Below are 72,089 nucleotides of genomic sequence, written 5' to 3'. Positions count from 1 at the left end.
GGTCGGCACCGAAAACACCCACAGAAATCCGGCAATTCTTGGGTCTCGCTGGCTATTATCGGAGATTCATTGAGAACTTTTCCTGAATCGCCAAACCTCTAACCACTTTAACACAGAAAGGTGTACCATTTTGTTGGAGTGATAAACAAGAAACTGCATTCCAGACGTTGAAGAAAGCCTTGTGCAGCGCGCCTGTTCTGTCCCTACCCGAAGGGACAGAGGACTTCGTTGTCTACTCCGATGCGTCTACTCTAGGCTTCGGCTGTGTACTTTTGCAAAGAGGAAAGGTGATTCCTTATGCCTCTAGACAATTGAAAGCACACGAGGTCAACTATACCACACACGACTTGGAGTTAGGAGTCGTAGTCTTTGAATTGAAGATTTGGAGACATTACCTCTACAGAACCAAGTGCATGATCTTCACTAATCACAAGAGCCTGCAACACATCTTTGACCAGAAAGAATTGAACATGAGGCAACGGCAATGGGTAGAACTACTCAGTGATTATGAGTGTGAAATCCGTTACCATCCCGGCAAGGCCAATGTGGTAGCAGATGACCTTAGCCGAAAGGAGAGTGTAGGCCACAAAGTGAAGAACCAGACGATGACCATCCATTCCGACTTATCTATGCATATCCGAGAAGCCCAATTAGAAGCCCTCAAACCCGAGAATGTGTCGATCAAAGCCTTAAGAGGAATGGAAAAGAAACTTGAGATCAGAGGTGACGGAGTCCACTGTTTCCTGGATCGGATCTGGATTCCCAAGTCCGGAGGATTCAAGGAGATCGTTATGGAAGAAGCACACCAGACCCGATACTCTGTTCACCCGGGTTCTGACAAGATGTACTTGGATCTCAAGAAACAATATTGGTGGCCAAACATGAAAGCTGAGATAGCTACGTTCGTGGGCAAGTGTCTGACTTGCGCCAAGGTTAAAGTTGAACATCAGAAACGCTCGGGTCTGCTCCAGCAACCCGAGATACCCAAATGGAAATGGGAGATGATTACCATGGATTTCATCACCAAACTACCCAAGTGTCCGAGTGGGTACGACACCATTTGGGTAATTGTCGATCGTCTGTCAAAGTCCGCTCACTTAATTCCAATCAAAGAATCATACAAGATGGAAAGACTCGCACGAATCTACATCCAAGAGATAGTCCGACTGCATGGTGTACCTGCATCCATTATCTCTGATCGAGATAACAGGTTTACCTCCAGATTCTGGCAGTCCCTCCAGAATGCTCTTGGAACCAAATTAGATATGAGCACGACGTATCATCCTCAGACCAATGGACAAAGTGAGAGAACCATCCAAACCCTTTGATCGTGGAAAGTCGTGGGATACACATCTACCTTTGATCGAGTTCTCGTCCAACAACAGCTACCACACCAGCATCAGGGCTGCCCCGTTTGAAGCCCTTGACGGTCGTAAGTGAAGATCCCTATGTGCTGGTCCAAGGTGGGGGATACACAGTTAGCCAAGAATCGAGTGCCCGACAGTGCTCTCACTGGTCCTGAAATCATCCGCGAAACCACCGAGAAGATCATCCAAATCCAAGAACGACTGAAAGCTTCACGTGATCGCCAAAAGAGTTACGCTGATAACCGTCGGAAACCTCTGGAATTCCTGGTCGGAGATCATTTCCTGTTGAAGGTCTCGCCCTGGAAAGGCACTGTATGCTTTGGTAGACGTGGGAAACTTAACCCGAGGTACATTGGACCCTTCGAGATCCTCGCCAGGGTCGGTATGGTAGCCTATAAACTTCGTTTACCTCGCGAGCTCAGCAACATCCATCCCGTCTTCCATGTTTCAAATCTCAAGAAGTGTTTGTCCGATAAAACCCTAGTGATTCCTTTAGACGAGATTTAGATCAATGAAAAACTCAACTTTGTGGGGGAACCGATCGAAATCATGGATCGAGAAGTTAAACGTACAAAGCAAAGCCGCATCCCGTTAGTGAAGGTTCGCTGGAATGCCAAGCGGGGACCGGAGTTCACATGGGAGCGGGAAGACTCAATGAAACAGAAGTATCCGCAACTCTTTCCAGATCCATGATTTGTATCTTGTCTTGTATCTTAATTTTGAATTTCGGGACAAAATTCCCTCTAACGGGGGGATAATGTAACAACTCGAAAATTTCTGTACCATTGTTTGTAACTCTTTTCGTAATCCAATTCGATCAATCAACCGCCGTTTTCAAATTCGTTTCCGATTTCATCATTTAATTAAGTCATTAAATGGTAATGATCTAAAATGATTTAATGGGTGTCTTAATGAATTTAGAAATCATTCTAACACCCCATTCTAGTGATCGGAACATTTCTAGAATCAGCCACATTTGGTTACGACAACTTGGCCGGGTGCGACCAAAAGCCCCGTCTGACGCCGGTATCGGGTATAATTCCGCCGTGTCCAATTCCCAAACACTATTTGAAGTGTTCTAAGCTTCTTTTTGAAGCTTTTGGCTTTCTCTCACTACTCTCTCTCTCTAACCTCTCTCCTCATCCTAGATTAAGGTCCAAAATCAAAGAATTAAGGCTCCAAATCATATAGGTAACCCTCCTAACTTGTTATTCAACCTCTTAGGCCTTTAAATATGTGTTTAAATTAAGATTTTGGACTTGGAACATGTGTTTACGGCCAAGGAGCATGCTTGGGCCGTAAACACATAAAAATGGGGTTTTTTAGCACTTTAACCCTTCCAAATCAAATTTGGGACTTAGATAAGACTATATGACTTATCATTCTGGACTTGGAACACCCTAAACATGAGATTTGAGGATTAAAATTGAGTTTAATGCCCAAGAACTTGCTTGGGCCGTAAACACCCCATACATGGGGAGTAAACTCATTTTCTAGTGTTAAAAAGCCATGTAAACCCACCAATAGCCTTGTAGTAAATCCTAGAACCAACCAAAAATACTTTGGGACCTTAAACTTAACAAAACCTTACATATGAGAGTTTACGGCCATAGCATGTGCTCCAGGGCCGTAAACTCCTAATTATATGTCATTTGATGCCCTAAATTCACCCCAAGCCTTGGAAATTTTGTTAGAATCACATGTGATTGACCTAAACATCAAAAATTAACATTGGAATGAGCTTGGAGGAGTTTACGGCCATAAACTCCAAGTTTTCAGCCGTGAACTCATATAATTGATGTATATGTTCATACAATTCAATCCAAGGCATTAGAAAAATCCATTTTAGCAATCCCCATGTCCATTCAAGCGATTTAGCACTCAAAACCACCCAAACATGAGTTCACGGCCGTGAACTCATGTATGTATGGGATTTATGGCTGAAATCTCATTAGGGGGTTTACTCTTGAGGAGTAAACTCAAATCCCAAGTCCTTCGCATCATTATACGTCCGTAGATGTCACCCGGGTCACTCCAAACACTCGTTTTGAAGTGTTATAGTTCATCGGCGTATAATGTTCCATCTAATTAGTAATTGCAAATCTAATAAGATATATTTGGATATTATTCCATTTTACATAGGAACATCATGAGTAATCAAGCCCCGAACCAACGTTTAGTGTCCGAAACCGTCGCTTTTCCTCGTCTAGTGAGTTCATACCCCTACCCTTTTTCACTGTTTTTAACTGCTTTCAGGGGGAACACAAGCAAAGTACAAGGGATTAGTTGTACTCAAAACTTGTTTTCATGTGTGTGTTTCACATTTTATATGCTTTTAACACTGATTGTTACAACTGATAACCGTTTGAACATGCAGATCACGTAAACATGTATTTGTGAAATGGAATTTAAATTGTTATGTTTTATATATATTTCACAAATGGTTTTCCACATTTAATCAGTTAAAAGCATATCATTAGAACCTTTGAACATAGAACTTGTACACTGTTTTGTCGTCGGTAACACTCCACAGAGATACGCGAGTGGAGGATTATCATATTATTACTAGTAAATTTGTTAGTCCTATATGATTGGAGACACGTCCTCAGCGAACACTCCACAGAGATACGCGAGTGGAGGACTGCACCCGTAACTAGAATCTCTAGGATAGGGAGCGTGACGTGAGTGTATAGATCTATACGGGGCTGACTACCCCACACCTGGCTGCTAGCTACAGCCGAACCGTAATGGTTCAAGGGTGACGAAAGTCATAAGGTGATGTGGACTACTTATTGCCATATCTAGTCTATCGTATGGTTATGGAACTCGCAATTAGGATAACAAAAATTTACTTGATAGTAATAATGAATAACATAATACACTTCACAAGATAACCAGGCTTCAGTATACATCTTTCACATTGGTAACCAACATTCAGGAAAGTATGGGACTTTCCTGGGGAAACATTGTACATAACCATGTTTTACAAAATACATCTTTTACATTTGATTACGAACATTCAGGAAAGTATGGGACTTTCCTTGGGAACACAGTACATAACTAGAAAAGCGTAATAAACCGACTAACTTTACATTTCATAATGGTAAACATGTTTTTCGGTATACATCTTTCATATTTGGTAACACACATTCAGGAAAGTATGGGACTTTCTTGGGAATACATTTGTACATAACTAAAATAGTATAACAAACCAGATAACCTAACTATACGTTTTCACAATAGTAAACGTGTTTTCAGTGTACAACTTTACTTTACCTGTTGAGAAACAATAACCAACCTTTTTAAGAAAATATGGGATTTTCTTGGTGTGTGTAACATTTTCAGAAACAGAAAGGAAACTTGAACATTTCACAAAACAAAAACCGCTTATGAACTCACTAGCGTTATGCTATTTTTCAAACCGCTTGTGTTCTTAGGTCAGCATTAGAACAGGTACCAGAGGATCATTTTGTTCCAGGTTGGAGTGCACAGAAGACCAGTTTGTTTTGTTATTATATACTATGTATCACAACTATATAACTTTAGTTTTGAAACACTTGTAAAACTTTTCTATATGTAATGTAATGGTTGTTTTACTTTACTTACTATGTGCATTGGATTTGATACTCAACGTAGAGTCAACCCCGGAAATGTTTCCGCCTTCGGTTTTCGAGGTGTGACATATGTAGTGGTGTCTAGGATCATTATAGCCTGATCAACTATATTCCTTCGAGACACGACCAACATATTCCTGGGAGTGACTGTGGTGTTCAGCATGCCTAAAACTTAACTAATACCCCAAACATCGAGCCATCGTCGCAGCGAATCATGAAATACCATTGGAGTATTTCTCGAGCCAGCCCGTTTTAGAAATCCTCATTCAAGCGTTGCTCCTTGATCATTCCTTTAGCGATAATTTATTTGCTTTGATAACTCATTCCTGCTTTATCGCTTAATAAGAATATATATATATCTGTCATATCTCTTGATTCAATTCAAAGGACTTACCATCCTGTCTATCCTGATCTTTATAGATGAAGATGCCTCCAAGAAAGAGACCCAGCTCAAAGCCAAACAACCCTCTGCCACCATCTCCTCCTGAATTTGACCCTGTGATGTTTCAGGCAGCTGTTACTGTCGTGGTAGCAGCTGCTACGTCTCAAATGAACTCCGGTGGTTCCGGTGGTTCAGGAGGTGGTACCCAAACTCAAAACCAAGAAGGTAGCCAGGGACAACGAAAGGAGTGTGCCTATAAAGATTTCATGAAAGTGAAACCCACGTCCTTCGATGGCACTGGAGGTGTCATTTCGCTCACCTGATGGTTCGAGAAAATCGAATCTATCTTTGAAATTTGTGTCTGTTCGGAATCTGACAAGGTGAAGTTCGCCGCCTGCACCTTCATCGATAAAGCCCTAACTTGGTGGAACGGTCTAGTCAAATCCCTAACCCTACCTGTAGCCAATGCTATGGGTTGGGAGGCCATGAAGGAACTTCTTCTAGCTCAGTACTGCCTTCAGTGCGAAATACAAAAGTTGGAGCATGAAATCTAGAACCTAAAGATGAAGGGTTTCGATATTGCCGCTTACACTTCAAGATTCGATGACCTGGCGCTACTCTATCCGGGATTGGTTACCCCGGAGAGTAAAAAGATCGAGAGATTCATCTGGGGGCTGACCCAACCGACCAAAGGAAATGTCTTAGCTGCGAGGCCGGATACATATGACAGCGCCAGAAGCTTCGCCCAGACTCTAATTGACCACAGTGATGACTATGAGGAAACAACCACCACTCCTGAACCGACCAAGAGGAGTGGTGAGAAAAGAAATTTTTGGAAGAAAAAGAAGAGTCAGCCTTCTCAAGGATCCTCAAAGAAAAAGCAGACTGTAGCAGTCCATGCTGCTACTATCCCTGCTGCTGCTACTTCTGCCGTGGAATCCACAACTCAAACACCTGCTAGTAGGTATGTTGGTAACCTTCCCCAATGCGACAAGTGTAAATACCACCATAACCTCGGCCCCGCCGTGAACTGTCATGCACCAACTGTTGTAAAAAGGGGCATACGATTCGATTCTGCAAAGCACCACCCCAATCGGCCAATCAATCTTCCAGAGCAGGTGTTGGTCAGGCCTGCTAAAATTGTGGGGAAGTTGGGCATTTCAAGAGAAACTACCCCAAGGCAGCAACGGCTGATAACACTGGAAGAGTCCTAGCTATGGGACGAGAGGAGGCAGTCGCCGATCCCACCGTTGTTTCGGGTACGTTCCTTCTCGACAACTCTTATGCTAGTATCCTTTTTGATTAGGGTGCTGAAAGAAGCTTTGTTAGTCATTCGTTCAAACATAACCTTAATCAAAATCCCCAACCATTATCCGAAACGTTTAACGTCGAGATGGCTAACAGTGAGAAAGAATGCGCTAGCGATATATTCATAAGTTGTACCCTTACCGTGAACGATCATTCATTTCCGATAGATCTTATGCCAGTTTCCATAAAGAGCTTTGATGTTATCAATGGCATGGATTGGTTGATTCCCAATCATGCTGATATCCTTTGTTACGAAATGGCAATCCGTCTCAATCTTACTACGGGTCAAACTCTCATGATCTATGGCGATAACCTTAGCTCCAGTCTTCGCATCATTTCCTGCATCAAAGCGCAAAATCTTCTGCGTAAAGAGTGCTATGCATTCCTAGACCATGTAATCAATGAGAAACAGGAAGTTAAAGACCTCGAGAGCATCCCCGAAGTCTGTAATTTTCCTGATCTCTTTTCCGAAGAGCTTCTAGGAATTTCTCCCAAACGTCAAGTTGAGTTTCGCATCGACCTAATTCCTGGAGCTACCCCCGTAGCCAAATCCTTGTATCGCTTAGCTCCAGCAGAAATGCAGGAGTCATCCAGCCAGCTCAATGAGTTGCTCAACAAAGGGTTCATCAGACCGAGTTCCTCACCCTGGGGAGCTCAGGTATTATTTGTAAAGAAGAAAGATGGGTCCTTCTGGATGTGTATCGACTACCGTGAGCTGAACAAGTTAACCGTCAAAAACCGATATCCTCTTCAACGAATAGATGACCTCTTCGATCAACCTCAGGGAGCCAACTATTTCTCAAAGATAGACCTTAGGTCAGGGTACCATCAGCTATGAGTTCATGAGAGTGATGCTTCCAAGACAGCTTTCAGAACTCAATAAGGACACTATGAGTTCATAGTAATGCCCTTCGGTCTAACCAACGCACCGGCAGTGTTCATGGACCTAATGAACCGGGTGTGTCACCCTTTTCTGGACAATTTCGTCATTATGTTCATTGAGGACGTACTTGTCTACTCCAGAAGCGGAGAAGATCACAAACAACACTTGAGGTTAGTGTTGGAAACCCTTAGATCCGAAAAGCTATACGCGGAATTTTCCAAGTGTGAATTCTAGATTCAAAAGGTAACTTTCGTCGGTCATGTGGTAGGCGATGAAGGTATTCACGTGGATCCTTCCAAGATCAAAGCGCTAGAGAATTGTTCGGCACCGAAGACATGTTGGATTAATGTCTAAGTCCATAACTATAATTGGTAAGACTTGACCCGTCCCGACATGGTGCATTTGGGTTGCATACCATCATGCACTTGGATAGACTATAATGAGAGAAATAAGACACTTATGGTTATTAATATATTATAAGTTCTAGTATATTAATAATAAGAATAATAAGATTATATAATTAGTATTGATCAAGAATTAATCTAGGATTAATTAAGTGATCAAAAGAAGACTAATTAAATATATGGGTTGATTGTGTAAATCATCCATACTTGTATAGTGGGCTAATGCTCCATGGATAATCAAGTTGGGCTAAAACCCATAGGATGGTCCATGGATGCTCCATGGTGTATTTGTACCCATGGATCATGGAAATGAAAGGCCATGTCAATTAGGGTTTACATGGTGTAACCCTAACTATATAAGCATCTTATTCTTGACCAAAATCGGTCACTAGTGTGTGAAAGGAAAGGGCTAGCCGATTTCATGAGTTGTAGAATTCTCTCAAGTTATTCTAAGTGTTTTGATGATTGTGATTCCATTTGAGGTGTCACACTTGGGGCACTAGGCACTCAAGCTTCATGAAGACTTTCTACACCAAAGAGGTATGTATTCTATCTTGTTATATTCATTGTTTTATATGCTAGATTAGGATAATACCTTGGAAGTTCTTATTTGCATGTATAATAGAGAAAACATAGATCCAAGGTATTTAGGGTTGCATGTACACTTAGGAGTGTTAGAATGCTCAAAACCCAACAAGACACCCACAAAAATCCGTCAATTCTTGGGTCTCGCCAGCTATTATCCGAGATTCATCCAGAATTTTTCCAGAATCGCCAAACCTCTAACCGCTCTAACACAGAAAGGTGTACCCTTTTGTTGGAGTGAAAAGCAAGAAAATGCGTTCCAAACATTAAAGTAAGCCTTGTGCAGCATGCCTGTTCTGTCCCTACCCGAAGGGATGGAGGACTTTGTTGTCTATTGTGATACGTCTATTCACCCACGACCTGGAGTTAGGTGCCATAGACAGCTGAAGTTATCCCTTAGGCCTTAAGACAGCTGAAGGCACACGAGGTCAACTATACCACCCACGACCTGGAGTTAGGTGCCATAGTCTTTGCACTGAAGATTTAGAGACATTATCTCTACGGAACCAAGTGTACGATGTTCACTGACCATAAGAGCCTGCAACATATCTTCGATCAGAATGACTTAAACATGAGGAAACGGCGATGGGTAGAGCTACTCAGTGACTATGAGTGCTAGATTCGCTACCATCCCAAGAAGGCCAACGTGGTAGCAGATGCCCTTAGCCAAAAGGTAAGTTCAAGCCGTAAAGTGAGGACACTAATGATGACTATCCATTCCTATTTATCCATGCAAATCCGAGACGCCCAGTTAGATGCCCTCAAACCAGAGAATGTGTCAAGCAAAGCCTTGAGGGGAATGGATAAGAAACTTGAGATCGCAGGTAACGGAATCTACTGTTTCATGGACCGAATCTAGACCCCAAAGTTCGTAGGATTCAGGGAGGTTGTCTTGGAGGAAGCAAAAAGGACCAGATACTCTGTTCACCCAGGTTCGGATAAGATGTACCTAGATCTCAAGAAACAATAATGGTGGCCAAACATGAAAGCTGAGATCGCTATATTCGTGGGCAAGTGCCTGACTTGCGCCAAGGTCAAAGTCGAGTACCAGAAACCTTCGGGTTTGCTCCAGCAGCCCAAGATACCCGAGTGGAAATAGGAGATGATTACCATGGACTTCATTACCAAGTTACCCAAATGTCCGAGTGGGTACGATACCAGTTGGGTAATTGTCGATCGTTTGACAAAATCTGCTCACTTCATTCCGATCAAAGAATCATTCAAGTTGGAAAGACTCATGCGAATCTACATCCAAGAGGTAATTCGACTGCATGGTGTATCTGTGTCCATTATCTCTGATCAAGATAGCAGGTTTACCTCCAGATTTTGGCATTCTCTTCAGAAGGCTCTTGGAACTAAACTAGATACGAGCAGGACTTATCATCCTCAGACCGATGGATAGAGTGAGAGAACTATCCAAACCATGGAAGACATGCTGAGAGCATGTGTCATCGTTTTCGGAAAGTCGCAGGACACACACTTGCCTTTGATCGAGTTCTCGTATAACAATAGTTACCACACCAGCATCAAGGCTGCCCTGTTTGAATCCCTCTACGGTCGCAAGTGCAGATCCCCTCTGTGCTGGGCCAAGGTAGGGGACACACAGTTAGTCAAGAGTCAAGTCCCGGATAGTGCTCTCACTAGTCCTGAAATCATCCGCGAAACCACCGAGAAGATCATCTAAATCCGGGAACGATTGAAAGCTTCACGAGATAGATAGAAGAGTTAAGCCGATAATCGACGGAAACCTCTGGAATTCGAGGTTGGAGATCATGTCCTGTTGAAGATCTCGCCCTGGAATGGCATGGTACGCTTTGGAAAGCGTGAAAAACTTAATCCGAGGTACATTGGACCTTTCGAGATACTTGCCAGGATCTGTCCTTTAGCCTATATACTCCAACTACCCCAAGAGCTTAGCAACATCCATCATGTATTCCACATCTCTAATCTTAAGAAGTGCTTATCCGATGAAACCCTCGTGATCCCTCTGGACGAGATCGAGATCAACGAAAACTTGAACTTCATGGAGGAATCGATCGAAATCATGGATCGAGAGATCAAACGTACGAAGCAAAGCCGCATCCCGACAGTGAAGGTACGCTGGAATGCCAAGCGGGGACCGGAATTCACTTGGGAGCGTGTAGACTCGATGAAACAGAAGTATCTGCATCTCTTTTTGAATCCATGATTTGTATCTTAATTTTGAATTTCAGGACAAAATTCCCTCTAACGGGGGGATAATGTGACAACCCGAAGTTCGTTCCGTCATTATAACCCGTTCCGTTAATAAAATTCGTCGTTTTCGAATTATTTCCATTTACGTTATTAAATTAAGTCATTAATTCTGAGACTTCTATTATGACTTAATGGGTGTCGAAACACATTAAAGACTCATGATAACGCCCCAAATTAATAATTGGTAAATTTTTAGTTTTGACCATATCGGGTTACGAAAACTTAATCAGGTGCGACCAAAAGCCTCATCTAATGTCAGTATCGGGTAGAATTCCACCGTGTCCCAAACTTGAACCATATATAAAGTTCAAACGGCTTCCATTTGCAGCTTTTGCACCCTATCTCACTACTCTCTGTCTCTAACTCATTTCTTGGCCAAAATCATCCAAAATCAAGCTCCAAATCATCAAGGTAACTATCCTAACTCGTAGTATAACCTTTTCAGCTTCCAAATCCATGATCAAACTATTAATTAGGACCATAAACATGTGTTTATGGCCCTGGAACACTAATGGGCCGTGAACACATATAAATTGGGTTTTGGAGCCCAAAAACCCTCCCAAATCACTTATGGAGCTAGGATTCGATTTAAGGACCTATTGGAATGGACTTGGAACACCTTGAACCCAACATTTAGGGAGTAAACTTGAGTTTACTGCCCAAGAACATGCTTGGGCCATAAACACCATTTCATGGAGAGTAAACTCATTTTAAAGTGTTAAGATGCCACTTAAACACATCCTAAGCCTTGGATTAAAGTCTAGAAGCAACCACAAACAAGTTAGGGGCGTTAAACTTCATGAAAACCACCCCCATAGGAGCTTACAACTGTAAACCCCCCAAGGATAGGTTCCTGGGGCGTAAACTCCTATACATTAGTCAAATGATGCCTTAAACCCATTCCATTGCTTGTAAAATGAGTTTGAATCACATGTGATTGATATAATGCCATCAAATCATTAAAAGAAGGAGTGTATTGGAGCTTACGGCCATAAACTCCTAGTTTACAGCGGTAAACTCCCTTTGATGATTCCTTTGGTGGTTTAATCCTTCCATATGCCTTAGATTTTATCCTAACAACATTTCCATAGTGTTGTTTGACCCTTAAGCACCTTAAAACCCATCACCCATGAGTTCATGGCCGGGAACTCATGTGTGCATAGTCTTAGGGCTGAAACCTCCATAAGGAGTTTACTCTTGAAGAGCAAACTCCATATCTAGGCCCTATACGTCCGTAGATGCCACCCGGGTCACTCCAAACACTTAATTTGAAGTGTTTTCGTGTCTAGGAGTGCATAATCATATCTAATCAGTGATTTAAAGTCTAATTAGATACAATTGTGTATCATTTCATATTACATAGGAACCTCGCACGTTCTCAAGCCCGGAACCGATACTTAGCATCCAAGCCGACACGTTTCCCGTTCAATGTTTTCAATGTTTTCAGAGGGGGGGGGGGGAATACAAGCAAAAGTACAAGAATCTCTTCTACTTAAGCTATTTATTACATTTAAATTTTTGATATTCACATGCTTTTAACATTGGAAACATTATTAACCAATCGTTTAACCTGTATAGCTAGTTTTCAAACTGTTTGTGAAACTCCTTATATATTGTCATGTTTTATATTTCACAAATGATTTGTTCCATAACATTACTGTTAAAAGCATTAGATTAGTACATTTGATTTGTCCTCGGTAACACTCCACAGAGATACGTGAGTGGAGGATTTACCGTTTGTAACAGGATCTTTCTATATTATTACTAATAAATTTGTTATTCCTATAAATTGGAGACACGTCCTCGGAAACACTCCACAGAGATATGCGAGTGGAGGACCGCTTCTGTAACCAGAATATCTTAGATAAGAAGCGTGACTTGAGTGTATAAATCTATACGGGGCTGACTACCCCGCACCTGGCTGCTAGCTATAGCCGAACCAAAAGGTTCAAGGTTGACGAAAGTCATAAAACGATTTGGACTACTTATTGCCATATATAGTCTATCGTATGGTTATGGAACTCGCAATTTGGATAACAGAGATTTACTTGTTAGTAATAATGAGTTTAGTAACTAGTTTACTTTATACTTATTAGTCTTATATATATATATATATATATATATGTGTGTGTGTGTGTGTGTGTGTGTGTGTGTATTAAAACTAATACACTTCACAAGGATAACCAGGTTTTCAGAATACGTCTTTTACATTACATTTCAGATTGGTAACCAACTTTTAGGAAAATATGGGATTTTCCTGGGATAACAGTTGTTCATAACCAAAATTGTGTAACAAAACAGATAACCAAACTTTACATAAAAGAAAATATGGGATTTTCTTTAGTTCGTAACTTTTTCAGAAACCGAAAGGAAACTTGTTCAATTTCAGAAAACAAAACCGCTTATGAACTCACCAACTTTATGCTGATTTTCAAACTGCTTGTATTCTCAGGTCCGCATTAGATAGGTACCCAGTGATCCTTTTGGCGAAGACGGAGTACGTAGAAGACACGTCTTTACTTTTGTCTGTATATACATATATATAACACTTGTAACACTTTACTTTCAAACAAATGTAAATTTTCATATGTAATGTAATGGTTTTTTACTTTGCTTACTATGTACATTGGTTGTGATACTTAACATGACGTCACCTCAGCCCCGGAACGTTTCCTCCTTGGGCTTCGGGGTGTGACAGTGTTACATATTTAAAGTGAGATTTCCAATCAGTATACTCTGTATAGCTAACATACCCTACCTCCGGTATGATTATACCTGGTTATTCCTTATTTAGATCTTGATGTAGACATTAGGATTATCAAGGAATCTAGACTATAATCATGATAGTCACTAGAATTAGGATACTAGACTAAGGCTTACATCTAGGTCTCTTCGTAAGGGTGTAGCAAAGTGCTATCAAAATTATCAGTCGCTCTTTTTGTCAAGTGAGTGCATGGTCTCTTTCATGAATATGATTTTATAAGATTTTTAAATTAAAATATTAAATATCTGCTGGAAGTTGTATGTGAATTATGAGGTTATTCCATGGATTATATGTAAGAATATATAATGTGTTTTTGAAAACTAGATGAGGTTCTATATTATGTTAGGAGTAACGAAATAACATAACTTAATAGTATTAAAAGTAGCATTGTTTTGAAGATAAAAGAATAATAATACCCAAAGATAAATTTGGTATTACGGTTGGTTATAAACATTGTAATCTAGTCTAGGGATAAACTTAGACTCATGGAAGATACCTAGCTCAATTAGGTTTGATATTAAGTAGTATCATTAGGAGAATTTTCTTAACCTAGGAAATAAGAGTAAAGTTATGTTCCATGACACTATCAGATGTTAATGTACGATAGCTCCATACGGAATGACGACAAATGGTAGGTCCCGATTAGTAAACTGTAAACGGTATGTCTGGTCGCCACCATAGTAGGTGACAACAATTGATCATTCTAGACGGTCTTGCGAATTACATCGCTAGTACGAGATCATTACTCACAGATGTAGATGAATTGCAAAACCATATTCATCAAAATACTATGATTGCCCATAAGCCTTTATGAGTTACATTGGCAAAGGAAGACCGTAGTTGTGTAGTCAGTGTTAACAATTCTTCAGGTGAGATAATTTCGTTCGGATAATCACTGTCTAGGATTTGTTAGGATCGATAGAAATGGATAGTCTAGGATCTGTGAGGATCTATAGAAATGGATAGTCTAGGATCCTTGATAATTGATAGAAATGGATAGTTTCAGATATGTGAGGATCGGTAGGAATAGATATGTAGGAATGTAAGCCTATATGGTTATTGCATGGCAATGATTGGTTTGTAGGTCTGATAATTATGGAATACTATCATATCAATATTGTGTGATTGAAATCCCTATATATGTCACTATGTTTCCCCAACCTGACCCATTCAATTCATATGTATCACATGTATCTAGACATAAGCCACTAGAACTTTATTAGGATATTGAGTGATTAAGAGACAACCTACATTAATATTTAGGATCATTAGATGTTTATGTTGTAACTTACATATATGTATTGATTATGACATCCTTAGGGTTTTAACATTTTTGAAACACACATTTTTAATCAAAATGATCTTTGGTATTAGGATTTTCAGAAAATATAAATAAATGATTTTTTAAACCGTAAAGAAAAGTTTTAATTGGTTCCAAAAAGTAGAAGATGTCACATTATGCTAATGTATGTGCAACCAAGAAAGAAGTTTGCTTTTAGTGTGGTGAATAAGGACACTTCAGGCAAGATTGCCCAAAAAGTGGAAGAGATGTAAAGCCAAATGTGTTGCCAAAGCCAAAGGCCAGAGCAGACCACATTATTCTTAATGAGGAAGCAAGAGGGCAAGAGTTTGGAGCTGCATGTCAAGAGTATTTGAATGAATAATCATGATAGTAGTATATTATTTACCCTAATGTAAAAGGCATAATAAGTTGGAATAACAATGTAATCATCAAAGAAGCAATATAATTTCCTAAATTATGTTCTGCAATGTGTTATGTTTTGTGTGGCCTTATTATATGGTAACTACGAGACAATACTTGGAACGAGTATGAGTATGTGCGAAGTGTAGTAGCTCCTATAGTACATGAAGCATAGGACTCGCACATGGATAAGGGAAAGTCACAGGGTTACTAAGTCTCTATATAGTTAAGCTATTTTTTTCATTTCCATCATTACCTTAATGTGTATGAAGATAAAGATTAATTCCAACCCTAGTTGTCATATCAAACTAAGTCCGACTAATCTACAAAGTAAGGCCGACGTACCGTATGACTTTATATTGAAGGAAAATATAATAAGAGCAATCAATAAAAGTATCGTGATCACCATTAAAAGTAAGCAACATGTAGCTAGAATTGGTACCTGTTATATTATAACATGTAGGAAGGTATCTTCCATTATGATGTCTGACTCAAAGAGACCTTATTCTAGCCATTACATCATATGATAAAACATCACTAGAGCATGACCCATCAGTATGTTATGGTAGTCAAAGTAAATACCTTATCTTAGGTTAAGTCTATTCTGGAAGGAGTAGGAGTCTTTGATAATGATCAAATTTAGAATACAGAGCAGGTGCAGGATTGAGCATCCCCAATAATCAAAAAGTCGAAGAGTTAGAAACTTACTTAAAAACACATATGTGTTACAATTATTACCCAGGATGGAAAAGTAAAGTGCGAAGTCATTATACAAGCCCTGTTTAGCTGATGATATTGGGACATAATCATCCTATGGGAGAGATAAGTGTAACACTCGCAGATTTGGGATAGTCAATTAAAATATAATAAGTGATAAAAATGACATTTTGATAGAAAGTTATGTAGGTTAAGTCATCTTAATGAAATTTATAATATATGTGACAAAGATTCCAAACAACTAAAGAATGTTGAAATCCGACATCACATGAAGAAGTTATTCTTCTTCAAAGTTTTGCAAATACCCGATACACCAACGAGTGTTGTAAAAAAGGTAAATTTCTGATAGGTTTCTTATTAGCCTAAGCAATCTAAATGAAAGTTGTAGTAATCGTAAAACCGAGAGCGTGTATATATAGAACACCTAAATCTAATTTTGTATAAAGAAGTTATGATTTTTCGAACAGTCGAGACCAGACCTCGGATGAGAGAGCTATTAATTTTTAAAGAAATTTAATAGTTTAAGCCTATTAAAAATATAACTTTAAAAATAAATTCAAAATTAGTCAACAAAATCTAAATGAAAGTTGAAGATCTCATCGATAGCTATGTGGATATAAAACGCGTTGAAAATGGAGCTCGTATAAAGAAGATACAAATTTTTAAAGGAAATAAACATTTTCATGCGCGTTCGCGCACAAAGACAACAGGTGTGATGCGCCTCTAACATGCCACAATATTGCAACATGACATCTTCGGACCAAGTGTGCGGCGCGCTTTACCTTTTTTAGATAAAAATAACCTTTGAAGTGCAATTAATTTTCTACATCTTCTCTAACCAATCTCTCTCGAAGCTTTGCACATTTAGTCCAAATTTTCTTACTGTTTAAGGTATTTTAGTGAAGCCTTGAGGTCCCTGAGAGCCTGACATCTAGTAGCTAGTAGGTCTGCGTTTTGCCAGCGTAATTTTTGGACTCCCATCTAGGAAATCTCTATAAGTTAGCTTACAATCAATATTATTTTAGTGTAATTTATAGTTATATTTATAGTTGTTAATTTTAATCTATAAATAATATTTACCAGTGATTCCAAGTCATTATGTTGATTAATTTACTTACGGGGGTGATGTCTCGGAAAAATTTAAGGAGGTGTTTAAAGTGGTATTTCCAAACAGTATACTATGTATACCAAAAGGACCTTAGCTTTGATATAATCTTAGCTGGTTACTCCTTACTTGATAGATATTGATGTAGACATTGGGAACGTTGAGGAATCTAGACTATCATTATTCATCAAAATAATAAACTAAGACTTAGTGATAATTGAACCTAGGTCACATCAAAGGAAACGTTAAGTACTGAAGTGAACCATTGCCCAAATTTCCAATCATCCACTTTATCTGGTGAGTGTATAGTTACTTTCAGCTTACACATAGATATCAAGTAAATAATTTCGTTAGATGCCTTATGTGCCTACTATTTGCATTCATGATAATTGTGCTAAATGATATAATGTTATTACTCGCAATAAATTATATATGTATTATTACTATACTTATATTGTATCGGGTAAAAAGATAAAGAGAGAAAAGATACAGAATAATGGTGAGAAACCATACCATAGATAATATAATGGTGATAGACCATGCCAAAGATAATATAATTCTAAGAGAGCATGTCACAGATAATATAATGGTGAGAGACCATGCCATAGATAGAATAGTGGTGAGAGAACATACTAGTGATAATATAAAGGTGAGAGACAATGTCAAACTGAGAGCAGTCATCTTGTAGAGTATTGATGACAACCACAGACTCTTTTAGACAGTCCAGTGAAACACTAGTAGACTCATAATTTGTAGGTGTTAATGAATCATACTCTCCGCGAGTATTGGTTATTATTTGAGAACACTATCCCCCTCATGGTTATCTTACAAAAATGCATTTCTATGAAATCCCCAAATTAGTATCATCTACCCATGATTACATAGATCCTTTAGGATAGGACCCTTGAGATTATCATTTTACGATCAAACAATGAGAAAAACAGGAAGGGGTAACTGGGATTAAATCTATTTGGCATGTTATAATATACTTAAAATAATATAATAATAATATTGCGGGTTGAAATCTGTATGTGCTCACCAAGCCCCCAATGTCATGCGCTTAGTTTCTTTATATCACATGTACCGGTACGATGGTATAATCCACTATGACATTCAAGGAGTTTAGGACAATAGTACAATAAGTTAATGTAACGCCTGTAGGGATTACGATTATGCTTATATTTTGTATCAGTTATGACATCCCAAGTTTTAATAATCAACGAAAAACATTTTTCTTCGAAAATACTTTTTATGGGACAAATTTTTCAATATTAAACGAACTCTGTTTTTAAAATAAGCATAAATAAAACGGTCTTTTCTAGCCGAGAAAAGTGGGGATGTCACAGTTTTGACATGATAAAACATCCTTTGAACACGTTTGGGAAGCCATAAATGTGGTTTAGAATGATGTTGGATGAGAACCTTGATCATTAAAAGTGTAATTGCCAACTAGAATGAATAATTCATCTTGTAGATTTGGCTTAATTGATTTTATGAGAAATAAATAGTCTTTATTATGTCCATCGTAACCTTATGGTGATGTTTGGTAGCCATTAGAGGTCTACAAAACACTTTATAAAGGTTTTAGTAAACTTTCACAAAAATGGGTATACAACGTGATTGGCATGGGGGCATGTCACAATAGGTAAAAATGACATGGGGCTATGTCAAGCATGACACTGGGCGTGTCATGTTATTTTAATGTGGAATAGGGTTGTGTCGGGTGTTTTTGATAAGTGTATTTTCTTTCTTGGATAACCTAGTAAATGACCTCCGATTGCTATCAAACTTTATATATAAGCTAATAGAAAGTAAATAAACTTATTAGGAATATCTAATTGTTAAAAAACTGGGAGGGTTATTTTGTTCTTTTTAATAACTTAAGTCCATATGTTACATAGTTGGTGTTTGGAGACTGTTGCTCTAAGGAAAGGAAATAGAAGAGGACGAGCTAACCTTATTATGATTGAGGTGAGTACGTGTTAGTATTTTTCGACTTTGGGGTACATGGCAAAATAATTTTATGATTATTAAATACTAATGCTTTGATATACGAAACGTTTTGAATTGAAAGTGTTAAATGATTTTTGAGAAAACGTTTTGAAAGAATGCCTTGAAGGCGAGAAAGTTTTTTGACCGAAGAATGTTTTGGAAAAACGAAGTTTTGATATGTGAAATGCGACTTTTCAAAGTATTCTTACTTGTAACCTATGTTATACTAAATGATGATATAAGTCTTGATAATGTACAATGTGAAAGCTAAAAACAAAGTAAAAAAATAAATAAAGTACATAAATAATGAGAACTGCTCGAGCCATGATACCTCATAAGAGTAACTAGAGGAATCTATTAGGGTGGTACCTTCCATGTCGTGAAGTACTTGTCCAATTATGATAACCTGGTGGACTGATTTGGTTTTGTTCACTTTGGCTAGCTATGATACCTTTATGGACTGATTTGGTTATGTTAATCTTGGCCAACTATTATAACTCGGTTGACTGATTTGGATATGTCCACCTTAGCCACTTATGATACCTTGGTGGATTGATTTGTTCTTTCCACCTCAGTCTTGAAAATGGAAAGCTAAATCTAATGATATTGATATGCTATTCTATGTATGAGATGAGATGACATGATACTTTATGTTCATATGAAATGGTTTTAATGAAAATTCTTAGGAATGTTTTTGATGAAAAGATGATAAATGTTTTGGGTCGCAAACACACATTTCTAACAAGGCATTATTGTCTTACATATCTCTTTTTAATGCCATGTATCCTAGCTTGCAATAAAGGACAAAAAATGATAGATGGAAGTTAGAAGTTTAGAGATAGAGAACTGAGTGGACTTGATAAGTACCTTTTTAATTGCATTAATGTAACTCTTATTTGTTTGCTATGGTTGTATTGATGTTTAATGCCAACATCCATTGTTTTAAATATAAATGTTTTTTACGGCCGAGTTTTTATAAAATGTCGTTTAATTCCCAAAAAAGATTTTATAACCATAACTTTAAAAATGTTTGAAATTTTTGGGCTATTATATTGTGTGAATCAAGAGGTTGAGATTCGAAAACAAACCTTCCTTTTGAGGTGTACAAGAATCAATACAGGATTCTATTGCATGTAGTATTGCTAACTGGTGCGGGGGGAGGGGGAGGGGTAGGGGGGTTATTTCTTTTTGCGACAAGAGTTTTTTTCAAGAAGTTACCACCTTCAAATTTCATTATTATTTAGTTGTTGTTAGGTATTGGAGAGGCGTTATTGGAGAAACTATTTTTGTAAATGTGTATGCCCCTCAGGCTCTAGTTGAAAAACAAATCTGTAACACCCGGTCTCAGGTACGCATTCGAATTCAAGTCAAATTCCATATTTTACTCTTGGTGAAACCCAAAATTTGAAGTTTTTCACCCTATTTAAACATCTTCTGAGGCTTCAACCCCAACCTCCATCACCTCCAGAACATTCCACCCGAAACCCTAATCCTCCATAAGTGAACTTGAGCTTTCTTGGTTGTTTTGAGTGTTACTTGTTGTGTTTTGAAGCTAGAGCAAGAAGTGGAAGATACAAGACCCAAGGTGGAAGGAGTAAATCCAGAAGCTACACGACATTTGCCATCTTTCCTGGTAATCAAGCTTACAACTTGGTCTTCTTTCTCTTAGATCTATTTGTCCCCATAATAATAGGGTTTTGGCTCAAAACCTTGGTCCTTGAGGTTTGGGACATCCCAAGTGGTTCATATCTCAGATCTAGGTTCTAGGGAGGAGTACATGGCATAAAGATGCAAGCTTTATGGCCATGAATGCCCCATGCATCCTATATACAACATTTCCTGGTCCTTTGAACTTAAAGTCCAATGCATAGATGTAAAGTTCATGACTTTACGTGTTATATTGACTGTAGGAGCCTAGATCTACCTTCTAAATGAGTTTTGCAAAACAGAAATCGAGTTTTGGAAATGGGCATTAGTCGACTCGGTGAGTCATTCTTGGGACTCGACGAGTTAGGGGTTTGGTTTCCCAACCTTTTATGATTCAAAGGAATCCATTTTAGTTGGGAAGGGATTTAGCTGAGCCTAAAGGAGGGATTCAACTAAATAGACATATTTTTGGACCTGGAAACCATGGGACTTGGCGACTGTATGAACATTCTCGGCGAGTCCAAGTCAATCTCCCAACCCATGAAGACGGACTCGACGAGTTGTTCTTACAACTCGGCGACTCACAGACTAGTAGCACTTATGATGAAGAGGAACCCAACGAGTTTAACATTGAACTCAGCAAGTTAGTTGAATATTTTTCCGATATTAGTTGAAGGTGAACTCGTCGAGTTCTTGCTAGACTCGACGAGTAGAGTTGGGTTGGGGGCGGGGGAAAGAATAGGGACTCGGCGAGTTGGCGGGCCAACTCGGCGAGTCGAGTCAACTGGATGTTGACATTGACCAGGATGATTTACTTTAGCTAGGTGTAAAATGGTCATTTTACCCTAGGTTTATTTATCAGTTTTTGACTAACTTTCGCTATGGAAATAATAGTCGGGGATTCGCCGGAGCAGCATACCGAGATTTCTTACCCAAAATTTCAGCAGACAAACACACGAGGTAAGATTCCCTTTAGTAGGAATGGTTCTAAGGCACCAAGGCCGACCCGTTTGTATAGTTACAGTATGACGGGGTAATCCTGATGTCGGGTATAGCCCGATGCGGTTTATATGTGTTTAGTTTATTCTGGATTCTGGTCCGATGTCGGGGTAGTCTTGGGAAGTAGTTATGTATGCTTCATGACTTTATGATTCATGCATGCTTATGTTATGTGTTATATGTTACAGACTCCGGTCCGATGTCGAGCAAGCCGATGCAGTTTATATGGATATGTAATATCTTTACATTTATGTTATGTTCAGTCTATTCCTGACTTCGGTCCGATGTCGGGTGGGGCCTGATGCAATGGGCAAGGACCAAGTTATTCCGGACTTCAATCCGATGCCGAGCGGGGCCCGATGTAGTGGGCAGGGCCCATGTTATCCCAAACCTCGGTCCAATGATGGGCGGGGCCCAATGCAGTGGGCGGTGCCCAATAGTTGTTATATGTGCTTTGTACGGTATGTGGTAGTTTTGGGGAACTCACTAAGCTTCGTTCTTATAGTTTTCATTTTTGCTTTCAGGTACTTCAGCTAGCAAAGGGAAGGGCTCGAGTTGGTGGCATGGAACACATCACAGTTATTCTTAGTCTTGGTGTTTACTCTGATATTTTATATGAGACTATGATATCTTGAAAAATTTTATTACATTTTGAGATACATGTCCTATCATCTTATACTATGGTGATGATATTACGCTTGTTAAATGATTTTGAAAACAATATTTTTGGCTTGTATTTTTCAGACTTTTCAAGTTGGTATCATAGCCTTGGTTTGAGGGATTCTGGCACGCTTTGGGGGTGTCTGAACTAAAACTAAGGAATTGGTATAGAAATTCTCAAAAAAAAATCAATTATTTTTTTAAAGAAAAGAATTTTCGAAAAAGCGAAAAAAATTTTAAAAGGAAAAGAACTTTGAAAAGAGAAAAGGGTGTGGTGCATGCAATCAATCGTGCTCAAGTAAGCACTCCCAAATTACCCATACAAGTTTATGCTATGTTATGATTACCAGCTTATTTTGAACAACATGCTAGATTAGGACTATGGATCTAGGGAGGATGCCTTATGTGCCTGCTATATGTGTTTCAGCTTTATGAGAACTGCATGCTATTACAGATTAGTCAGGATTATAGCCTGTGTAGTATATGTGTGATTATGTGTACTCGATTTCCGAATGTTGCTTGCTTTGTGCTTTTAGGAGTTCTATTTTTCTTTCACTAACTAGTAAGTGAATATGTTACGTTACATATTGAAAGGATTAAATAATTTCAGAAGGTTAGGTCTAGCTCTATTACACAGATCTTGTTTTAGTCCAACCGTTGTAGGGTGGGATCTCTCATTCGAAGAATTATTTAGTCTAAGTAATATGTAATAATATTCGCGAGCTAGTTAGCCGAAGAAAGAAGGAACTTCATATGCAGCTGAAGGCGGAGAGTGGAATGGTGATTACCCTGGGGCAAGCCTAGGATGAGAGCATTAGAGAACTGTAGTGGTAGAAGGGACTTGGTGGAGCTAAGGCAGTTCTTGAGGAAAGTGCGGATAGATGTGGAAGGTAGTGTGGGCCTGTACTACTGAAAGAAGAGGATCCGTACTCGGTCAAGGAAGGCTGAGACAAGACCATGGAACTTGTAATATATGTGATCCCTCGAGTAATAGTGGTATTCTGACGTTTGTCATTATGTGTTTTCAGAATGGTGGTTTTACGCCCGAGACCAGCAGTCGGAGGCTCAGGTGCCGAGGAGGGATTAGATCCAGGATCTGGAGTTGAGCACTTGGATGAGCAAACTAGGGACTTTATCTCCTCATAGATCACGCGTAGCATACTTAAGTAGACTCTTGTGATCTTCGGTTCAATTAAGGAGGGTATTATCGAGCTCATGGATGAGAGGCTAAGTGCGTTTCGTACTAAGGTGACGACCATGATAGGGTCGCACACGCTCACATTTAGAGAGTTCAGGCCATGTGGGGTTCCTGATTACTGGGGGGCATGAGACCCAATTGCTAGTATCAGATGGTTGGCAGACGTCGCCAACGCTTTCTGTACCAACAGATGTCTCGAGGGGGATAAGGTTAGGCCCGCGCCCTGTCTTCTGAAGGGTAGGGCACGTGACTGGTGGGAGGAGGTCAGTAGGGCCATTGGATGATATTGTGTTGGATGCTATGACCTGGGGTGATTTTACGACCATGTTCAGAGCTGAGTTCACACCTATTATTGAGGTGCAGCACATTACTATGCAGTTTCCGGACCTTCAACAGACGACAGAGATTGTGGCGGAGATTACCGCCATGTTTAGGGAGAGGTCTCTCCTTCTTCCACAGTATGCGACTGATGAGGAAATGAAAAAGGCTCGATACCATGAGATGTTGCAGAGCGATATCTGCCAGTTCATGAGCCGGTTTAGCTGCAAAACGCTGGAGGATATGATAGCGAGGGCTCGTGAGAGGGAGATTGATTTGGAGATGCAGAGAAAGAGGAAGCCAGAGGGGACAGCAGATCCACAGTTGGTGTGGCAAGTGTGGCAGATTGCACGATGGGGTGTGCAAGGCAGGAGTTCTGGCTGCTTTATGTGCGGTAGGACCGGGCACAAGAGCAAGGTTTGTACAACTACCACCACCACAACATCTAATCTTATCTACTTTCATTGCAACCAGAGGGGAGACAAAAAGTTCCAGTGTCTGAGTTTAGCATCGGCAGAACAGGTGATGGCACCCGCTCCTTCTACCTTGAGGATCAAAGACGGCCGAAAGGGTCGGGCCGAGGCCCCAGTGGCAAAGAGCAGAGCTTTCCATCTGACAACTAAGGAGGCAAGAGTGACTCCTGATTTGGTTGTGGGTATGTAGTTTCTCCATCACCTCTTTATTGTTATTATTTATTTCTTATGTTTATGTTTTTGTTTTTAGGGTTGTTCTCTGTGAACGACATTTCAGCTATGGTATTGTTTGATTCGGAGGCGACCCGATCTTTTTTGTGGCTCGCTCTTAACAAGCGGTTTAGCAGAGCTCCGGGGAGCTCGATTTTCCACTTGACTTCGATATAGCTGATGACAGGACCGTTAGGATCACGATAGTTCATAGAGGTTGTACGCTTCGATTATTTGATGAGCAGTTCTCAGTGGATTTGGTACTTATTCCCCTGCAAGGGAATAAGGTCATAATATGTATGGATTACTTGAGCCCCAATGGGGAAGTGATAGAATGTGAACATCAGTTCGTCAGATTTCAAACTGCTAGTGGGGTAGAGTTAGTGACTCAGGGCGAGAGGCCATAACACGGACCATTTTCTGCTCTGCAGCAACAGCGAGACGTCACATTCAACAGGTTCGTACGGGATTTGTCGCGTATGTCATGGATACTAGTGATAAGGGTAAGACGAGAAACGATGACGTAGCGGTGGTACGAGAGTACTCGGATGTATTCCTGGAGGATTTTCCTGGGATACCTATGGAGAGATAGGTTGAGTTTCGGATTGATCTGGTCCCTGGTGCGGCTTCGATAGCCAAGGCACCATATCGGTTGGGTACTCCTGAGATGCAAGAGTTGTGTACGCAGCTATAGGAGTTGCTGGACAAGGGTTTTATCAAACCTAGCAGTTCTCCATGGGGAGCCCCGATCCTGTTTGTAAAGAAGAAGGACGGGTCGCATCGCTTTTGTATAGATTAATGGGAGCTGAATAAGGTAACGGTGAAGAACCGTTACCCACTCCTGAGGATAAATGATTTGGTTGATCTGCTTCAGGGAGCATCTTGGTTCTCCAAGATTGATCTATTGTCCAATGATCACCAGGTGCGGGTCAGAGATCATAATGTGAAGAAGACCTCTTTTAGGACCTGCTATGGTCATTATGAGTTTGTGGTGATGCGGTTTGGGCTCACCAACACTCCAGCCGCATTCATGGATCTCATGAACTGCGTGTGCAGGCAGATGCTGGACAGGTCTGAATAGTATTCATTGATGACATCTTGGTGTATTCCAAGACTTAGGAGCAGCATGAGGAGCACCTGAGAGAGGTTCTAACCACCTTGAGGAGGGAGATACTTTTTGCAAAGTTCTCCAAGTGTGATTTGTGGTTGCGCAAGGTGCGGATTTTGGGACACCTCGACAACCAGAAAGGTATATTAGTTGATCCGGCCAAGATAGAGGCCATGATGCAATGGGGGGCCCCCGAGGTCTCCATCCGAGATTCGGAGCTTCCTGGGTTTGGCAGGGTATCATAGGAGATTTATCTAGGAGTTTTCGAAGATAGCAGTTCCGCTCACCCGACTGACCAAGAAGTCAGTGGTGTATCGTTGGTGTCCTGAGCAGCAGACAACCTTTGAAACGCTCAGGCAATGACTATGTGAGGCCCAAATTGTTACCCTGCTGAAGGGAGTAGATGACTTGTAGTCTACTGTGATGCTTCGATCATAGGTATGGGAGCAGTGCTGATGCAGCGGGGGCAGGTGATAGCTTATGCCTCTAGATAGTTAAAGCCTCACATGACTAACTACCTGACGCATGATTTAGATCTGCAGGCAGTTGTGTTCGCCCTCAAGATTTGGTGGCATTACCTTTATGGTGTCCAATGTACTATCTACACGGACCACAACAGTTAGAGGTACCTCATGGATCAGTCGAATATGAACATTGGGCAACGTCGGTGGTTAGATGTGGTAAAAGAGTGTGACTATGAGATCCTTTACCACCCAGGAAAGGCCAACATGGTGGCCGATGCCCTGAGTCGCAAGGCGGTAGCTGCTCCGATCAGAGATATATGTCTGAGGATGACAGTGATTACTCCACTACTGGAGAAGATTAGGGAGGCGCGGGTGGAGGGCCTGATGGAGGAGGGCCAGAAATGTGAAAGGATAGTGGGCCAAGTAGCTTCGTTTGATTACGATAGACGAGGATTTTTGACCCTCCATAGGAGGGTCTGAGTACCGTACTGGGACAGACTACAGCAGGTGTTGATGGATAAGGCTCACAAGTCTGGGTTTTCCATCCATCCATCTGGGGCCGACGAAGATGTACAAAGATCTTTGACCCAGTTACTGGTGGCCCTGCATGAAGCGGGACGTAGCTTGGTACGTGGATAGATACTTGACCTGCAAGAAGATCAAGGCAGAGCACCAGAGGCCCCACGGCAAGATGCAGCTGTTAGATATTCTCGTCTAGAAATGGCAGGATATCACTATGGATTTTATTACTATGATTCCCAGGACCACACGTGGAGTTGATTCGATATGGTTCAACGTGGATTAGTTGACCAAGAGCGCCTATTTTATACCAATCCAGGAGAGCATGTCGGCCAAGAAGTTGGCCGAGATCTATGTGCGAGAGGTAGTGGCATTTTATGTAGGGTCTATCTCGGTGGTCTCAGACTGAGATGTCTGGTTCACTTCCAGGTTCTGGAAGCGGTTTCATGACGAGATGGGTACTTGTTTCCATTTCAGCACCGCTTTCCACCCTCAGACAAACAGACAGAGCAAGAGGATGATTCAAACTCTTGAATACATGCTTCGGGTATGTGTTTTAGATTCAGGTGGCTGTTGGGATACGTATCTTCCGTTAGCTGAATTTTCGTATAACAACAGCTACCATTCCTATAACGATCCGAAAATCAAGGGTAAAAATTTAGTTTTAATTAAGTTATTTCATAAAACCATTAGTATAAAACAATCATAATAATATCTCATGTCAAAACCAGTGTTTCAATAATCAAGCATGTCATCATAAAATAATATCAAAGTGTAATCCCAAGGATCTCCTGTGCAGAAAACATAATGTGATGCACTGTGATCGAGCCGACTCCTTTCCTTTGAAAATGAAGTACCTGAAACCAAAACTGAAAACCATAAGCACAAAGCTTAGTGAGTTCCCCATAGCATACCCCACACAATCCTCGTAACCACATAATCCACATTAGCTATAATAGCTACATAAACCACATCAATCAGATAATTATATCAATTAGATAACCATATCAATCACATAGTCATGCATATGAACATATACGGATGTCGTGGGCTCCCGCTAAGGTCTTACTCCAAGATGCCATGGCTCCCCCCATGGTCTTACACCTAAGTGTCATGGGCTCCCCGCCCCCCCCCCCCCCCCCCCCCATGGTCTTTAATAGGAAAGCCATGGGCTCTCCACATGGTCTTACATCCGGTGCTATGGGCTCCCCCCATGGTCTTTACCTGAAAAGCAAAGGGCTCCCCCACATGGTCTTACATCCAAGTGTAATGGGCTCCCCCATGGTCTTTCATGCAAATATCAGATAAACAAATAACATAGAACATAGCATATAACCAACTAGCATACCATATATCATTACAACTAGTGTACGACACATCATAAGATGGGCCAACCTTGGTGCCGTAGACCCATTGATATGGTGAAAAGACTCACCTGGCACTGCTGAAGTCATACAGACTCAATCCCACACTATTGATGTCCCATAAACTCAACCCCAGCTGCTGGATGACAAATTTCGGAACTGTCAACATTAAAAAATACCCAATTAATAATTGGGCTCCACTACATAACCATAAGTACCTAATTTGGATAATTACTACATTACCCCAATCTCGACTTATTCAAGCCCAAGGCCCAATCCATCGGCCTAAATTCAATTGGGAATCAAACTTGGCCTAATTTTCCAAATTAGGCCTAAGACTTTCCATTGTCATATTCTAAGGCCCAAAATCATATAATCATTGAGGCCCAAACTATGGCCCAATTTTCCTAATTGGGCCCAAACCCCTTACATGGACCTTACCCCAAAGCCCATTAATTATTCTGGTCCATTTGCTTGATCTATGATGGCCCATTTAATAACCTAATCATCAAGGCCAAATAGAAAGGACCAACAATGTAAATCCATGATCTGTTTGTGTATCAATCAGATCTGTTTTATGGTGCGGAATTCCGATCAAACGGATGATGTCAGATCTAATAGAAGAGAAGGAGAAGAAGACGATGATTAATCTTTTATGATTTGATATGAATGAGGATCTAGATACAAGATTCACACACACACACACACTAACACAATAAAGCTCCTCTCAACCTTCTCTCTCTACAATAATCATTCCATCCTCACACCCCTCACCCTCTATATATACATGAAAAACATGGGTCGTAAATGGGTTTACGACCGTAATCCTTTTTACGGCCGTAGACACTTCCCTAGACGTAAACCTGACCGTAAACTCATAAAACATTACAGAAAGATACAGTTGCCTAGAAAAGCAAAGTATAAACCATAATCCTGAACCAACAATCTCCCCCTTGGTTTATAGCTTTCTTTTCTAAGTTCACCCAACAAGCTCCCCCTAAAAAGTAGGTGGCTTTTCATGTTAATCTTCATCGAGAGCTTGGTTTCAACATTATTCTTCAAAATCTTTACAACTTCGAGATGAATATGATGAATCTTCAATGAATGAATTCATGTTGAGCAGCTGGGATTTTCTTTAGAATTTGACATTGAATGCACATTGGGTGAGGAGGCTTCTTGTACTGATTCTTGAAAGATAGCACTTTCAGCTTGAGAATCTTCATAGAGAACTAATCTTGTGGATCACTTCAGCAGTTTTAAGATAGCAGCAGACTAATTGAGGAGGCTATAATGCAATCCGTCACATAATCTTTAAGTGCGGCTTCACCTTGCTTCAGGGGTTGAAAGATTGAATTTTGAAAGAATAATCTTCATTTCTTGCTCCTTCGAATGAGAATTCTTCGATGATCACAGATGAAACTTTGGCTCAGAAATCTTGATACAGTCTCCATGAGTCTCATCAACACCTGAATACACTTTTCAAGATAAAACAAAACTAAAAGAAAACTTAGCACACAAATTAAAACAGAAACAAAAATATTTTGGATTTTTGATTTTTGTGAACAAGAAATAAAACAGAACTAAAAATATTTTTGGATTTTGAATTTTCTGATTTTTGTTTAATTTTTTTTAATTCTCACCCTAAATTTTTGCATAGAGGAAAACAATAAACAATTTAAGAAAATGAAAAATATTTGGGATCAAAGTGTTGAGACAGCCTGAACTTGTTTATCAGTACCTTCACCTTCATGACTAGACCTGGTCAATTGCCGGTATTGTGGTCCACTTAAACATGATGAATACTGACAAACTTTTCTAAATACACCATTTAGCTAACGACGACCACATGTATGGTTGTCCACTTAAATTAAGCAGCGAGATCTAGTGACAACCTCTAAACTGTTCAATTTTAGTTGCACTAGAATGTGTTCCCCACTTCCTGATATACCCAAGTTATCAAGAACTTCCTAAGGACTCCTCGCTTTAGGTGAGTAAACAACTATTAAGGAGGAAGTTAGATTTAGAGATAGATGCATATGTTGTGTCCCAGGACGGATCTCTTTCAATCACGCATAAGGGAAAACATATGACTAACAGAGATATATGGATTGAGAGGTAGAATGTTGCATATGTTGTGTCCCAGGTCGGATCTTCTGATCATGCAGAGGGGACATGATATGGCTAACAGATAGAAAGAGTTTCATAGATAAGAAGGTGCGTAGAAATAGATTTGCATATGTTGCATTCCAGGTCGGATCTCTTCCAATCACACAGAGGAAGCAACATATGATTGACAGATTGAAAGCAGTAAAATAATTTCCTATAGACCTACTTTATCAGAACCCCCCAGTCGCCCTATCAGAACCAGAATTAAGGACATAAGTCCATATATCAAAGAAAAGTTGAGCATCCTGTGTCGGTCAATCGCATAATCTACATCCCGACTTACTCGATTCTTGCTGGCGATATTCCGATCTATTTCCCAAACCAGCCCTCAACTATCCTAGTATACAATCTCAACGTTGGGAAGTTTCTCAAACTCCCAACTCATGCACTCCTCTTCCTACACAACCCCTCAGATTTCATTCCCTTTCCTTCTTGAAGATCACTAACTCTTCCAGGTTTAGCATGCCCCTGCTCCTAAATGCTTGGAGGTTTCTCCCCAACTTTGATCCCGCTACATCCTTACAGCTCATATCTTGGAAAGGACCCCCAATTCTTCCCATTACTTCATGACAACTCTTCTAATAATCCAACGATTACTGTTGCTAGTAATCTGAAACCTACTAGCATCAAATATGAACTGTCCTTAAATATTACTGAACACTTCCTGAGCCCTAATCATCTTTGCTACATCGACTGCATCCTGATAGCCCGCTCTTGTGGAACCATCTTAGAACTAAAATTCTAACATCCAAGGTATGCAGATGGCATATGACTTAATCGAAATAGATAATATAATACTCCAATATATATACCCACTAACATTGATGCAGTACCATAACAATATGATCGAGAAATAATAAAAAAAATGACAGGAAAGCAAAAGATACATACCTGCAATGTTCGGTGTTGCTCACGTCTCCACCGAAGACAACTGGAAAGCCTTGCTCCCCACCGCAGGCGCCTCTGCTCGTCCCTAACAGCCATATGTGATCCTCAATGTCGCAGGGGCAAGTGCTATCACCTGTCCTGCTGAAACAAACTCGGACACTGGGCCTTCTTATGGCCCTTCTGGCTGCAGTGAAAACAGATCAGGTCTGATCCCTGAGTGGTGGTAGCAGTATAATCCCTACTGAAATGACCAGTCCGCTCGCACATGAAGCAGCCAAAATCACACCCACTACTACCCATGCACGCATCGTCGTGCATCCTGCCACACTTGCCACAACGACTGTGCCCCTGATAATCCCTCGATCTCACATCCGACCCCTTGGATGTCTTGTCTGCACCTGTAGCTACCTAAATTTCCTCCGGCTTCCTCGTCCTGATGTGTTCCAAATAGATCTCGCTTTCCATGGCCTGAGCAATCATATCCTCTAGCGTCTTGCAGCTGGAGTTGCTCACGAACTCCCTGATGTCAGTCCTTAGCATCTCGTGATATCAGGCCTTCTTCATTTCCTCATCCGCCACATACTGCGAAACAAGAAAGATCCTCTCCATGACTTGGCTGTGATTTCCGCCACCGTGTCTGTAGTCTGCATTAGATCCTGAAACTCTCGTGCTACCTATTGCACCTCAATAATTGGTGCAAACTTGGTCCTGAACCTAGTCGAGAAATCAGTCCATGTCATCACGTCCAACGCGGCATCATCACCAATCGCATGTCCAACCTCCTCCCACCAATCTCGTGCTCGTTCCTTCAGAAGACAGGATGCCAGTCGGACCTCGTCCCCTACGTGACACCGGCTCGTACAGAAAGCGTTGGCAACATCGGCCAACCACCTAATGCTAGCAATGGGGTCCCTAGCCCTTTGGTAATCTGGAGCTCCACAAGCTCGGAACTCTCTGAATATTAGTGTACGCGCCCCTACCAAAGCCATCATCTGAATGTAGAAAGCCCCTAGCTTCTCATCCAGAAGCTCTAAAATACCCTCCTTGACTGAACCGAAGATCATAGGAGTCTTGTCTAGAAAACTGCACGTAACCTCAGTTGACATCAACTCCCTCATCTGTTTCTCGAGCTGATCAACTCTTGATCCCGAGCGTAATCCCTCTCAGGTGCTTGATCCACCTACTGGTCTCGCGCAACGTCACCATGCTAAAAACATATCATAACAATCATCAAAACATTCTTACTGACGAGGGATCACACACACACACACTACAAGTTTCCTGGTCTTATCTCATCTCTCCTTGACTCGAGTATAGATCCTTTACTTCCGGTGGTATGGGCCCCTACTACCTTCCACATCTATCTGTACTTTCCTTAAGAATTGCCTTGAGTCCACCAAGTCCCTAACTACTACTGCTACTAACTCTGCTCCCAACACTACTCTCATCCTAGGCTTGCCCTAGGGTAACCTCCAACCCGAACCTAGTCCTCATCTACTGAATACATCATCGTAATTCCAATTAGCCACTACCTGAATACCATCACATGTGATGAGGCTCGGATAATCCTTCGAGTAAAGGACTCGTCCCTACAATGGTTAGACTTAAACGAGAGTTGTGCAATAGGGCCAAATCCAGCACTCTGAGATTATTCGACCCTGATCACATGTGACGTGAGGTATTCAACTAATGGATAACTCCCATGACTCAGAGTCCCACCAAGCACAAATAAAATAGCATTCAGAAAAAAGGGAAAGTCTAACCATATAATTCATTCAAGCTGTTATCCTCTAACAGGAAATTGAACTAGCATGTAATTCAAAAAGCTCATTTACATAAAACAGGCACATAAGGCATCCTCCTAGATCCTTAGTCCTAAACTAGCATGCAGTTCTAATAAAAAATTCATAACATAAACTTGTATGGGTAATATGGGAGAACTTACTTGAGCTCGGCTGATTGCATGCACCACACCCTTTTTCTATTTTTAAAGTTCTTTCCTATGACAACCCGAAGTTTGTTTCATCGCTGTAACTCGTTTCCGCCCATTAAACTCGTCTTTAGCGAATTTTTCCGATTTCATTTTTGGATTTAGTAATTTAATTTGAGACTTTTATTATGACTTAATGGGTATCCAAACACATTAGAAACACATGAAAACACCCCAAATTATTATTTAAAAAAATTTTAGTTTCGACCACGTCAGGTTACAATAATTAAATCGGGTACGACCAAAAACCCTGTTTAACGTCAGTATCGGGTAGAATTCCACTGTGCCTCAAACTCAAACCATATATAAAGTTGAGTAAGCCTCATTTGAATCCTTTTCACTCTCTCTGTCTCCTCAAATCCAAGTGCTTCATCCAAAAACCATCCAATTCAAGCTCCAAATCGGTAAGGAATCAATTCTAGCTCATAGTAGAACCTCTTTAGCTTTCAAATTCGTTTTTAAACCATGAAATAGGACCATAAACATGCGTTTATGGCCCTAGAACAGTGCTAGGTCGAAAACACACATAAATGGGTTTTGGAGCCCAAAAACCCTCCCAAAACACCTTTAGGGCTTAGATATGACTTAGGGGCTTTCAAGACCGGACTTAGAACACCAAAAGCTTAAGATTTAAGGGTTAAGTATGAGTTTACGGCCCAAGAATATGCTTGGACTATAAACACCCTTTCATAGGCAGTAAACACCTTTTAAGGTGTTAAGATGCCCCTTAAACACCTCCTAAGCCTTAAATTAATGTCTAGAAGCAACCACAAATGTGTTAGGGAACTTAAACTAAATAAAAACCACTCCCTTAGGAGTTCACGGCCGTAAACCCCCCAAGGGAAGGTTCTTGGGTCGTAAACACCAATAACATAGTCAAATGATGCCCTCACTTCACCCGATGGCTTGTATAATGACTTAGACTCACAAGTGATTAATCTAGGACCACCAAAACATAAAAGGAAAGGGTACATAGGAGCTTACAACTGTAAAATCCTAGTTTACAGCCGTAAACTCCATTAAATGGTCCCTTTGGTGGTTTAATCCTTCCCTATACCCTAGATTTGATCCTAGTCAATTTCCTCAAGTGATGTGGGACCTTTGAACACCCTAGAACACATCACCCATGAGTTTACAGCCGTGAACTCAAGTGGACATGTTCTTTGGGCCAAAAACTCCATCAAGAGTTTACTCTTGAAGAGCAAACTCCATATATATGCCCTATACGTCTGTAGATGCCACCCGGGTCACTCCGAACACTTGAATTGAAGTGTTTTCGCGTCTTGCAGTGTAAATTCATATTAATTAGTAGATCAATGTCTAATTAGATATAATTTATGTATCTCTTCATACTACATAAGAACCTCGCATATTTTCAAGCCCTATTCGGACACTTAGCATCTTAGCCGACACATTTCTCGTCCGGTGAGTTCACACCCCTACCCTTTTCTTTTTAGTGTTTTTCAATGTTTTCTGGGGGGAATACAAGAAAAAGTACAAGAATATCTTGTACATAAATTTATTATTTCATTTGAAATGTTTTCATAATCAGTATACTTGTAACAATCGAAACAGTATTAACCAATCGTTTGACTTGCATAGTTAGTTTACAAACAGATTTCAAATCTTATTACATAGTGTTATATTGTACATTTCACAAATGACTTTCAACATCATTATTGTTAAAGGCATTAGCTTAGTACTTTTGATTTGTCCTCGGTAATACTCCACAGAGATACGCGAGTGGAGGATCGTCTTTGTAAATAGAATTTAAAACCGGATTTCCCGCATTATTACTTGTAGATTTGTTATTCCTATAAATTGGAGACACGTCCTCGGAAACACTCCGCAGAGATACGTGAGTGGAGGACCGACTCTGTAACCAGAATCTCATAGAGAGGGAGCGTGACTTGAGTGTATAGATCTATATGGGGCTGACTACCCCGCACCTGGCTGGTAGCTACAGCCGGACCAAAAGGTTCAAGGGTGACGAAAGTCATAAATGATTTGGACTTCATATTTCCATATCTAGTCTATCATATGGTTATGGAACTCGCAATTTGGATAACAGAGATTTACTTGTTAGTAATAATGATTATGGTAAATTAATAACCTTTGAAATTAGTTTACTATTTTGATAGTTTTATATACGTATTAAAACTAACATACAATTCAAGGATAACCAGGCTTTCAGGAAACTTCACACAAACACTTTAAAATGGTAGATGCTTGTACATTACATTCAGATTCGGTAACGAACCACAAACTTTTAAAGGAAAATAAGGATTTTTCCTGGGATAACAAACTGTTCATAATCAGATTTTGTAACAAACGGATATCTAAACACTACTTTTAAGAAAATATGGGATTTTCTTTGATAACAACTCTTTCAGTAAAACCAAAGGAAACTTGTTCATTTTCAGAAAACAAAACTCTTATGAACTCACCAGCTTTATGCTAATTTTTAAACTGCTTGTATTCTCAAGCTCTCCTTAGACAGGTATCCCGCGTTCTTTTGTAGAAGACGGAGCGTATGGAAGCCATGTCTTACTTTTGTTAAATTTATGTTTCTATAAAACTTGTATTACTTACATTCAAACAAATGTAATGATTCTATGTAATGTAATGTTTTGTGTTTACTATGCTTACTATGTACATTGGTTGTGATACTTAACATGACGTCACATCCGCCCCGGAACGTTTCCGCCTTCGGTTTCGGGGTTTGACAGATTGGTATCAGAGCCCTTGTTTATAGTGAACTAAGTATACCAAACCTTTCATTGTATAAGACTACAAACACTAAGGGGCCTTAGTGCTCTGAGCTAAAAGTATACTTTAAAATATAAGTATTTTCAGAAGTATACAAGTATACCTAACTTCCGAAATCCGTAACTACGAGTAGAACAAAACATAAGTAACTAGGCGTTGAACCCTACGGTTAAACCTGGGCAGTTATGTTGTCGTGTCTAGGGTCAATATAGCCTGATCAACTATATTCATTCGAGACATGGCCAACATGTGCTTGGGAGTGACTGTGGTGTTCAGCATGCCTAAAACTTACCCAATACCCAAACAACGAACCATCTCGCAGCGAAGCATGAAATACTATGGGAGTATTTCTTGAGCCAAATCCGTTATAGAAATCCTCAATCAAGCGTTGCTGCTCAATCATTCCTCTAGCGATAGTTTATCTGCTTTGATAACTCATTCCTGTTTTATCGTTTAATGGAATTCTATATCTGTCATAATGTGATATCCCTTGAATCAATTCAGAGGACTTACCATCCTCTTTTTCCTATTAATTTTAGATCAAAATGTCTCCAAAGAAATGACCAAGCTCTAGGAACAACAACTTTCCGCCACCATATTCTCCTCCATTCGCCTCGTCTTATTTCAGACAATTATTGCTGCCGCAGTGACGGCTGCAATGACCCTTTTGAACCCTAGCAGGTCTAGTGGACCAGGAAGTAACACCTACCCCCAAAACCATGAAAATGATTGGGAGCATCAGAATGAGTGATATGAGAGTAAGAAGGTTTTCTGGAAAAAGCAAAAGGGTCAGAGTTCACAAGGACCCTCCAAGAAGCATAAAACTGTGGCAGTCCAAGCTGCCACTACTCATGTCGCTACGTTGACAGCTCAAGCACCTACCACTAGGTATGATGGTAATCTCCCTTGGTGCAATAGGTGCAGTTACCACCATCGTATTCCTGGCCCATGCCATGAGAGGATCTGCATCAGCTGTGGCAAGAAGGGCCACCTTGCTCGAAACTGCAGAACACCAGTCCAACAAACCAATCAAGCTTCTGGATCGAGTACCGATCAAGCGTACTATGGTGCTGTGAAACCGGACATTTCAAGCGAAACTGCCCAAAAGTAGCAATCATCAAAAACGCCAACAACGCCGGGATACTTCTAGCTATGAAGCAAGAGGAGGCAACCGCCGATCCCACCATTGTCGCGAGTACGTTTCTTCTCGACAATTCTTATGCTTGCATCCTTTTCGAATCTAGTGCCAAAGAAGTTTTATTAGTCATTCTTTCAAATATCTTCGTAAACATAGTCCTTGTCTAGTAATATGAAACATTTACCGTCGAGATGGCTACCGGTGGGAAAGAGAACGCTAAAGACATATTCATAGGTTGTACCCTTACCCTAAGTAATCATTCTTTCTCCATTGACTTAATGCAAGTTTCAATAAAGAGCTTTAATGTTATCATTGGCATGGATTGGTTGAGTCCCAATCATGCAGATATCCTTTGTTACAAAAAAAAGCCATCCGTCTCAATCTCCACTCTGGTCGGACTCTCATTATCTTTGGCGACAAGCTTAGCTCTAATCTTTGCATCATTTCCTGCATCAAAGCTCAAAAGCCTCTGCGAAAGGAGTGCCATGCATTCCTAGCACATGTAATCATCAAGAAACGGGAAGTTAAAGACCACGAGAGCATCCCTGAAGTCTGCAACTTTGCTGATGTCTTTCCTGAAGAGCTCCCGAGAATTCCTCCCGAACATCAAGTTGAGTTTCGTATTGACCTAATTCCTGGAGCTACCCATGTAGTCAAATCTCCGTATCGATTGGCATCAGCAGAAATGCAGGAGCTATCCAGCCAGCTCAATGAGCTACTCAGCAAGGGGTTCATCAGACTGAGTTCCTCACCCTAGGGATGTGTATCGACTACCGTGAACTGAATAAGTTGACCATCAAAAACCGATATCCTCTTCCTCGAATAGATGACCTCTTCAATCAACTTCAGGGAGCCAACTACTTCTCAAAGATAGACCTTAGGTCAGGGTACCATCAGCTACGAGTCCATGAGAATGATGTATCCAAGACAGCATTCAGGACTCGATATGGTCACTACGAGTTTCTAGTGGTCACCTTCGGCAAACCACTTTCCTTGGTTATATAGTCAGTGATGAAGACATACGTGTGGATCCTTACACGATCAAACAAATAGAGATTTGGTTGGCACCGAACCCGTCAATTCTTGGGGTCTCGCTGGCTACTATTACAGGTTCATCCAGAATTTTTCCGAAATCGCCAAACCCCTAACCACTTTGACACAGAAAGACGTAAACATGAGACAATGGTGATGGCTAGAATTGCTCAGTGTTTATGAGTGCAAAATCCGCTACCATCCAGAAAATTCCAGTGTGGTAGCAGATTCCTTAGCCAAAAGGACAACACAAGCAACAAGACGAAAACATTGACAGTGACCATCCATCCCTACTTAATCGCACAGATCCAAGAAGCTCATTCAGAAACCCTTGGGTTTGCTCCAGCAACCCGAGATACCCGAGTGGAAATGAAACATGGTTACCATGGATTTCATCATCAAGTTACCCAGATCTCTGAGTGGGAACGATACCATTTGGGTAATTATCGATCGTTCGATAAAATCCGTTCATTTCCTTCCGATCAGAGAACCGTTCAAGATGGAAAGACTTACGCGAATCTACATTCAAGAGGTAGTCCGACTACATGGTGTACCTGTATCAATTATCTCCGATCGAGATAGCAGGTTTACCTCCAGATTTTGGCAGTCTCTCCAGAAGGCTCTTGAAAGTAATCTGGACATTAGCACGACTTATCATCCTCAAACTAATGGACAGAGTGAGAGAATTATCCAGACCCTAGAAGACATTCTTGGAGCATGTGTCATCAATTGGAGAACGACTTGGTACATTCATTTACCTCTGATCGAGTCCTCCTATAACTATAGTTATCACACCAGTATCAAGACTGCACCGTTCAAAGCCCTCTACGGTCGAAAGTACAGATCCCCCTGTGTTGGGCTGAGGTAGGAGACATGCAGCTAGCTAAGATTCATGTCCTCGATAGTGCTCTCACTGGTCCTGAAATCATCCGTGAAACCACTGAGAAAATCATTCAAAACCGAGAACGACTAAAAGCTTCACGAGATCGACAGAAGAGTTACGCGTATATACAATGGAAACCTCTGGAATTCCAGGTTGGAGATCGTTTCCTGTTAAAGGTCCCACCCTAGAAAGGCATGGTACGCTTTGGGAAGCATGGAAAACATAACCTGAGGTACATCGGACCCTACGAGATCCTCGTTAGGATCGGTCCTGTAACCTATAAACTTCGATTACCCCATGAGCTTAGTAACATCCATCCTGTCTTTCACATCTCGAACCTTAAAATGTGCTTATCCGATGAAACCCTAGTAATCCCTCTTGAAGAGATCGAGATCAACGAAAACCTGAACTTCGTGGAGGAACCATTCGAAATCATAGATCGAGATATTAAACGTACATAACAAAGTCGTATCCCGATAAATGAAGGTTCGTTGGAATGTCATGCGAGGACCCGAATTCACTTGGGAGCGCGAAGACTCGATGAAGCAGAAGTATTCACATCACTTTCCAAATCCCTGATTTGTAACTTAATTTTGAATTTCAGGACGAAATTCCCTCAAACTGGGGGATAATGTGACAACCCGAAGTTTGTTTCATCGCCGTAACTCGTTTTCGCCCATTAAACTTGTTTTCTACCTCTACGGCACAAAATGTACCATCTTCACCAATCGCAAAAGTCTTCAGCATATCCTCAATCAGAAAGAGCTCAACATGCGGCAACGAAGATGGGTTGAACTACTAAACGACTACGAGTGCGAAATTCGCTACCACCCGGGCAAGGCCAATGTAGTGGCTGATGCCCTAAGTAGGATGGAATATTCGGGCCGCCGAGTAAGATCCTTAACCATGACCATCCATTCCCACCTGGCCACGCAAATCAGGGAAGCTCAACTAGAAGCCTTGAAACCAGAGAATGTGGCAGGTGAGGCATTAAGGGGAATGGATAAGAACTTAGAAGTCAAGGATGACGGAACTCGTTATCTCAGTAACCGATTCTGGACACCGAAGTTCGGTGGGATCCGAGACGTGGTCATGAATGAAGCACACAAGACTCGATACTCCATCCATCCAGGGTCAGACAAGATGTATCTAGACCTCAAAAAGTTATACTGGTGGCCGAATATGAAAGCCGAGATTGCTACATATGTGGGCAAGTGTCTGACTTGCGCCAAGGTCAAGGTGGAATACCAGAAACCCTCAGGACTACTACAACAGCCTGATATACCGAAATGGAAGTGGGAACGGATTACCGTGGACTTCATAACCAAGCTGCCTAAGACTTCGGGCGGGTTTGACACTATATGGGTAATCGCAGACAGATTGACCAAGTCTGCGCACTTCCTGCCAATAAAGGAAACCGACAAGATGGAGAAGTTAACCAGGATATACATCAAGGAGATTGTGAAACTGCATGGTGTACCAATATCTATTATCTCAGACCGAGATAGTAGGTTCACTTCGAGATTTTGGCAGTCCCTGCAAAAATCCTTGGGAACTAGGCTAGACATGAGTACGACCTACCATCCACAAACCGACGGGCAGAGCGAGCGCACTATACAAACCTTAGAAGATATGTTGAGAGCCTGTGTGATAGACTTTGGTAAAGCGTGGGATACCCATTTGCCGCTGATTGAATTCTCCTACAATAACAGCTATCACACTAGCATTAAAGTCGCTCCTTTCGAAGCCCTTTACGGTCGCAAGTGCAGATCACCCCTATGTTGGGCTGAAGTGGGGGATACTCAGATAGCTAGGGAGCAAGTCCCTAATAGCAACCTCACTGGTCCTGAAATCATAAGGGAGACCACAGAAAAGATTGTTCAAATTCGAGAAAGGCTGAAGGCCTCCCGAGATCGGCAAAAGAGTTACGCGGATAAGCGACGCAAACCTTTGGAATTCCAGGTTGGTGATCGAGTGTTACTAAAAGTTTCCCCTTGGAAAGGAATGATACGTTTCGGTAAACGTGGGAAACTAAACCCGAGGTACATTGGACCGTTCGAAATCCTCGCCAGGATTGGTCCTGTGGCGTACAAACTTCGATTACCTCAAGAACTCGATAAGGTACATCCCACCTTTCACGTATCGAACCTGAAGAAGTGTCTGTCCGACGAGACACTTGTAATACCTCTCGACAAGATCGAAGTTAACGAAAATCTCCACTTCGTAGAGGAGCCAGTAGAGATTATGGATCGGGAGGTCAAAAGAACGAAACAAAGTCGTATTCCCATCGTGAAGGTTCGATGGAACGCTAAACGAGGACCTGAGTTCACCTGGGAGCGCGAAGACCAAATGAAACAAAAGTACCCGCATCTTTTCCTAAACCCTTAAAGTCCTGGCCCAAGGCGTAAATTTCGGGACGAAATTCCCTCTAACGGGGGGATGATGTGACAATAGCCAAATTCGGGTCAAGTCTAAGCCGGACAAGGTCAACAAGTCAAACCGGTCAACTCAATTAAACCTTGTATAATAGGGTTTGTATTATGTAATTTCTGTATAACTCACTATCTTAATGTGAAAACATCACTTGGAAAGTTCGTGTGTTTAAATTTCTTTAACCTTAATGCTAAACAATGAACAAGAACAATAAAACAATGTTGCATACTCATAGGGAGTGTGTAAGATCCTAAAACATGGCATAACGGGGTTTACGGACCTTGCATTTCGAAGCCGGACACTCACATTCATCACACACGAAAATGCTTTCAATCGTTTTCACCCTATCTCTTCTTATCGAGAATCTCTCCCAAATATCTCTTTGTATGTGAAATATCTCCAAGAATGTCAAATCTCTCCCAAATCTCTCTAAGAATGTGAAATCTCTCCCAAACATCTCTTTGTATGTGAAATCTCTCCAAGAATGTCAAATCTCTCCCAAATCTCTCTAAGTATGTGAAATCTCTCCCAAATATCTCTTTGTATGCGAAATCTCTCCAAGAATGTCAAATCTCTCCCAAATCTCTCTAAGTATGTGAAATCTCTCCCAAATATCTCTTTGTATGCGAAATCTCTCCAAGAATGTCAAATAGGGTTAAACCCTCGCATTACGTTGGAAGTACTGCTTCGGTACGTTAGGCGTAGTGCAAAAACGTCACTACGTGCGTCATCGGAGCACTCGAGTGCGAGGCTTCGTCATGCTTCGCTGTACGCTGGGCGTACAGCCTTACGCTGGGCGTAACGAGGATAAGTCCGGTGACACCCCTTCGGATAATATCGGATTCTATAATTAAATTTATATTTTAATTATTTAATAAACTTCAAAAATTCATATCTTCTTCATATGAACTCCATTTTCGACGTTCTTTATATTCACGCGTAGGTTAGACTACGATCTACAGCTTTCGTTTAGACTCCGTCGGCTAATTTTTATTTTATTTTTATTATTTATTTTTTAGTAGGCACGGACAGGAAAACTTCGTTTTAAATTCATAACTTCTTCGTCCCACGTCCGTTCTCGCCTAACTTTTCATCGTTTCGCTACTAACAACGAGATCTTCGATTCTCATTTAGATTGTTTCGGCTAAAAACCGCTTGATCTCAAATCGAGTATTCGGGCTGCATACTACCAAGTCTAAACTTTAGAAAATCATAACTTCCTCATACGAAGTTAGATTTGGGCGTTCTATATATAGTCGGAAACCTCGTTTCGGCCACTACAAACTTATGCAAAGATATAGAGCTTATTTTACACTTAAATTTTGATGCTCATTTTTATTCTTAATTAATCAAATCACATAATTAAGCATGAAACACATAATACACAAATAATACGTTCTTATTATTTCAAAACGGGTGACAAAGGTTAACCTAGACTATTACATCAAGGATAATGCCTAGCCTGGAAATGTGAGCGTTACGTTATGGAACTTGAAAAGTTTTTTCATTAAACTACTTTAAACTTATAGGTTATGGAAACCAAAGATTTTTGAATTGTTCAAAAGTTGCCCCTGAGTTTTGGAATTTGTAAAGTCCCCCCCCCCCCCCCCATGAATACTTTAATTCCAAGTAAGACCCTTAGAACTTTAATATTTTAAAATTCAACCCTTATACTATTATAATATTATAGGTTTAATATTTATGTATATGTATAAGAGTAAGTCAGTCTTACCGTTAGTAAGCCTCATTCACGAAGCTGGTCTATAGGGGGGGTATAAGGTTACTGCCAATAAAATGGCAGTTTAATGGGTGTCCACTCTCACCCACCGCTTATTTGACAGGTGGAGAGTCGTTAGCTGAACGGGTTTGACAGGACTCTAATTCTCCCTTCATTAAAAGTATAATGATAAATATAAAATAACTAAACTTTATTAAATTCACAATCTTAGTTACTTTAGGAAAATGTGAATTTGGTGCTAACCCATGAAATTACACTTTGTACCTTGCCAAGTCGTTAGTGGAACGTGTGTGGGTAACCAACACACTAACATGGACTAGTAAGAGTGGAAAAGGGTGACTTAATGTTTATCATAGATCGGTGGAGCGTCTGTTGGTAACCGGCACATTGATTAGGTGTAAAGATTAAGGGTACCAAGTTAATTTGCATGGTTATCCACACATTTTTTGTGATCCGGCACCCCGGTCACAAAATTGAGAGGTCGCAATCGAGATTTAAACGTGCCATTGAAATGTTCAATGAATCTAAAAAGATCTAGGAGTTTCAATCCAATTAAAACCCAATACCCTATTAGGTTTTCATGGTGGAAATTGGTGAATTGTCATTCGCCTACCTTCAAATATTTTATAGCTTGGATTACGGAATCCCTCTTCCAAGTTATAAAATATTGTGTTGGGTCCTAGCCTTAATATTTCATATTGGGTGTTATATTAAGGACTTAAATCAACTAACTTGAATTTCTCCCATCGTAGATGTCTAGTTCAGACAACTATGATCTTCCCAAATCTCTTGGAACAAACTTTCCTAATGAAGGTGATGTCCCGCGATTAGATCATGGAAATCATACTTCTCTTCCTCCACCTCCTCCAGTTATTCTCCCTAACCCAAAAGTTCAAGATCACCCAATCCCTATTGGCAAGCAAAGTCTATATATGCTTACATCTTGGAGATGAAGTTACATATTGATGGGCTGGGAGAGTTGGGTGTCGACATCTCGAGGTAGTTGGCTGTTGACTTGGTTCTTCAGTCACTCCCTGATTACATATCGCGACGTAACCCTTATTGATCTTACCAATTTGCTTGTTGTTGCTAAATCAGCAATGATTTAGGGCACGGGTAAAGCAAATTTGATTAAAAGATCTACTTCCCAAACATCCATGGACATTGACAATGGTGACATTAGAAGTCCATAAAAGTCTTCTCTTCCCAATGGAAAGGGATCGGCCACACTTAACCCGGTTGAACAAATGGTAAAGAGAAAGGCTAAGTCTGAAGTAGTTATGTGTACCATTACTAAAGAGTCCATTGCCATAGGAAGGGGCATTGGTTGCGAAGCTGCCCAATTTACCTGAAAGTCCATAAGGATGGTAAAAGTCAACAAATTTTACTATGCTTCAGGTAATGTCCACTATCTAATTTATTAAGTTCCTATTTGGAGACTCTTATTAGATGATGTGACTAGATCACACTTTGATGTTTTGTAGAATCGAAGAGTGGAAACTTAAAAGAAGAGTAAGTTAATTCATATCACACGGAGATAGATTTCAATCGCATGAGTCGAAGATCAGAATTTGGAGCTACTGCTTAAGAGTTATGATAGATTGCTTAGGAATAGATAACAACATAGTTTTCAAATGTATTTGCATTGTAAAGATAAGTTTTTTCCGCAAGTTTTAAATAAAAGAAAAGTTTTGATTTTATATATTTTAAATTTCCTTACAATGACATTTGTGAAAATTGAGGTTTATATGATTCCATTGATAGCAACATTTGAAAATGGATTTGATTCTTTTGTTTGTGCTAGTGTCATAATGTCACACCCCGAAAACCAAAGGCGGAAACGATTCCGGGGCGGACTCCATGTTGAGTATCAAATCCAATGCACATAGTAAGCAAAGTAAACAACCATTACATTACATATAAAAGTCTACATTAGTTCAAAAGTAAAGTTTGGACAAGTGTGATACATAGTATATATGAACAAAAGTAAGACGTGACTTCATCGCACTCCGTCTTCGACAAAAGGGATCATCGGGTACCTGTCTAATGCGGACCTGAGAATACAAGCAGTTTAAAAATCAGTATAAAGCTGGTGAGTTCATAAGCGGTTTGTTTTCTAAAAATCTACAAGTTCCTTTCTGTTTCTAAAAAAGTTACACCCAAGAAAATCCCATATTTTCTTAAAAGTAATGTTTATCGAATCCAAAATGTTATGTAAAAGATGTACACTGAAAACATGTTTACACTTGTATATTGTAAACTTTAGTTATCTGAATGATTACACGTTTCTGGTTATGTACTAATGTTATCCCAGGAAAATCCTATATTTTCCTAAATGTGTGTGATGTGATACCGAATCTGAAAGTAATGTACAAGTATCTACCTTACTTAAAGTGTGTGTGTGGAGTCTCCTGAACTCTTCCACTGTTGCCAGATGTTACTGCCTTGGGGCAGTTTCGCTTGTGATGTCCGACCTCTCCACAACCATAGTAGGCCTGACCAATGCCCGCTCCGGAAGCTTGACTGGTTGATTGAGTTGGCGTCTTACAGTTTTTCGCCGTGTTTGCCTTTTTGCCACAACTATTTCAAAACACCTCTATACATGGGTTGGAAGTGAGGTGATGATAGTTGCAATTGTCACAACTAGGAAGGGTTCCAGCAAACCTACTGGCAGGTTTTCGAGCTGAGGATCCAACGACAAAAACAGCTGCAGGGGAAGTGGCAGCGTGAGCTGCCACCGTTTGCTGCTTCTTCGAAGACTCTTGTGATATCTGACATTCCTTCTTCTTCCTAATTTTCCTTCTCTCGCCACACCTCTCTGTCAGCTCAGGAGTGATAGCTGCCTCCTCAAGGTCATCACTATGATCGATTAAGGTTTGTGCTAGGCGTTTGGCGCTGTCGTATGTATCCGGCCACGCAGCTAGGACGTTTCCTTTTGTTGGCTGGTCAGCCCCCAGATGAATCTCTCAATCTTCTTACTCTCCATGGTAACCAGTCACGGGCAGATTAACGCCAAGTCATCGAACCTGGAAGTGTAAGTGGCGATATCGGAACCCTTCATCTTCAGGTTCCAGAGTTCATGTTCTAACTTCTGCATTTCGGCCCGAGGGCAGTACTCAGCCAGCAGAAATTCCTCCATGGCTTCCCAACCCATGGCGTTGTCTACCGATAAGGTTAGGGATTTGACTCGGCCATTCCACCAAGTCAGGGCTTTATCGATGAAGGTACAGGCGGCAAACTTCACCTTGTTAGATTCTGAGTAGGCGCAAATTTCAAAGATGGATTCGATCTTCTCGAACCATCGGGTGAGGGAAATGACACCTCCCGTTCCATCAAAGTACGTGGGTTTCGCGTTCATGAAATCTTTATAGGAACCCTCTTTTCGGTGTCCCTGACTGCTTTCTTGGTTTTGGGTTTGGGTACCACCTCCCGAACCATCGGAACCACCGGAGTTCCTTTGATACATGGCGGCTGCTACCGCGGCAGTAACAGCTGCCTGGAATACTACAGGGTCAATTTAGGGAGGAGGTGGTGGCGGAGGGTTGTTGATCTTGGAGCTGGGTCTCTTTCATGGAGGCATCTTTATCTAATAAGATCAAGAAAGAGAGGATGATAAGTCCTCTGGATTGAATCAAGAGATATGACAGATATATTCTGAATAAGCGATAAAGCAGGAAAGAGTTATCAAATCAGGTAAATTATCGCTAAAGGAATGATCAAGGAACAATGCATGAACGAGGATTTCTACAAAGGATTGGCTCGTGAAATACTCCCATAGTATTTCATGATTCGCTACGACACTGGCTCGATGTTTGTGGTATTAGGGTAAGTTTTAGGCATGCCGCATACCACAGTCACTCCCAAGCACATGTTGGCCGCGTCTCGAATGAATATAGTTGGCCAGGCTATATTGATCCTAGACACGACTACATAACTTCCCAGGTTTAACCGCAGTACACAACACCCATTTACTTATGTTTTGTTCTACTTGTAGTTACGGATCTGGACGGTTCGGTATACTTATATACTTTTGAAAATACTTATATTTTGAAGGATAATTTTAGTTTAGAGCACTTAGGCCCTTTAATATTTATAGTCTTATACCATGTAAGGTTTGGTATACTCAGTTCACTATAAACAAGGGCTCTGATACCAATCTGTCACACCCCGAAAACCAAAGGCGGAAACGTTTCCGGGGCAGACTCCACATTGAGTATCAAATCCAATGCACATATTAAGCAAAAGAAACAACCATTACATTACATATAAAAGTCTACATTTGTTCAAAAGTAAAGTTCGTACAACTGTCATACATAGTATATATGAACAAAAGTAAGACGTGACTTCATCGCACTCCGTCTTCGACAAAAGGGATCATCGGGTACCTGTCTAATGCGGACCTGAGAATACAAGCAGTTTAAAAATCAGCATAAAGCTGGTGAGTTCATAAGCGGTTTGTTTTCTGAAAATGTACGAGTTCCTTTCTATTTCTAAAAAAGTTACACCCAAGAAAATCCCATATTTTCTTAAAAGTAATGTTTATCGAATCCAAAATGCTATGTAAAAGATGTACACTGAAAACATGTTTACCCTTGTATATTGTAAACTTTAGTTATCTGAATGATTACATGTTTCAGGTTATGTACTAATGTTATCCCAGGAAAATCCTATATTTTCCTAAATGTGTGTGAAGTGTTACCGAATCTGAAAGTAATGTACAAGTATCTACCATATTTAAAGTGTGTGTGTGGAGTCTCCTAAAAGTCTGATTATCCTTAAATGTACATTAGTTTTAACACATATATAAAACTAATAATTAAGTGTAAAGTGTTCACAATCTTGATTGCGAGTTCCATAACCATACTACAGACTAGATATGACTCGGGCCAGGGCCAGTATCTTTTTATGACTTTCGTCACCCTTGAACCTTTCGGTTCATCTGTAGCTAGCATCCAGGTGTGGGATAGTCAGTCCCGTATAGATCTATACACTCAAGTCACGCTCACTATCTAAGAGATTCTTGTTACGGGTGCGGTCCTCCACTAGCATATCTCTGTGGAGCGTCCTATCTTAAGATTAATGAAATTAAAACTGAAAATATTAATATGAAAATTATGTTTTTATTAGTCCTTTACTCTCGTGTCTAGGGGAAGTACTATCAAGGACCCGCCTAAAGTTCTAATGATATCTGTCCTTCAAACTCGCATCTAGGGGGTGTTTTATTAAGGACAATACAAAAGATCTATGATTTCAACTGTAAAAGTGTGTACAATCAAATGTGAAGTATAAAGTGTAATACAGTATAATAAGAATTGAAATTGGTTTGAACAACAACTTTGCAAGTCGACACAATTTGTTAATATGTTTTCAATCCTTAAAAGTGTACGAATTATGAAATCATTCAAACGAAATAATGAATTTAAGTACAAGATATTCTTGTACTTTTGCTTGAATTCCCCCCCTGAAAACATTGAAAAACCATTGAAAAAAGGTAGGGGTATGAACTCACCAGACGAGAAAACGCGACGATTTGAATGCTAAGTGTTGGTTCGAGGCTTGTTAACACGCGAGGTTCCTATGTAATATGAAATAATATACAAATATATCTAATTAGATTTTAAATCACTAATTAGAAATGATTATATACTCCAAGATGCAAAAACACTTCAAAATAAGTGTTTGGAGGGACCCGGGTGACATTTAAGGACGTGTGGGACATGGGAAATGAGTTTACTCTTCAAGAGTAAACTCCTTATGGAGTTTTCGGCCCTAAACACTATACACACATGATTTCACGGCCGTGACCTCATGGGAGAGGTATTTATGATGCTAAATGGTCAATAATACTTGAGGGATGATGGTATGAATTTATCTAAGGCTTGGAAATGAGTTTAAATCACCGATAACACCATCAAAGGGAGTTTACGGCCTTAAACATGGATTTTATGGCCGTAAGCTCCTATACCCTTCTTAGATTGATGATTTAATCGCCTTAGACCAATCACATGTGATTCAAACAATTTTTACAAGCCTTAGGATGAATTTAGGGCACCTTTTGACTTGTTTTTATGAGTTTACGGCCCTGGAACCTATCCTTGGGGGTTATGGCCATAAAGTCTCAAATGAAGAGTTTTTATTATGTTTAAGGCCTCCAAATTGATTTTGTTTGGTTCTAGGATTTATTCCAAGGCCAATGGTGTGTTTCAATGGCTTTTAAACACTTGGTTTTGAGTTTACTCTCCAAGAATGATGAGTTTACGGCCCAAGCATGTTCTTGGGCAGTAAACTCATGTTTACTCCTCAAAAACCATGTTTAAGGTGTTCTAAGTCCGAATTGGTAAGTCATTAATTCATATCTAAGTCCTAAGATTGGTTTGGAGGGGTTTTAAGGCTCAAAAACCCAATTTATTTGAGTTTACGGCCCAAGCATGCTCCAGGGCCGTAAACTCATGAATAAGGTCCTAAATCAATGTTTAAACTCGGATTTGAAGGCTAAATAGGTTTAACAACAAGTTAGGGAAGTTACCTTATGGATTTGAAGCCTTAAATCAATGTTTTCGGACCTTGTATTTGGATTGAGGTGAGAGGTTAGAGAGAGAGAGTAGTGAGAGAGAGTAAAAGCTTCAAATGGAAGCTTAAACTTCATTAAATAGTGTCCAAGTTTGGGATTCTAAAAATTTTCAAATCAATAATTTGGGCCAATTTCATGAGTTCCTAAGGGGTTTGGACACTCATTAGATTATAATAATTATATAAGTTTGAATAAATTAGCCCAAAAACGAAATCGGAACGAATTTGCTAAAAACGGGTCTTACGGACGAAATGGGTTTTGGGCGATGGATAACTTCGAGTTGTTACATTATCCCCCGTTAGAGGGAATTTCGTCCCGAAATTCAAATATTTGGATACAGATCATGAAGTAAAAAGAGAGATGAGGATGAATCTACTGCTTCGGGTCTTCATGCTCCTAAGTGGAATCAGGTCTCCGCTTGACATTCCAGCGAACCCTTACTACCGGGATGCGGCTTTGTTTCGTACGCTTAACCTCTCAATCCATGATCTCAATTACTTCTTCCATGGAGGTTCGGGTTTACGTTGATTTCGATCTCATCAAAGGGATTACTAGGGTTTCGTTGGGTCGACACTCCTTATGAACAAAGATGGGGAATACCAGATGGTTGTTGCTGTGTTCTGACGATAGCTCAGAGAGGACTACGGAATCGATTCCTAACGAGGATCTTGAAGGGTCTAATGTACCACGAGTTAGGTTTTCCGCACTTCCCAAGGCGTACTATATCTTTCTAGAGTAAGACTTCCAACAAGAGGGTACATCTTCATGTGGCAGAGTATCTAAGGGTTTGATGGTTCTAAAGGAAATTTCTAGGTGGGTCTGCGATAATAGTCGGCGAGACCCAAGAATTGACGGGTTTCTATAGGTATCTCCGGTGCCGACTAATTCTTTATTGCCTTAGTTTTTGGAAAGGTCCACGAGTATGACTGCTTTGCTTATCCACATGACCAGGAAAATGGTTTGACCGAAGGGCACCACTACTATCTCGTAGTGATCATATCAAGCCCTGGTTGCTGTCTTGGACACATCATCCTCACTGAGGTTTTGGCTACAAGGTGGTTCCAGGGATTAAATCGATGCGAGACTTGACTACACGTTCGGAAAGAATTCTTAAGAAATCTTTGGAAAGGCATCATGGAAAGAGTTGCAGACTTCCCGTTTCTCGATGATCACATGGACGAGGAATACATGGGAAAACTTTTTAAGCTTTGATGCACGAAGATCATGAGTGTCGGGTCGAAAGAAAGTTAAGACGGATAGATTTCTCGAAACCAAGAATAACATCATGAATGAGGCTCGGTCATTACATGCCAAAGATGGCATCAAAGCATTTCATGAAAAATTTGTCATTAGATCAAATGGAAAAGAATAATTGTTCGGATTGAGGATACAATCTATGGGTATGACGTTAACGTTCTCTTTCTCACTTGTTAACTATCTCGACGGTACACGTTTCGGTTACTAACGAAGGATTAAGTTTAGAAAGATGTTTGTAATGTCCGACTTCTCCACAACCATAGCAGGCCTGACCAATGCCCGCTCCAGAAGCTTGACTGGTTGATTGAGTTGGTGTCTTACAGTTTTTCGTCGTGTGTCCCTTTTTGCCACAACTATTGCAAAACACCTCTATACATGGGATGGAAGTGAGGTGATGAAAGTTGCACTTGTCACAACTAGGAAGGGTTCCAGCAAACCTACTGGCAGGTTTTCGAGCTAAGGATCTAACGAAAGAAACAGCTGCAGGGGACACGGTGGAATTCTACCCGATACTGACGTTTAACGAGGCTTTTAGTCGCACCCGATTAAGTTGTCGTAATCCGGCGGGAACGACTCTAAAAATTTTCAAATCAATAATTTGGGCCAATTTCATGAGTTCCTAAGGGATTTGGACACTCATTAGATTATAATAATCATATAAGTTTGAAAAAATTAGCCCAAAAACGAAACCGGAACGAATTTGCTAAAAACGGGTCTTACGGACGAAATGGGTTTTCGGCGATGGATAACTTCGGGATGTTACACATAATTTACCAAATAAGGAATGATTCTCATCAATCAAGTTTCATTTGGATAGAAACTTGGAGTCATGCAACTTTTATTGTGTGATGAATGAGAATTTTCATCGTTGGGAAATTAAGACTAACTCCTTGTCCACATGTATATGTAAGTCAAGTGAAGGACTAGGGGATCGGGTACACTTGGTTTTGTGTTGATCAGGTCCGCCACAAAGAATGATATAGCTATTCGTCATGATTTAATAATGTTTAGTAAAATATGGTTGTGCTTACAAGTTTAAGAATGATTCTGAAACATTGAAAAAGTTTCAATGAATGGCAAGACGAACGAGAAGAATCTAATTAGGCAGAAAGAAAAAAGTTTCTCAAATCTGAAAAGATGGGAGACTACTTTAGTATCATGTTTTATGATTATCTTAGTGATTAAGATACCATATCACAATTGATCCTCTAAGGACATCTTAGTGAATTTGTTTGTCTAAGAAGAGGAATTGTGAATTGTTGAAATGGTTGAATCAAAAGATAAATCATACTTCAATACAAAAACAAGTCTTGGAGTCATACTCCAAGATTATAACTTGAGTGACATAATCTTTAGAAGGTTTATAACATTTGTCAAATGTAGAGTAAAATGTTTTCTTACTCTTGTACATTTGAAATTGGTAAGTTGTGATGTTTTGAATAAAACCACTACAAGAAAAAGACCCTTTTAAGACGCGCAAGCCACGACACTCATTAATTTATGTTACGCATAAGGGAGTGACATTAAAAAAGTGTCATCTCTTCAAAAAAAATTAAGGATTTAGGTCACGCATTATTGTGTGCCCTTAAATTAGTGTCTCATGTAAAAAACTAAAAAACACGGAGGGCACTTTATCTAAAATGTTGTTCCTCTCTCAATGCCGCTTTATATTTTTACTCAAAACGCGTGTTTCTTTACCCCGCTTCAAGATCGATCCCTTTGTTCTCTTCTTCCCTTCTCTCTGAAAACCCTAACCATGATACATTCTCTGTTATACACCTCCACAAATCATATAATCATTCTATAATTTTTTCTTAAAAACCCGCGTTCATTGCTGAAAATCATAAATGGCGACCAACACCTAGGGTCTTTATTCCCCCACGGAAACTGCTAGGTTCGAGGCGGAACTTCAATCGATTTGGCAATGACCCGAGAGTGGAAATTACCAAGTGTCAAAACTTGACTCTTAATAAAGAATCAAGATGGAGACGAGGCAAAGCAGTAAACCAGTAACTCTCAAGAATCATTTATTCTGTGTCTCCCTTAATTTCTGAATTCTGGATACATCCGATTTCTATATACCCTCTCCATCTTTCTGAATACCTCTATGTAGCTTGTGATTTTCTGATATTTTAATTGCATAACACATATTGCAGATCTTGCTTCTTTGGACCGCAATGATTGGGCATCGCCGAGATCTTCTGGGAGTTTCTTTTTGACAATGATGGCATCAGTTAGGTACTTTACATGTTAATACATTTCTAGGGCTTATGTATGTTTCAGTTTCTATGCAACTTCCCCAAATTAATCTAGAGAAACTTCTATGGTTTGTGACATTTTAGGTAATCTGCAGTGATCAGGTTTTAAGTTTTTCTTATCATCATGTCCAGGTTCCTTCTCTACTATGTTCTGTGAAATGATATTCTCCTACATTAAGCAGCGCACGTTGTATAGTTTTAGCCATTACACCTGCAAATTCAGATTTAGCAAACTCAGATGCACTTACAATGGAAGGGATTGCTAATCCTGATGGTAATTATCAAATATACTATGCTTTGTTAATGTATTTTTTTGCTTCTAATTCTAAAACTCTTATATGCCCTTTCATTTTAGGTCATCGTACAATTGGTGTAATTACAAAGGTCAACATTTTCTTCTTCTACTTCTTCTTCCTCTTCTTCTTCTTATTCTTCTTCTTCTTCTTTACTTTTTCGAATTTTATATTGTTTTCTTCTAAGGCATTTGAACATCTGTTGTCTCTGTAACTACAGTTGTATATCATGGACAGAGGCATTGATGCTTGTAATCTTTTGCTTGGCAAAACAATCCTTCTTAAACTTGGTTATGTTGGTGTTGTCAATCGTTGTCAAGAAGTAACTTATTCTTAAATTTGATTTGAGAAAGGTTGTGAATAGAGTGGAAGATTGCTATGGGATCCACTTTTGAAATATATTTTTGGTTACTAGTGAATACTATTGAATTTTTTCACTTTGCAGCTTGATCAAGGATCAATGGTTTGAAACACTCTTCTCAAGTACTCCGAAGGTAACAATTATTATCACTCATATTATTACCATTATTCCCTTTCCCAATAACAATATTTAGAAAGATGTTTACTACAGCTTTTGTATCCATGGTTGATGGAAGAAATGAAGAGATGTTACCACTCATACGGATTAATTCCAATGTTTTCTCTTTTTGGAAGTTTTCACCATAATTTTGGCTCTTTTTTCACCATAATGTTATTTTATACTCTGAAATATGATTTTTCTCATTAATTTTTGGTGGGATGAGTTGATACAAAATGTTATTTGGAATGTTGTACTGTGAAATTTGATTTTTCTCTAATTTGTGTAATGGTTTTTTAATTTGGGTAATGGTTTTGTATGAACCAATTCAAAATGTTATTTCGACGGGAGAATAATCTTGGAATAATCCAGAAATTTCAATCTTTAAATATCCGTTTTTGCGTTTGATTCATTATCTTTCCCTACCAATTTATTAGTAGATAATAATAGTTAGTTAGCTTTTCTTTTCTAGTATAAATAGGAGTTATTTTTATATTTACCATGAGTTTTTTAAGTTGAATAAAAATCCAACAGAAAATGTTCCCAAAATACCCTTCCATTATGTTTCTCATCCCATGTTTGTTCTCTGTTTCTTGTGTTTAGTGTTTCTCCAGGTAGAAACTCAAATGTTAAGATTTACAAATAACATACAGTTAACAGTTAACAGAATAACATGGACAAAACAGTGAAGTCAACGGTCAATGTGCACCCCACTTGACTTCCCGGTTGGATCCGCCATTGGGAATAGGCAATTGGAATCAGAAAAGGAATGGAATAGTTCATTCTAGGATACTTATTTTTTTTGGGGTCGGTGTATCAGATTTGTCGGATTATATGGCACCAAATGCATATGTATGAAAGCAAGAGAAGCCCAAAAGAAACAAGCTCGTGCGAAGCTTGTAAGTCGATGTTACCAATATACTTGTAATTAAAACTTTTAATATGTATGTCTGATATTGCGTTTAATAATTTGTTCAGATTAAAGGATAACCAGGAGGACAGAGTGAGGACCCGTTACTCGATGAAATTCAAAAGGAAGAAATTTTATCTCCAACTCCAACTCCAAGTCATCATCAGGCTGGAAATATACTCATTGACACTAATGGAGTGATAAAGCTTGGAGGCTTTGGTATCTCAGCCTGTATGTTTGATAGAGTGATAGACAACGTTCCATAAATAATTTTGTAGGAACTCCTTGTTGGTTCGTATTGTACATGCTCAAAGTCAAACTACTTTTTTTTGGTGAAACCATTTATTGTCGTCACTTTTGACGTTAATATATTATTTATGTTGTTTATAGGATGGTACCAGAGGTCTTGTAGCCTGGAAGTGGAGAAGATTTCAAGTCACTGTTTTTTCTTTTTCTTCCTTATTAGGAATTTATATTATATATATATATATATATATATATATATATATATATATATATATTAAATTAAAAAAAATCAATGTCATTTATCTCTGTTGATCATTTATTTACAGGGCTGATATTTGGTTATTTGGAATTACTGCACTTGAGTTGGCTCATGGTCATGCCTCTTTCTCAAAGTACCCTCCCATGAAGGTTGGTATTATATATATATATATATATATATATATATATATATATATATATATATATATATATATATATTAGTTTTCTTCACATGTTTAATTGTACTATCGTTTTGTGTGGCCACAGGTTTTGTTGATGACCATTCAAAATGCGCCACCTAGACTTGATTACGACCAGGATAAACGATTTTCTGTTTATTTCACTTGGTGTTTGCAATTACATTGAGGAGTAATAGTAAGTTGGATTTGTGAAAAAACAGTCTTTTAAAGAACTGGTGGCAATGTGTTTGGTGAAAGGTCAAATAAAAAGGCCAACCGCTGAGAAGTTGTTAAAACATTCTTTTTTTAAGCAAGCTAAAGCTCCAGAACTCCCTGTCAAGAAATTATTTGGTGACTTGCCACCACTTTGGCATTGTGTCAAAGCCCTCTAGGTATGCATCCACCATATAATTTATAAAACTGTATTTTCACATTCATTTATATATAATTCATAAATATCTATCTGCAGCTAAAAGATGTTGCCCAACTAGCACTTAAAAAGATGCCTTCAGTTGAGCAAGAGACCATATCAGTGGTTAGAAGAAGCATTATTGTTTTTTCTTTTCTTTTCTAATTATAGTTTTTGTGTGTCTAATTCTTTTTTCTTGTTGATGATGATAAACAGAGTGAGTATCAGCGAGGTGTTAGTGCTTGGAATTTTGACCTTGAAGATTTAAAATTCAAAGCATTCTTGGTATTCATCTTAATTATAATAGAACTTGTTTTTTCTTTTTAAAATTTACATCCTTTATATGGTAACTGTTAAATAATCGAATATAACTGAAATGTTCGATTGTTCATATTCAACGGAGGTGCAAGATGATGACGAAATTCAAGATATCAGGAACCATGATGTAAATTCAACTTCATTTGCCAATAATGTAAGGATACATATATATATATATATATATATATATATATATATATATATATATATATATATATATATATATATTTACACACACACATACATTAATATTATCCAAACTTGGGAATATTAACTTTGCTCTGTTACAGGAAGCATCCAATTCGAAGGCTACTACTATTGGCAAAGATTCCACAAGCGACATTGAATCTAGGTCCATGTTTATCCTGCAACTTTTATTTACCAATTATTCTTAATTTTGTTGTTCTTTTTATATTAGTCTTTAATGTTTAACTGTTTTTCCTTCAGTGATGAAGTTGTCCCATCTGAATCTTTAATCAATAAAGAAAGTAATCTGCCAGAAACTGATGATAAAGGAAGTATTATTTTCGAAGAATAAAGTAGAAAAGAAACAGAGAAATCACAAGCAGATAAAGAAGCAACAATAGCACAGGTTAAAAATAGAATTTTAACAACAATAGGAACATGAAGAAATCGCCAAACACAAAGTGGAGCTCTTGTGGCTGCTGCAATCTTGAATCATTCAAAGTCTAACAGGACTCGTACTTTAGAAATGTTTTTACTTTTCTTTCATTATTGATTATATTTGTAAGTACTTTATTTTCCTGATTTTATTGTTGTTAAAAATAGGTGTGAAACTGAAAGCTCACAATCTATTGATAAAATCCATCATCAGCTCTAATTAATTATGGGTTCCCAATCATATGATTCCATTTGAACTAGAATCTAAGACATTGTTTTCAATAGTCCTTTTCTAGATGAAATTTAATTATTGTATTATACACGCAGGTGGAAATTTATACGGAGAGAGTTAGGTTAGCAACTGATCTTAGTTTTTGTGTCTTTCATCTTTACTCTTCAACTATGTTTTATAATATCAATTGGGGGTGTTTCTTGCAGCGACCTTTTTGATTTATCCAAGGACAACATACAGATTAAAGAGCAAAAATCACATGGGATATTTTTTTCTGGAGTATGGAATCTTCCAATTTGTTGCATTACCCTATCAGCTTAAAAGATGATTAAACATTCGTTCTACAGATCCCGATACTAGATGGAGACGAAGCATTGAAAGTCTTATGTGTAAGATCAAAGTCTAACTATGAGTTTTCCTAATTCAAAAATACTCTTTAAGAAAACTAAATATTGAGTTATCTTTTACTTCTTAACATTGGTAATCACAAATGCAGGGTGGGATAGCTAACAGAGCTGTTGGAGAGACTCGTATTCCTCTCTCTCTCTCTCTCTCATATTTATGCTAGTTGTTTGATTGACTTGTCAACTCCTGTAGAGATGAATGCTGGAAGCAGTAGAAGTCATTTCATCTACATGTTTACTATTTAGAAAGAAGTAACAAATGAGAAATGGTGTTATAATTTCTTTGAGAATTTACAGTTTATTGAAATCATATTTTCAATTCTGAAATTATTAACTGAACAGGGTAAGCAGTGGAAAGGTTGTTCATAAGATCAAAGGCGTTAATATGTACGATGGTTAATTAAACCATAGAATGACTCACCTGATGGCTGTTGCAGGTAAAAAAAATTACTACTAAACCCTAAACCCTAAATAATATTTTATCCGGTTTCCTTGTTTTTTCTAGATTTTATTACATTATGTTTTGTGTTAAATGATCTATGTTCCTTTGCGTTTTACTATTTTGGAGAGGTTAGCAGATAACAGAAAAAGCATTCTGGTGGAGTCGAATGAACTCATGAAGTTGTGGAAATGGGAACATAATGAGTGGTTTATGACAATGGAAACATCTAAACGGTCACGTGAGAAATCTAAGCAGTTGATTCAGAACTATATTGTGAGTGACGATTGTGGATTTATTGTTATAATATTTTTTTTCTTATCTGTGCATTTTTAAGAATCAATAGTGTGTTTGAAATCACATCATGTTCTAAAGAAACCTGTCATGCTTATACCTACACAAGATGTCATGCTTATACCTACACAAGAAGCTGCTCGAAGTGGAATAAAAACAATAGCAGTTCACACTTCTGCTTCATTTAGTGATTCTTTTGATAAATAAAAGCAAGTTATTGATGTTTCTAGCAATGAAATTTAGTTTAAAAACAAAATAGTTTCATATGGCCTTCCACTTGGAGAAATAAAGTTGATCTGACATTGGGAGATATACGTGTTTGCAAAGTGGATCATGTCTGACTACCCATGTGTCCCATTGGAGGAAGCTCAAGGTTTTTTACTTCACTTACACTATAATAATCCATCTTCACACTTATTTTGCAGGCAATATAGATACTATGAGCAAGTTCTATAATAATCCATCTTCACACTTATTTTGCAGGCAATATAGATACTGTGAGCAAGTTCACAGATTTAGAGTCCTTGAGTGGTGTTACTAAGGAAGAGTGGAGACAAGTGAGGCACACATTTAAAAAAATCAGAACAAATCTTGTTTATAGTGAGGCACACATTAGGTTTTTAGAACTATTAGTTTGTAAATTTCTGTTACAACTTCTATTGATTTGTTTTATCTTTCTATGGAACGATTATTTGTATGACATTGAATTTTATGCAATGGATTTTATTTTTTTTATATGATATTTTATTTTCTATTATGAGACATTAAATGCAAATTTGATTGAAAATTAATAAATCTATAAATAATACTTTTTTAAACATTTAAAATTATGATACGCAAAAATGTGCGTCATCTTCATTTATGGCATAACCTTTCTTGACAGGGGCTTTAATGATACGTAATGCGAGTCATAAACACGCGTCATAAGGTTACGACACGTAAATGCATGTCGTCTTCCTTTAGGACAGGTTCTTCCTTGATACGCATTACATGTCGTAAATGAGCGTGGTAAATGTTTGTCGTAAATGCGTGTCGTAAATAGACGACATGCAAAAGCGTGTCGTCTCTCAATATGACAGGGCCTTCCTTGACACGCATTTGCGCGTCGTCTGAGCGTTTTACGACACGCATTGCACGTTGTAAAAGGCTGTTTTCTAGTAGTGAACAAAGGACAACTAAGGCCAATGTTGCGAAGTGTTTGTCTTGATAAGAATCCACACTAACTCTTGAATATTTCCTTTGTCAAGGAATAGTTCTTGACAAGAGAATCTTATATGTCAGGAGGTCAGTGGGAGTCCTAAACATATTGAAAAGTTTCAAGAACTAATCAAGAATAAAACATGTTGTTAATCACTAGCACACGACTTAAGGTTTATAGCCTAACATGTTGACATATTCTTTTTTCCGTGTCCATTCTAGGTAAAGTTGACTATACTGGTGAGTTCTATGAGTTCTCATTTGTTTGCATAACTACTTGGAAGCAATGGTAGGCCCTTGTGTTGTCAGGTGGTAAGAAGTCAAGATTTAACAAGTTTAGTCCATATGAGTTTGCATTTGTCACTAACCTCCTCTTGAGGTTATGACAAAATCACATGGACAGGAACACATACACCATAAAATCTCAATGCCATAAGGTTTCTCTCTGATTCATGAAAATGATGATGAGGAAACGCTTTCGCTAAATAGATTTTAAGTAGATAGCAATTGTGATGTTTGCATTCTCAAAGTCATTAGTGGAGCGTGTGTGGTTAACCGACACATTAACATGGACTTGTAAGAAATGAAAAAGGTCTAAACAATTGAGACTATGATTACAACATTCTTTTTCATAGTTCCAAAAAATTGTTTAGAAACACATATGAGCTATCTAAGAAAAGGCGTATGATTTTGATAAAGTCTTATAAAAGCATCTCGTATGGGAAATCTGAGCTTTGGTAAGAAAGTCAATAAAATATTGATTTCTAGAAGTACAACTGATTTAAGGATACATGTCAAAGCTAGTGGGAGCATAATTGTTCTGCTAGTAATTATTATGCTAGTGGGAGCATAATCAATTATGATAAGTGTTGTAAGTTAGCAATGTTAATTATAGAAAACAAAAGTTTCAATTGGGAAAAGTTGTTTTCCTATAATTAAGGGAGAGGAAATTATACTTCGTTCTAATTCTAAAAGCTTAGATTGAGATTTTTAATCAAATTTAGTCAAGTATATATATATATATATATATATATATATATATATATATGTGTGTGTGTGTGTGTGTGAATGCTATGTTGTAATGGTTCAACATAAGGAAATTCTATATATGGCAATGTTTATTGCGTTCTCAAAATTTGATTATGATTACGGCATCCCTTTTCATAATTCGAATTATGAGAACATGGCAAATTACAAGAAATATTGTAGCAAAAGACTGGTCAAGTATCATGTCTTTATGTGATACATCATGAATCGCGTTCCATATACTTCGGGTATAGGATCGATTACGTGTGCTATAATATTTATCCTTTCTAAATTTTCCAAATGCCTAGGGCATTAAGAGGGTAAAAAGGTCTAGAATTGGATATAACTAGAATGATTAAGCATTTTTCAAGGACAATCTGAGGTTTACCAAAGATTGGTTGCTCATGGACAGTTGGAAGTATGGTGTAAACTTTTGAAAAGGACCATATTGACATATTTTGAAAGGAGGCAACTCTTATTCAGAAGTGATAGTCAGAATGGGAATATGGAAATGTTTCATACATGGAAGTTATTCATTAAATCTATGTAGGATTAGAAAACTTAATTCAAGAAGGATCTTCAAAGGAATGTACTTTGAATTTGAGACTTTGTTTCCATGGAATTGCTCTCCATTGGAATACTTTGTGATGTCTGTTGATAAGTCTTTGTGAGTTTGTGCATAGTCATTACAAGAGGATCAATGCATATAAGTTTAGAATACAACGGATTTCGGTAAATGGAAGGAATTTGGAATTCTTACATTTACGATAAGGACTTGGGATTGTGAAATAAGAATCATTGGAATTATGTTCAATTGATCTATTCCAAAAAGTAAGGATCATAGACAAACATAGTGTACATATTTAGAGTATGGCATAGATATTTTTTAGACAAACATAGTGTGCATGCTTGGAGCATGGCATGACTATTGTTATTGATTCAAGTATAAAGGTGATTATTCAAAACATTACACAATGAATAATGAGTAATCAATATGGTGTTTAAATAAAAGGTGTTTTATTTACTCTCAAAAGTGGTTGGGGCCATATAGGATTAGTATTATTCTTTGTAGAGACTAGATGTTGTAAAAGTCGAAGTGTTTGTTTGCTTAGTTTCACATATTAGTTATTTTACTAAGTCTTCTTTTGTGCGAAGCGTATAGTTCAGGACTTAGTATATTTTTTGTACACTCAGGTTGCCTATAAATAGGGACTGAGGTTAGAACTAGAGATTAGATACACGAGTGATTCATTAATCATTCTCAATTTCTCTCTGCTTAAGTCTGTAATCAGTTCTTCATCAATATAAGATCTGATTAATATTTACTTTCTGTGTTCTTAATTTTCATTCATACAATCACGATTGCTTTCTCAATCTCGATTAAAATTCTCTTCAATTGGTATCAGAGCAGGATTCAAACTGCATTGAATTGATTTTCATTTTAGAATCATTTGCTATTTGAGTAGTAACTTTACTCAATATTTTCCGCGCATTTTGGTTCTGAAAATCTCTCTTGATCTTCATATTTGAATCGATTCTGCATTTGAATTGTTTAGTCGAGTGATCGATTAGCAATCGGTGATCAATTCATTTGATCAATTCACAAATTCATCAAGTTTTTATAGCTTTCTAAAAATTCTCATGTTCATCAATGGCGAACTTCAACATGAATACCATGACTTCTTTCTCTCACTTACTTGGTTCTTCAACCAAAATTCCAATGTTAATCCCTAAATACTATGATCAGTGGGCTGATAGGATGGAGGATTACTTAAACGGAATTGATGAAGACCTTTGGAATTGCAGCAATGGAACAGTTCAACCTCCTATAAATGTTCAAGCAATTGGAGTATCTGCTACTTCAAATGATGTTGTTGAACAACAGAACTGCTTAAAGAAGAATGAGAAGAGATGTATGAGGGAACTAAGAGGTTCTTTACCTCCTGTGGTTTATAATTACATTCGTAGTTGTAAAACAGCCAAGGAGATATGGAACACTCTTAAAGAGAAGTATCAAGGTAGCGAAAAGACGAAGATCAATTCTGTTAAGCAATGTCTTGTTGAACTTAAGGAAATCAGAAAAAAGGATGTTGAAACTCTTGAAAACTACTATGATCGTCTGAATGAGCTTCTCTATCGTTGCACCAGGTATGGAATCACAAGATCTCTCATGGAATACAATCTTACATTCATCATGGGCCTTCGCAAGGAATGGCGAAGTGTGAGTATTATGATAAAGAACCAACAAAGTTTTGATACTTCCATGTTGAATGATCTCTACAATCAGTTGAAAGCTCATGAAAGTGAGGTTACAAAAAGTTTCAAGAATCGAAACAGAGTCTAGGAGGTCCTTTGGCTTTGGTCTCAAAGATTTCAGAAATTGATACTGGTGAAACGGAAGGATCAGACAATGAAGGTCTCTTAATGAATTCTGATGACGAAGAAGTTGCATTCTATTCAAACAACAGGGTTAATAAATTTTTCAAAAAGCCTTTCAATCCAAAAGGAACGCCAAATGATGCGAAGAGTGGTTTCATAAAAGTTGGAGGTGAAGAAAAGAAGAAATTGGAAAAGGTTAAAGAAAAGAAGAAAGATGCGAAGGAAGAGAAGAAACTAAAAGGTGATTCTGGAATTTATTGTCATTATTGCAATGGTGCAAATCACTTCGCAGTTGATTACATGCTGAGAAAGAAATAGGAGAAGAAAAGCAAAATCAAAGATGAAGCCTACTACCCAGAAAAGCTTGAGGAGGTGCGTGCAAAGGCAAAAGGAATGTCATTAGTTGCAAAAGGAGTTTCTGAAGAAGAAGAAAGTGGAACTTATCAGATCTGATCTTCAGGATCTGATGATGAAGAAATGAGGCACCCAAATCATGGTGCAGTGTTCGCAAGTTATGAAGATAATTGCGAAGAGGATGTTTCTGGACGAAGCTTTGTGTTCAAGTCCACTGATAAATCTCCAATGACCACCAAGGTACATGCTATTCTTGAATCATTTAATATTCCTTTATTTGCTTATGATGCTGAAATTACTTCATTTGATGATACTGTGACTTTTTTTGATTATGTTATTGTGTCTGCTAGTACTGAAGCTCAAAATCTAAATTTGCAACTAGTTGAGACAAGAAGAGAATTAGAATTAAAATGAAGTAGAGTAGATAAACTTGAATTACAATTGAAAAATGTAAATTGTGATAGGAACAAACTAGATAAAGAGGTTAGGTTGTTACTGATGGGTTTTAGTCATAAGAACATCCTATGTGCTCATACAAACCCTAATGCTTGGATCTAGGTTTCTCTATTGTACATGCAAGTTATCCAAGACTATAAACCCTAATTCTAGCATTCAAGTAATCATATTAACATGAGAATAGATTTAAGATCATACCTTGATTGTTATGTAGCAATAACAATCCCAAATCTCCTTGTATTGACTTTAGAAAGCTTAGAGTCACAAATGTCACTCCTCTAATGGTTCACAAACACCATAAGCAAGAGGATGAAGAGGAGAGAGGATGGAGGCTACCAAAAAATGTGTGAAACCCTAGAAGAAATATTCACCATATTTTTGGGTCATAAGGATCATATATATAGTGAGGCTATTAGGGTTATCTAATAAGGAAACCCTAATTTGGATGCTTAAGCCCTAAGCAACCCGTGGACTCCTTTAATTAAGGCCTTGGACGATTTCCTTATGGGTATCCCCATAGAATTCGTCCACTCCTTAATATAATAAAATCCATAGCCCAAATTGCAATTATCTTATAATTACAATTCCAGTCCCTTAAGTTTAATTAATCTCTTTTAGTCACAAAACTAATTACCAATTAATTATTGACTAACATTAATTAAACAATATGATTTCTCCTTTAACATGTTATTCTCATAATATATTAATAAATCATATTTAATCCTTTCTCTCCATAATTCATCCTATCAAGTTGCTTTGGTGAAGGCAACCCAAAAGGACCATGCACCATCCGGTCAAGTACATACCAAAATAGTTATGGACTTAGACACTAATCCAACAGTTACTAGCACAAAGAAACATCTATTGTAACTCTACTAAACCATTGTATGCGAAGTTAACAGCTTTACATCATTCATCTGAAATAAGAAAAGAACAACATAGGAAACTTTTACCTTTTCTTGAATATGAACGCGAAAAAGTTGATGTTGTTTCTTATAACTGTGAAAACACAATTGCTCAATTTGACAAAATACCTGATGATAGATTCGCATATGGTGTTGTCAAAATTGATGAATTCTTTAATGCTGATGAGTTGGTTAGTATTGTCAATGAAAGTTTGACAAAGAATGAACAAGTGAAAATCTTAAAGAAAACTGAAACTTCAACTCTTGATTCTCAACTCAATTATGTTGATGTCGATGACAATTCAGATAATGTGAGTGAAATCAGTAAGATCGAAGAGGAAGAAGAGGTAGATTGTTCTAAATTTTCAATCATTAATATCACATCTAGGGTCAAAGGTAAAGAAATTATAGTTGATTCGATAGTAAAGGATGTACATTATAAACCCTCTACTTCGCAACATTGTGATTTTGATAATGTCGAAGTTGAAAGCTGGAAGACTGGTGACACTGATGAAGACAAAGAAGAAGTGAAGGATTCACATGAAACACCTCAACGAGTTGTTGTTAATCAAGTGTTTGGTGATACAAAAGAATTTGACAAAATTCTTAATGACAAAGGTGCACATATTTTGGAAACTAACACTGTAGTTTATCCAAATTTTACATGTACAGATAACACAATTTTTCCAAATCAAGTTTTTGTCACAACTGGAAATGTTGAGAAAATTAAACCTGGATTCAACAAAATGGTTGAAAATGATAATCAAAGGTCAACTACTGAAGGTTTCTTTGCAAATCAAAATACAGTAGAAAACAATTTAACTCAAAATTCTTATGTTTTTCAAGGTCAAAAATCATCACAAAAATGGGTGGTTAAACGAGAAAAAGAAAACAAAGTTTTTGAAAGAGATGAAAAACCAAAGATGGAACTGAAATTAAATTCTCATGAATTTAAATTGATGGTTGGAAAGTATTCAACAGAAAATAATGTTTCTAAAAGAAAACCAAGAAAAGCAATCTTTAGGCAAGTTGTGTCTAAATGATAAACCAAACGTTGAAAACGCACAAATTTCAAAGACAAAATCATCAAAATTTCATAGAATAAATAAACAAAAGGATACAAGTTTTCACAAGCCAATATATTTTGTTGACCAAATTCCAATGAAAAATAATGATAAATTTGTTCGGAAATATGACAACATTAGAAAATTTGAGACTTCGCAAAAATTTGTGAATGATCATAAGTTTCATCTTGTTGGCAAATTAAGGAATAATTCATCAACTTTGAATGTCAAAACTCAAGAAAAACCAAAATTTTCACCTAAACAACCAAATTTTCCAAATCCTTCGATCTCAAAACCGACCAACGTTTTGTATACAAAAGGAAAATCTGATGTATGTACGATCAACTGTTGGCTTGAAGGGCAAGGAAAACAATATCAAAATGGGAAGTTTTCAGAGCAACAGATAAAGATTACATTTGACAAGTTTGTGAATAAGTCTTCTACTGGTAGTTCATCATCTCATAATTAGCAAGTCCCGGTACAAAAATGGAAACCAGTTATGAAAGTTGTGAATGTTGTGAAGGATGAGATGAAAGTCAATGGAAATCCAAAACTATTGAACAACTATATTTCAATATCTAGATCTGTTGATGTTGATTTAATGGATAGTGTCACAGAAAAAGTGAAAACATGGTTTTTAAATTCAAAGAATTTGTTCCATACTACTAATGAAGGACCCGATAAGTCTTGGGTTCCTAAATTTTTTCAATAAATTCAGGTGATATGTGACGAGCAATATGATGCGAAATGGTATATTGATAGTGGTTGCTCTCATCACATGACTGGAAGAAAGGAAAACTTGCGAGATTATAGATGCTTAGAAAATCTAGGAGTAGTCAAATTTGGAAATAATCACAAGTTCCAAGTCAAAAGCTATGGAAAAATCACAAATAGACAATTCACAGTTAACAGGGTTGCTTATGTTGAAGGTCTTCAACATAACTTGATTAGTGTTTCGCAACTTGTTGTGGGTACTAGAAATAAAATTGTGTTTAATGAAGAAGGAAGTATCATTTCAAACGCAAAGACAAATGAAGTACTTCTCAAATCCAAAAGATATGGTGACATGTTTACACTAGACATCAAACCAAGTGTCGGCAAACCTGCAGTGTGTTTACTATCAAAGGCCTCTAATGATGTTAGCTGACTCTGGCACAGAAGATTGTCGCATTTGAACTTTCGTAATATTAGCAAACTTGTCACTGAAGATATGGTTCGCGGTTTACCTATACTAAAATTTGACAATGATACTTTGTGTGCAGCTTGCGAACAAGGAAAACAACATAGAAAAGGTCATCCAATTGCGATAGATTCAAAGATCATGGAACCATTGGAACTTCTTCACATTGACTTATGTGGACCGTCGACTGTTGCTACAATCAATAAAAAGCGGTACATTTTAGTTATTGTTGATGATTTTTCTCGATTCACATGGGTATTTTTTCTCAGGTTAAAATCTGAAGTTACTCAGATGATGATTGATTTTATCAAAAAGATTGAGATTAGTCTTAAAAAGAGTGTTCGCAGAATTAAAAGTGACAATGGTTCTGAATTTAAAAATCAAACATTGGATTTCTTTCTCACAGGCAAAGGCATTTCGCATAATTTCTCATCAGCATATACTCCACAAGAAAATGGTTTTGTTGAAAGAAGAAATACGTCTCTATGTGAAGCAGCCAGAACCATGTTAACATATGCGAACTTACCTCAATATCTTTGGGCTGAGGCTGTATCAACTGCATGTTTTACTCAGAATCAGTCATTCATTCATCGAAGATTCAATGTCACTCCATATGAAATACTAAAAAATCGAAAACCTAATGTCAAATTTTTCCATGTTTTTGGTTCCAGGTGTTTTATACTGAATCTAAAAGATAATTTGACCAAGCTCCAAGCTAAAGCTGATGAAGGCATATTCTTAGGATATTCGCATAATTCAGTTGCATATAGGGTGTTAAACAAGCGAATAAGAAAAGTTGAATAAACTTTCAACTTAACCATCGATGATTACTATCTTAAACAAACAGATAGTAAAATTGAAAATAAATCAATTCTTGTTGATTCAGATACTCAAATTGAAAATTCCGAAATAAATGATTTTGATTATGACTTAATTTTCGGAATTCCTGACAGGGCAATTGATGCGGAAGTTCGTGCTCCTGATAATCAAACATCAGAATCCTCAAAACATACTGATGATTCAACAATAACTACAAAATCAATATCTTGCGAAAGTGTGCCTGAAGTTCGTATGGAGGGAGAGCATACAATCAACAATGTACAGAGAGAGCAAACTTTCGAGGGGGAGAATGAAAATATTAATCATCAAGTTGAGGGGGAGCATTCGTAATTTCAACACGAACATCATTTTGAGGGAGAGCATCAAGATGAACATCATGTTGAGGAGGAGCATGATGCAACAGAGCAAATTAATCTTGATGAAAATGATGAATTTCATGAATTAAATGATAATTTTTCTGTTGCAGGATCTGAAAATGAAGATATGTACGAAGATGCACCATTGGAATTTAATCCTGATTTTCCACCACTTGAGAAAAGGACAAGGAATCATCCTAAAGAACAGGTGACTGGGAATCCACAAGATGGTGTGTTGACAAGAGCTCAAATTCGTGCGAAAAATGAGGTACTGAATGCGAACCAAGAATTGTGTATGTTTAATGTTTTTATTTCGAAAATAGAGCCGAAGACAGTAAAGAATGCTATGGAACACTCAGATTGGGTTGTTACTATGCAATCTGAACTGGCTAAATTTGAAAGAAATAAGGTTTGGAGATTAATTCCTAAACCTTCTAATGTTTCAATTGTCGGATTAAAATGGATTTTTAAAAATAAAACCAACAAAGATGGCAATATTATTCGCAATAAAGCTAGACTAGTTGTTAAAGGCTATTCGCAACAAGAAGGAATAGACTATGAAGAAACATTTGCTCCTGTTGCAAGACTCAAAGCAGTTCGCATATTTTTAGCTTATGCAGTTCACAAAGACTTTGACGTTTTTCAAATGGATGTTAAGTGTGCATTCTTAAATGGAGAACTAGAAGAAACAGTTTATGTTGAACAACCAGCGAGATTTATAAGTGAGGAACATCCTGATCATGTCTACATTCTAGACAAAGTAGTTTATGGGTTTAAACAAGCACCAAGAGCCTGGTATGCAACACTTACAAATTTTTTGAAACAATCTAAATTTAAACAAGGATCAGTTGACCCCACATTGTTTCGCATGAAAGTTGGGAATCATCTCATGCTTGTTCAAATTTATGTTGATGATATTATTTTTGGCTCAACTGACCCAGCATTGTCAATTGAATTTGAAAATCTAATGAAGAGTCAATTTGAAATGAGTATGATGGGAAAATTAATAATTTCTTGGTTTAAATATAAGACAGAACAGGAATGGAATTTTAATCAATCAAGAAAAATACACAAAGAACCTGCTTGAAAAGTTTGGAATGATAAACAACACGAAGTTGAGAGTACCTATGGCAGTCGGAACAAGACTAACTCCTTCATTAGATACCCCTGTTGTTGATTTAACGCTTTATCGAAGCATTATAGGGTCTTTGTTGTACTTAACTGCAAGCAGACCTGTTATTATATTGTCGGTATGTAATTGTGCTAGGTATCAAGCTAATCCCATAGAACCTCATTTAGCTACATTGAAAAATATTTCTCGCTATCTTAAGGGGACAATTTCGTTAGGACTTTGGTATCCTTTAAAATCAGGATTCTTCATTCAAGATTTTTCAGATTCTGATCTAGGAGGATGTACTTTGGATAGAAAAGGTATAAGTGGTGGGTGTCAACTATTGGATGGGAAATTGGTAAGTTGGCAGTCGAAGAAGCAAACTTGTGTTGCTATATCTACTGCTGAGGCTGAATACATTTCAGCTGCTGCTTGCACATCTCAAATCATTTGGATTCAGAGTCAACTTCATGATTATGCAATAAATATGAAAAATATTCCCTTGTATTGTGATTCTCAAAGTTCAATTCTCATTTTCCATAATCCATTACAACACTCAAATACAAAACACATAGCTCTTCGATATCATTTTATCAAAGATCATGTGAAAGATGGGAATATTGAAATACATTTTGTTAAAACCACTGAACAACTTGCCGATATTTTTACTAAACCTCTTAATGAAAAATCATTTGTAAGAATTTTAGCAGGTTTGGGGATGATCGATGTGAATTCAGTTTCAAAATCAATAACTCAAGAATGAAAGGTCCATTCAGCAACTCTGAGTCAAAATCATTCAGAAGTTACTGTGCGTTAAGAGGCTTCGGATTCGCACATCTGGTAACTAAGGTTCAGTTTTTTTTTCTTTGCGAAAACTTGAAAATTCAAAAATATTTTCTTTTGTTTTGTTTTTATTTTCGAAAATCCAAAAATCCAAAAAGATTTTATTTTGTTATGTCTTTATTTTCGAAAAATTCAAAAACCACAAAATATTTTTTTCTTTTGACTTTGTTCTTTATGTTTTGTTTGTTTTTAGTTTTAGTAAAGAGCATAATGCGAAGAGGTCATGCTTATATGTTTCTTTGGGAAGTATCATTTCTTTCAACTTTGTACTAGTTAGGATGTCCCTAGAAGCATGCTGCAACATGTTGACCCAAGCCTCATATGACTCTATGTGTGAGAAACAAAAGCCTTAATGAAATTATCTCATGAAAATTTCTTCCCAATTAGGCGTATATTCGCATTAGTCAAAAGAGCTACCTTACTCTTCTCATATGAGTAAAGAGTTTTCTGTTTGGTCCACAAATAACAGAGGTACATTCGATCTTATAACCAATCTTTTTCATCACAAAATTCTCAACACAAATCACACACAAAGACGTATGTCCGAGAGGTCTCTGATCAAACCCATCGAGACTTAGATATACAAAAATTATGTGTTTATGGTCTGACATCATGAGTCTGTGATGAAGGTGAAACCCAAACATCTTCCAACATAAGGAATTGACGGAGAACATTGTTCTAGATATTGACGAAACTTTTGTTTCAGTACCAAAGTTTGAAATTCCAAATCATATTCAATTTGCATGCTTGGTCTTGATCAAACATTCGAAACCCACGATGTTTGTTACCCAACAAGATCCAGTACATCAATTTTTTTTATGAATATGATTTTCGTGCGAGTTTCATTCGAATGTCCTGGTCATGATAAACATTTTCAAAGCTGACTTGTCACTGACTACACTGGTCATACAAGTAATTTCTGTTACAATTTATCACCTTATGTTTAGGTTGACATGTAACAAACTTTTAAACCAACCCAAGAATCAGTTTTAAAAGAAGCCCTTTGATACTTATCAAAAAATATTCGATTGTAATTGACGGGAACATACACAAGCTGTTGATCATCTCTCTTGATGATTAACGAAGCCACCTTGCCCGGGGTTTAACTGCCTTTGTGTCAAATTACATTTTTGACATCACAGAATTCCAAAAAAAAAATTAACTTGCTTCTTATCTTATTTCTTTGATTCACATGCATTCACGAAATCCTTGAGGTTCTGAGTAATACCAACTCAGGCTGATGATTTCAAACATCTGCCATATGACTTCGCTTTTCATCCCAAAAGTAAAAGAGCCTTGCCTCCATGCGAAGGGTTCTAATGGTTACAATTAAATAAAGGGGATATTGACAGGCTGTGTATCCGTGACGTATGGAATTCTGGCCGATTTTCTAGGTGAAGTGACAGCTTCTTTTTGACGCATGGCTAACTATTCGCAGTAATGGTCTGATTTTCAAGGTACCACATCGGCTCTCATTAAATGCATCCCCCTTCAAATTCAAATCTATCAGGGTTACTTATAAAAGGGGGTCCAAGAGTGTTTTATACGGTCATCACTACCAAATCAGTTTCTGAGGAGGTACCTACTTCGGATATGGTTGCCAATGTATCTGATACGGGGGCACCTATCACAAGTGTCGACACTACCAGGCCAAACATTTTATCTGCATCATTACCCATCTCATCTGTGAACTTATCTACTTCATTACCACCATTCCTTTTTCCAAACACTAATATCACCACTTCCTCAATATTTGATCATCCTTTACAACATCCATTCACCACATTATTTCCATCACAATCACCTTAAACACCAAAACCTTCGCAAGCTATGTCTGATGAAGAAAATGAAGGAGGCGGTTTTGGAGGAATGTTTGAAGCCATACATTTTGATTCAGAGGAGGAGGAAATACCTGATCATATGCTTATGTCAGGTAAGCAATTTAAAATCCTGAGTCGAAAGTTGAATGCCATTATTCAGTCACATGCTGATTCTGGTACAAAGTCATCTATATCGGGATTGGAGGTTGAATCTATGATCAAAGCTGTAGAGAAACGTATTCTTGCTAAAGTTGATGATTCTGATAAGAATAATAAGCGTCGCATTCAAGCTCAAGG

At 38.4% G+C, this 72,089-nt stretch overlaps 1 protein-coding gene across 1 annotated transcript; it reads left to right on the top strand.

Annotated features, from left to right (window-relative positions):
• Window positions 1-53,107: 53,107 nt before the first annotated feature.
• Window positions 53,108-58,468, top strand: LOC128132938 (serine/threonine-protein kinase BLUS1-like). The gene is made up of 13 exons (XM_052769952.1): window positions 53,108-53,121; window positions 53,324-53,415; window positions 54,946-55,080; window positions 55,252-55,255; window positions 55,434-55,515; window positions 55,633-55,698; window positions 55,766-55,921; window positions 56,014-56,079; window positions 56,170-56,238; window positions 56,357-56,425; window positions 56,562-56,623; window positions 56,719-56,789; window positions 58,305-58,468. The coding sequence occupies exons 1-13, from the start codon at window positions 53,108-53,110 to the stop codon at window positions 58,466-58,468; spliced, it is 1,050 nt and encodes a 349-aa protein (XP_052625912.1).
• The last annotated feature ends 13,621 nt before the right edge of the window (window positions 58,469-72,089 follow it).

This window comes from Lactuca sativa, chromosome 3, assembly GCF_002870075.4.
Source record: "Lactuca sativa cultivar Salinas chromosome 3, Lsat_Salinas_v11, whole genome shotgun sequence".
NCBI lineage: Eukaryota > Viridiplantae > Streptophyta > Magnoliopsida > Asterales > Asteraceae > Lactuca > Lactuca sativa.
The sequence above is the reverse complement of the archived record's forward strand: the minus strand, read 5'-3'. Positions and strand labels throughout refer to the sequence as shown.

Bases quoted from the DNA above. Each gene is read 5' to 3' on its own strand.
- LOC128132938 (XM_052769952.1), top strand. The intron at 55,699-55,765 runs GTTTATTTCACT...GTGAAAAAACAG, and splicing joins ACCAGGATAAACGATTTTCT to TCTTTTAAAGAACTGGTGGC. The intron at 56,624-56,718 runs GTCCATGTTTAT...TTTTTCCTTCAG, and splicing joins ACAAGCGACATTGAATCTAG to TGATGAAGTTGTCCCATCTG.